At 45.5% G+C, this 72,089-nt stretch overlaps 1 protein-coding gene and 1 pseudogene across 2 annotated transcripts; both read left to right on the top strand.

Moving 5' to 3' along the window:
- Positions 1-14,613: 14,613 nt before the first annotated feature.
- On the top strand, positions 14,614-42,617 carry LOC142574212 (uncharacterized). Of its 2 annotated transcripts, XM_075683360.1 has the most exons (6): positions 14,614-14,766; positions 15,440-15,540; positions 18,288-18,350; positions 18,448-18,522; positions 30,105-30,158; positions 42,412-42,617. In XM_075683360.1, the coding sequence occupies exons 1-6, from the start codon at positions 14,670-14,672 to the stop codon at positions 42,493-42,495; spliced, it is 474 nt and encodes a 157-aa protein (XP_075539475.1). In that variant the 5' UTR covers positions 14,614-14,669; the 3' UTR covers positions 42,496-42,617. The 2 variants fall into 2 exon arrangements, with proteins under 2 accessions (XP_075539475.1, XP_075539476.1); XM_075683361.1 differs by lacking the exon at positions 30,105-30,158.
- Positions 29,820-29,951, top strand: LOC142576847 (U2 spliceosomal RNA; annotated as a pseudogene).
- Positions 42,618-72,089: the final 29,472 nt, after the last annotated feature.

Here is a 72,089-nt window from a genome sequence, read left to right as displayed (position 1 = left end):
TGGTATTAAATCATCAGCAGAAAGTTGAGTAAGCGAAGCAAGGGTAATATAACATACAGCTACTACACAAAGGCTGCAATAAAGGAATGTACAGGCTGAGCACCTGACGTAGTTGGGATCACAGATAAAAATAGCTGGGACATAGCAACATCCCTATTTGCAGCGAGGCAGGTCTTTGTACGATTTGTGTGGTCTCCATTCATAAATGAATGCAGGTGTAAAAAAGAATGAGACAACACACGTGCACTGTACTAACTGCACCTACATATAAAAAATCAACTTAAAGTACAGCGCATGTGTGTTGTCACTTTGTTTCGCGCAGATCCCATTGAAAAATTTCACTATCTCGCGAATACCATAACAACCTACTATAATATAAGCGGTTCGGCCTTCAATATTCGCTTACGGCGCGAGCACACTTTACTGCATGGTGCCAGAATTGCAATTGTATAAAATTTCCCCGCTGCTCCCCGAGGAGGCGCTCGCCGGTTTTGACAATATGTCCCTCCTGGAACCGACGACGTGAACACGTAGTTCTACAGACGCATGCCTGAGTCACATCCGCATGCCTGAGTCACATATGTGGCGAGAGAGTGCACCGCATAAGCCACGCGTTTCTATGACGGGCAAATCAGACAAAAATTAAGAAACTTACGAACATTGTGTTTAGGGCGTAGTAGCCTTTGCGGCGCATGAATGCCGCCTTCAGTTCGTCCTTCGGTGCGATGATGGCGCTAAGGCTGCCGTCCACGCATCCGATGACGCCGCGAATGGCTCCGGATCCAAGGAACCCTTCTTCCACGGCCGCCTTCTTCTCTGACGTCATCGGGAAGAGGACTCACTTGTTGCGGGCCTCCGTGGGGACTATTGCCTCCGCCACGCGTCGCACGCACTTGCTGACCGCAGAATGGGTCACGCCGATCGTCTCCTCGCTCCTATACCGGAGCTTGGAAGGTGCCCGCCACGAAGTACCGCAACGCGCACAACACTTGTCGCACCACCGACAGCGCTGTTGCTCTCCGGCTCTTCGTCGCACCGCCACCGCACAGTTTCTTTGTTCAGGCGAAAGTGCCACCGAAACAGGTCGTCTGGCATGTCAAACGCCTCCTCGGGCTCCCCCTGCGCCGGAGGTGACGAGCCGCCGCCGCCAACGCTAACAAAAAGGCAGCCATTTTCTATTCCAAACAGAACGGGGCAGTCGCCAGTTATTCGAACATATTGCCGGGTTTGTGCGGCATAATTAAGCATAATTAGCGCGTAAACATCACATTGACGTCTCGGTTTTTGAGCATTCCAGACGTCGTTTGAGCGAAGGGTGATGGCGGATTCGGAATAAAAACAGATTGGAATAGGTTTGCGTTATACCGCACCTGCTCTTGGGCACTTTCAAGAAGTACATAAATGAAATGAAATTGTTTCTAAACTCTTGCCTAACTCAGGCAACAGCCTTTGGGCGTCTTACGGTCTAACTTTGCATTCATGATCATTCCCAATTTATAGTGGGCCCGTTTGTTTTGGAGAGGGTGCTGCGGCACCACGGTAATGAAATTTCCCACCTGCTAGTGGCGCTCGAGACTTCCCAGGGCCACACAAGGTCGCCGCACTCGTGAGTGGTTGGGGTGCCTGCGCTTACATTCCCTATGGAGACGGACATATTCCGCGGTGGTCTAATGAGTTGGCTAGTCCTCTGTTTTGCTGCACGAGTCTCTTCACTCCATTTCTGGACCGCACGTGCCGAACGTATCCGAGCAAGCGTGAAATTTCTACGACACTACAGGCCGTCCAGAGGGCCCGCGACGTCGCCGAGAGTCATCATCTCCCTGTCCCGTCGTGGGCGGAGCCACCAACTTGATCGGGGAGCCTTCGGTTCCCCCCAATCAAGTTCCTCAGGACACTCTAATAAAGTTCTTGTCACTGTCACTGTTACGTTGTTCACTTGTAGGCCTGTAATTCCTGATAACCACCGCTACGAGGTTGATAAATTATATTTACTGTGACATAGTGAGCTCGGTCAAACGCGAGAATTCTTCGTCGGACGGACAAATGTAGCGCCGAGTTACGCCTCTCTCCAACGCCTCGCGCGAAACTTAGCTGTGATTGCGTCATGCGTGGATCGACAACAGCGTCATCTGCTCACGCGACATTTGCATGATTCGGCAATGAATTCCTTCCTCAAGACAACAACACCAAAATAAAGCGCATGTCATGCATACAGGAGAACTGATAGTTGGGCGAGTTGGTACGAATTCATAGGGAAAGATTTTGCCCGCACAAATGACAAGGACTCAGTGAAACGGGACACACGAGCGCTTACTCACAACTGTTTTATTTTCGGAAAGATACAAAACATATATAGCCCAGCTATCAGCTCTGCGCGTGTGCACCAAGAGTCGTCAGTAAAACAGAAACAGATTAAAGACAGATTAAAAAGGTTCAAAAAATTCAATTTAATAAAGCAAATTCATCTTCAGTGATTGCAACCGATGGTTGGCTTATGCATTTTTCAGCACACTTTTTGATATAAAACGCTTTTGTGATTTCACGTCTTAGTTTGTTTTTATCTGTTTTTATCGCTTTAGCAAAACCTTGTTGCCACCGAATAGAAGAAAGCTTTGCCAATCAGGTAACAAGACTAGCTTCAGTGGGATTCCCGGAACACATTATAGTGAGAGCGACCGATAAGGTAATAAGAATAGTAAAGGGTGTACAACCCATAGATTCAAGGAATAGGCTTAGCACGAACAAAAAGCGCCTTTAAAAAAACGTCCATTATTTTTTCCATGGGCAAAGAACGTTGCCAGCCGGTATGGCGTTGAAGTGGTTCTCAGCGCTTCTAACAAGGTGCAAAAACTGTGCCAACCTATTTCAAATAGGTTTGACAATAGGGTAAAAAATGCTGCTGCGATCTTAAACAAGATCAAAAATTCACAAAATGCAGAACAGGTGTTGTGTACCGGCTTCCATTAACCTGTGGCGACATGTACATAGGACAATCCTGTCGGTGCATAAACACCGGTCTAAAAGAATACGAACGTTCTCTCGGTAAAGAAAACTATTCGCACTTGTCGAACCACGATAATCTACGTCATTGTGATCCGGTATTTTTTTTTTACACTGACATTTTGTTTTCAGATAAAAACAAACGAACACGTGAAATCACACAAGCGTTTCATATCAAAACGTGTGCTGAAAATGCATAAGCCAACCATCGGTTGCAATCAGTGAAAAAGAATTTGCTTTTTTAAATACTGGTTGAACCTTTCTAATCTGTTGTTAATCTGTTTCTGTTTTACTGACGACTCTTGTTGTATATGCTCAGAGCTGATAGCTGGGATATATATGTTCTGTATGATTCCGAAAATAAATCAGTTGTATGTAAGTGCTCGTGTGTCCCCCTCCCCTGTGTCTTTGTGAATTGCGCGCGCAAAATATTTCACTATGAATGCATGCAGGCATTACAAAACACACATGCTTAGCCTATGATACAGGTGGTTGGGGTGCTGCAGAGTAATCTTATAATAACCCTCGCTCTCTATTCATTGTGGTCCAGCTGTGCTCGGAGCTGGTGGAAGCGAATTGGCATCCCTCTATCTTGCTGCCCGAGAATGTTTACGCCATCTCTGGACCCTGCGCGGCAAACGCGTGGTTGCCGCACCCCAGAAAGCGTGAATTTCTCGCACAGATTGCATACTTGTACGTTGTATAACACCTGCTGAGCATTGCTTTATTTTTGATGATTATACCTGCAATGACTGAGTTAGCTCTGTCAAATTCACCACTCGCACTTGATTAACAAACAGAATACCGGCTATCCCTCTATGAACGGCGAGCGAGAGCCAAGATATAGCACCGATTGCGGCAATATGTCACGCGACAACGGCGTGACATGTTCACAAAACACACCCATGACAGAGTAATGAGAATGGCTTTTTTCGTTACTCAACAATAACAAAGTGAGGCACGTGGATAGTACGCTTTCAAAAATGTAAGACATAATGCTATGGTAGTGGACAGTACTCATAGAGCCTCGCGGTGGAAGCAGAAGGGACTGGACTAGAGCCATCAGGCATATAGGCTCGGCGATGGTAGCCGCGACGTCAACGCAGTCATCTGTTTAATAAATGACAATTCATTGTGGGCCTTCCGTTCCTACTCGTTGGCGATCACGGACGCGATACATCACAAGTGTATGCGTCTAGCAAGTTTCTTCCTCGACACCATCGAACCAGATTCCGAATAATGACGTCTCGAAGAAAACGGAACGTCTTCCGTCGCCACTCTGAAACTATCCGATTTCTGGCCCTCGGACTATGAACTTTGGTTCGCCCAAATCGAGGCGCACTTTTGCCATTACGGCGTCACATCTCAGGCGGCCAAGTACGACAACATTGTCAGCGCGCTTAACCCTACCACTGCAGCTTTGGTCTGCGACATTTGGAAGCTCCTCCGCCCAATGATCAGTATGATACCCTTAAGCAGGAATTACTACGGCGCACCAACGGCTATTAGTGGCGACGGATTGAACAGCTCCTCTCATCGGAGGAACACGGTGACAGAAAACCGACTTACCTGTTTCGCCGCATGGCACAACTCCTGGGAACCAGCCCTACATCAACAGGTTCAAAAATCGTATGAGAGCTATGCGCACTGCGTCTACCGAAGCAAGTGGGCATGATTATATGTGCCTCACCTACTACGACGTCTGTCGAGGCCTTAGCGACGATGGACACCGTTCAACCTTCTTCTAGCCCTTGGTCATCTACTTTACAAATGGTGCTCAAGAAGACGGGTGATTGGCGACCGTGTTGCGATTATCGCGCCTTGAACAAAGTTACGATTTCTGATAGGTACCCCATAGCTCACATCCATGATTTCACCGCATCGCTTCATGGGTGCTGCATATTTAGCAAGGTGCATGGATATAGTAAAGCCTAATGCCGCAATCATTACCCCCTTTTGGCAAGTTTGAATGCTTGCGCAGACCATTGGGCCTCCGTAATGCCCCTCAAAGAAGTCGCCGTGGTTCCTCAGTGGCTATGGTGTTGGGCTGCTGAGCACGAGGTTGCGGGATCGAATCCCGGCCACGGCAGCCACATTTCGATGGGGGCGAAATGCGAAAACACCCTTGTGCTTAGATTTAGGTGCACGTTAAAGAACTCCAAGTGGTCGAAATTTTCGGAGTTCTCCACTACGGCATGCCTCATAATTAGGGAGTGGTTTTGGCAAGTAAAACCCCATAATTTTTGCCCCTCAAACATTTCAGCGGTTCGTCGATCAAGCACTCCGTGGCCTGACTTGTTGCTTCGTCGATTTAGACGATATTCTTTTATTCAGTCGCTCTGCTGTGGAACACGAATCTGACCCATGTATGGTGTTTGAATGCCTCTGTCAATATGGCCAGGTTGTAAACATCTTGAAGAGTGAGCTTGGCGTTGCTTCTGTGGATTTCCTGGGCCATAGAGTACACGAGCATGGCATCCAACCGTCCCATCCCGTGTTCAGGTCATTAAAGATTTCCCACGTCCGTCTTCTACCAAGCAATTACCGGCATTTCTCGGCCTCATCAATTATTATCGCCGCTTCATTCCTCGTTGTGCTTCAATTTGACAGCCTCTGCACATTCTACTCTCTGGCACACCACGAGATAGCACGCTATATTCTCGGCTAATGCTGCCAAATCTGCGTTTATCTTTGCCAAGAACGGCCTTGCTACCACTAATCTTCTGGCACACGCGCAACCAAACACTCCAATGTCCGTTATGATGGACGCCTCTGACATAGCTGTCGGCGCAGTGTTTCAACAACTGGTTGGCAAGACATGGCAGCCTATATCTTTCTTGTCAAGGAAGCTGGTACCGCGAGAAATTCGCTACTGCACTTTCGGTCGCGAATTGCTAGGAATATACCTCGCAGTCCGCCACTTCCGCCATAATCTCGAAGAGCGTCATCTCTTTATTCTCACCGAACACAAACCACTCATTTATGCTATTACGTCCAACGGTTACTCGCACAGTCCCTGCGAAATTCGCCAGCTTGAATATATCTCCGAATTCACTATTGATATTCGGCATATCAGTGGTGCCAATAATGCGATAATTGACGCTTTGTCACGCACTCATATAAATACAAGCAAAGTAAATCGTTCCTGCTTTGACTTCATCAACGCAAAGACCGTGAACTTCAAGCTCTCCTGATTTCCAACGACTCTCTTCGCTTCGAAGCTATCTTACTGTCGGACTGTAACGTCGCAGTTATATGCGACATGTCTACGGGTCATTCTCGACCGTACGTTCCGCAAGAATTTCGGCAACAAGTTTTTGACGCACTACGCTCCATATCGCAGCCTGCAGTGCATGCACACAACGTCTCTTCATTTCCTGCTATCTGTGGCCGTGTATAAACGCTCACAATCGTTGCTGGACTCGGGCACGCGTACAGTGCCAATGCACCAAAGTCAGTCGACACACCATGAACGCGCCTGGTTATTTTCCACTACCAGACATTCTTTTCGGTCCCGTTCACATCGATATAGTAGGTCCGCTACCACCGTCCTCGAACCAACCATACATACTCACTTCTTTCGACCGCTAAACACGCTGGCCTGAAGCAATGCCACTCTCTCAGATATTTGCAGAGTGCGTAGCCCAGGCCATCTTAAATACTTGGATTTCTCGTGACGGCGTACAAAACACCATAACGGTAGACAGAGGAGGACAATTTGACTCGTCCCTCGTTCAAGCCTTCTTCTGTCTTCTGTTCGTAACGCACATACGAACGACAGCTTAACACCCACGTTCCAATGGCATGGTAAACGCTTCCATCGTGAACTCAAAGCAGCAATTTGTGCCCATGACTCTGATTCCATGGACAGAGCGCCTGCCTTTCGTTCTACTAAGTCTTCCCACAGCTCTCAAAGCAGATGCACAGTGTTCTTCAGCAGAACTCCTTTTCGGCAGGACACTTCGCGTACCCGGTTAGTTCTTCGCCTCGGAACCGTCATCTGCTGACCTGTAACGCTGCAGCGACCGCCTTCGCATTACAACGGTCACTGTTATACCACCACCGCTTTATAAAGACCGAAAGAACGTTTACATGAGCCCATCTTTACTTCATAGCAGTCACATATTTATCGGTAACGACGCTACTCAAGCTCCTTTACCAGCTCCTTACAACAGTCCCTTCCAAGTCTTCAAGCGTGACGCCAAGTTTTTCACAATTTTTGTAAATGGACACGAAGAGAATTACATGGAGCACTTGAAGCCATCTCCTCTAGACTCTGGCAGTACCACCTCCACAACCTAAACCGCTCAAAGGCAGTGTCTTTGCTTGGGGGAAGCCATACAGTGGACAGTACTCATCGAGTCCCGCGGTGGAAGAAGAAAAGACTGGACCAGGGCCATCAGGCATATAGGGTCGCCGATGGTAGCCGCGACATAAACGCAGTCATCTGCCTAATAAATGGCAATTCATTGTGGGCCTTCTGTTCCTACAGCTATAACACGTTGCCGTTACATGCGGTTATCTATCTCTATCTATCTCACACGACATCATCAAGAAAAGCAGAGCTTCTTGCAGTAGTGTCTTTGCTACGATACATAAATTTATTGCGAAAAGGGGAACACAGGGTCATCCTTTGTGATTAGCAGGCATACTTGTATTCACTTCATCGTTACATCAGTAATTCGCAAAACATGGCGTTAGTTTACGAGACACTAAACAAACTCGCAAAAGCAACTGAATAGAATTGCACAGCAATGTTCCCATGGATACCTGTCCCCTGTAATATCGCTGGGAATGTTGCAGCAGACAAGGGAACTCGACGAGCGCATGTTAATAACGCTGCAGTCTACTTAAATTGAGGACGACGCAACGAGCTATGGAAAGAAGAATGATAGGTGTAACGTTAAGGGATAAGAAAAGAGCAGATTGGGTGAGGGAACAAAGGCGAGTTAATGATGTCTTAGTAGAAATCAAGAAAAAGAAATGGGCATGGGAGGACACGTAATGAGGAGGGAAGATAACCGATGGTCATTAAGAGTTACGGAATGGATCCCAAGGGAAGGGATGATGAAAAACTTTATTTATCCCTCTTTAAAGGGAAGGGGGCAATGGAATAGAGAGTGGGGGGAGGAACTACTTGAAGTAGGCCTCCTTTATCCTCTCAGCCCACTCCAGGATGGCCTCCTGAAGATCGGGCCAGGAGCTGCGCAAGGCAGCCTCCCGCTGCTCCTCACTAGATATTAATTGCTTGAGGAAAGGGGGAAGGGGGTGCTTAGGGCACCCCCACATGATATGGTTTAAGTCTGCTCTGGGAGATACACAGAATTTACAAGAGGGAGAAAGGTAAATGGCGGGATGAATGCGGTGGAGGAGGTAAGGGGAACTTCACACCTACGCACCACAGAACTTCACACCTACGCGGGGATTTGCCCATGAGTGGCGGAAAGGTTAAGCGGTCTAATCGGTAGTGTGTGCAGATTTCGTGGTAAGTAATAAGTCGATCCCGCGCTGTAAACGGCGCCTCCTCCGTGGCGAGGTCCGACGCATCTGATGCCTGAGCCCGGACTGTAAATCCTCGGGCACTGGCATGAGCCGCCTCGTTTCCGGCAAGGCCCGCATGCGCGGGAGTCCAGATTAATGCCACAGTTTGATTGAAAGGATGAGCCAAGAGGAGAGAAAAAGCTGGCTTAGAGACCCTACCCGCTCCGAAGTTATGTATGGCTGCTTTGGAGTCGCTAACAATAACCGATGAACTTGGAATTGTGAGGGCCAGGGCCATGGCCGCTTCCTCCGCCTCCTCCGAGGTAGAGCCAGGAATGGAGGCGGCCGTAGCGACCTGCCCGTGAGAGTTGCGTAATGATTTCTGTTCCCATATTCGGCTGCATCAACATAGAGCACGTCTTTAGAGGTGGAGAATTGTTTTTCGAGAGCCTTTGCTCGCTGCCTCCGATGCACAAGGTGCATATTTTTAGGAAGTGGGGGGATGCAGAGGTTCTCGTGTATGTGATGTGGAATGGTGTATTTAGTCTTGATGATGGGTGCCGGAGTGATAGAAAGAGTTTGTAGAATGTGTCGACCTGTTGCGGTGTTAGAAAGTCTGCTATATTGGGATGTGAGGTGGGCTTCTGTGAGTTCAGAAAGTGTGTTGAAAGTTCCAGTAAGCATCAGCCTTTCAGTGGAGGTACGTATGGGGACCCCGAGAGCGAATTTATATATTTTGCGTAAAAGAGTGTCGATCTTATCTGATTATGATTTAAGGAAATGTAGATATGGTGTTGCGAATGTAATCTTACTGATAACGAAGGCCTGAATCAAGCGGAGAAGTTTGGCCTCCTTTACTCCGCCATGTTTATTGGAGACTCGCCCTAGAACACGCAGGGTGTGATCGACTGTGGTCTGGAGTGTATGTAGAGTATATGTGTTGAGCCGGTTGCTTTGAATGTGTAAACCGAGCACCCGGAGCCTGTCCACTCTAGTAACGGGGACGTGGTTTAGGATTACCTCTATGCTAGCCATGTGTTTTCTGGTCCCCCGGTGGGATGGCAGAAGTAGCAGCTCGGATTTTTGAGGGGAGCATGTGAGATTCACAGCCCCGGCATGAGCCACGACGGCATCTGCTGCGGCCTGTAGAGTGTTTTGAATCATTCCGTCGGAGCCGCCAGTCGTCCAAAGAGTGATGTCATCGGCATAGAGTGAAAACTTGAGATCGGGAATAGACCGCAATGCTTGCGCCATCGGCATCATAGAAAGATTAAAAAGAAAAGGGGACAGCACTGAGCCTTGGGGCGTGCCGTAGCTACCTAAAGCGTATGAAAGGGATTGCTCTGTGCCTATGTGTATCGTTGCGGTACGGTTGGATAAGAAGGTACATATGTAGTCATATGTCTTTCCGCCAACCCCAATGAGATTAAGCTCTCGGAGGATGGCGGAATGTGAAACTTTATTGAAGGCGCCGTGGAGGTCCAGACTGAGAATTGCTTGCGTATCTAGACTGCTATTGGGTGTAATGATGTCATGCTTCATTCGAAGCATGATATCTTGGCATGAGAGAGATTTTCGAAAACCTACCATTTCTGATGGATAAAGATTGTTGTCCTCCATGTATTTACTGAGTCGGTTGAGGATGACGTGTTCGAGTGTTTTACCTAGACAAGAGGTTAGTGATATAGGCCTGAGGGAGGGGGCCAGTGTCAAAGCAGTGATTGAAGTATGCCGTGATGGCTGCGACAGAGTTGTCGTCTAGATTGCGCAGCATTTTATTGTTAATAAGGTCGGGGCCTGGTGCTGACATTGTGCGCAGGGTGGCGAGGGCATGGCGAACCTCTGCTTCCGTGATAGCGGCGCTAAGTAGGTCGTTGGGTTCGCCAGTATATTTTGGCATGTCATACTTCTGAGCGGGAGGCAGATGTTTTTGGCGGAGGTCGTCGACGAATCCGTTGAGATTGTTTTTGTGTGCATGTAGCAGTTTGTTTATGCTATGGTTGTGGTGTGTGCGCGATGTGGTAGGGTCTAATAAGTGTCGCAAGAGTTGCCATGTGCGCTTGTTATCGAGGTTGTCATGCATGCTTTCACATACCTGGCCCCACTGCTGGCAGGCCAGTTGTGTGGCGTACTCCTGGATCTGGAGGTCTAATTTGCCAATTCTGAGTCTTAGTTTTCGGTTGAACCGTTGCCTCTTCCACCGTTTGAGAAGAGACTGTTTGGCTTCCCACATGTGTAGAAGCTTGGAATCAACCGTACTGAGAGCGGTTTCGGGGGGCAGAGTGGTAGTGTGCGTCTGGGCGTCTGCGTGTAGTTGCTGAACCCATTCTGAAATGTCTTGAATGTTTGTGGGAGCTGATATCTGGCGGGCCTCTCGAAAATTGTCCTAATTGGTAAGGCTGAGGCGTTTGGGTGCAAAGGGTTTGTGTTTGAATTGTAGTGTGATGGTAATGATGTAATGGTCGCTTCCGAGGTTAACTTGTGAGTTGTGCCATGTGACGTGTTGGATTCTGTGTGTAAGCGTAAGATCGGGGGAGGTGTCCTTAGCTACGCTATTGCCTAGCCTGGTTGGTGCATCGATGTCGTTATGTAATGCGAGTCTGTGGTCTTGTATGTGGATCCATAGGGCTCTGCCCTTAGGAGTAGAAACGGAGTGACCCCACAAATGGTTGGGTGCGTTGAAATCTCCAAGGATTAGGAGGGGGTGGTGGGTGGCAGCGGCAATAGATTGAGCGAAAACGGAGTCAAAGCGGTGATGTTTGTCTTGTGGACGACTATAGATATTGAGAATGTAAAGGCCAGGTGCATTATTTTTGCGAGGAATAATTTCTAGAAAATCGTGCTCTATATCGACGCTGTCGAATTGGGAGTGATTGGCAGTGAGGTGCTTTTGCATAAGAATTGCCGTATCGGGCCGGGAGACCTTATTGTTCTGATAGACATTATAACCTGGGAAGCTGATTAGTCCGTGAGTTTCCTGAAGCGCAATGACAGCTGGGAGATTAGAAGAGGAGGCTAGAAACTGCTGGAGGTGTGCTTTCTTTTTTCGAAACCCCCTACAGTTTCACTGCCACACTTCAAACTCGGACCGGGTCGGGTTATTGGCCATTGTTAAGCGGAGCTGGTGGGGGGGCGGAACGAGCAGGTGCAACTATGTTAGGATGATTCGCGGTGACTCCAGCTATCCAACTTGTAGTTTGTTGGATGTGTGCTTGTATGAATTCAATAAATTTGTCGAGCTTTTCATTCCTGGCTGTGCAATCTGTATTGATTTTTTCAATTGCAGTGAGTATATTATGGAATTTAGTCTCCAAAGCGGTTAGTCTGTCGTTATAATTTAAGATTGTCTCGTCTAGGGTGACCTCTGATCGCGGAGTGCTGGGAGTTTTACGTTTGCTGGGGGGAGGGTGAGGCGGTTCCCGTTCAGTGGAGGGGCTAGTGTCCATGGGGCGGTGTGGAGAGGTTTCAGGTAGGGCTGATGGATGATGAGTCGAAAGGGTCGTGTTAGAGAGAGGGGCTTCAGAGGTTGAAGTAGAGGGGTGACGAGATTGGAGTTCTAACTTAAGGCTTTGAATTTCGGCTTTTAGAATTGTATTTTCTTCAAGGAGGGATTCATTATTAGCAGTCTGGTTTGAGGAGCAGCTGGAAGAGGCTACATTAGCCCAGCTTACCTGGGGTGGGTTGCGCGAGGAGTTGGCGAGAGTAGGGCTTGATGATAGAGCTGGCCAGGCGACGTCTTGGGTTGCATAGCCAGGCCCGCGGTCCTTGCTTTTGCTCCGACTTCTTCGCCGGCTTGAGTCGCGAGTGCGGTCGAGACTGGGAGTTCGGTTGGTGGGTGAAGTGTCTTGTTTGTGCCTGGGACTTTTAGGGCGCGGTTTGAACCTTTGTTTGCACAGTGAGGAGCCGGTTTAATGGTTTCCGTTGCACACAACACATATTGGGTCACATTCGTGCTCCATGGGTGCGTCTTTCATTCCACACTTGGGGCAGAGTGTGTCCGTGGCATTAGTGCAGACGTCCTGGCGATGACCAATCCCACGGCATCGGGTGCAGGCTTCTACCTTCTGCCTAAAGGGGCGTCATCGAAGTGAACAGCCGTCGTAGTTGACGTAGAAAGGGATGATTTCGCCTTGGAATATGACCATGACGGTTTCAGTATTGCCCAGGCGTCGTGCACCCCCAATAATCAATGCTGGGTTGCATCTGCGGAGGGTTGAGGCGATGTCATCTTCTGAGTAATCTGGGGGCAAGTGAATGCGTCCTCTGCAGGCATCGATGGGATCGGCCACATGGGTGGCGACTTCGTAAGGGTTACCATTGAATTGCAGACTCTGGATGTTGTGGTAGAGATCTGCACGTCCCATGTCTGGTGTGCTGATTAGAACGGTATTGTTGATGGTGTTGACACGAATTTGTTTAGAACTGGTGCGGTCGGTGATGGGGAGCCCTCCAGCCTTGAGGATGACTTGTCTGAGGATGCATGCATGTATTCCAGCGCAGTTGAGGCCCCCACGAACTCTTAGGATGATTTTATAATCGCTGCACGGCAGCGGCGGGGGCTTCGGTTCTGCTCTTGATTGAGTCCTATGAGCCAGTGTGGGGTATGCTGGTGGCGAAGGATGCTGACGCTGTTTCGAGAGGTTATTGTGGATCTCGCGCCAGGTGCGCGCGCCATCGCGCTCCGTTCCTGCGCCCATGCTAGGCGGAGCTAGGCCCAGGAGCGAGACGGTCAGCCGAGAGCCCTAAAAAGGGCTGCGGCTCGCGTAAGGGACGTCGGAGTTGCTAAAGGAACTGTCAAGAAGTGCCGATAACACTCACATAGATCCAGGCAGGAAATCAGGCTCTTGAAGCGATTGGGTTGGCACAAAAAGGTAGCAGAGGGCGGCAGAAAGTTGGATGGGCGGATGAGATTAAGCAGCTTGCAGGGACAACATGGCAACAATTAGTACATGACCGGGGTAGTTGGAGAAGTATGGGAGAGGCCTTTGCCCTGCAGTGGGCATAACCAGGCTGATGATGATGATGATGATGATGATGATGATGATGATGATGATGATGATGATATGGTCTCCCTTAATGCGAGGCAAACTGCGAGACATACTGTGACAGATCTCAGCCCATGGTTGCAAAGCGACATGGTTTGATCACAGCTCGAAATCTTCAGATTCATTTCAGATTGAGGCAATGCTTCAATTTCAAATCCCTTCCCCCATTAGATACAACAATAACCCTTGAAACTCTTATGCACCAATTGCGGCTCGGTACCGCGTACGTAAAGCACTTTCTACTGAAGAATTCAAGAGCTGATAGTCTAGAATGCACTTGTGGCCACGCGGATGACGATGTACAGTATGTTCTGGTAGAATTTCCCCGACACGACACACACAGATAGAGCTTAGCCCATGATTTAATGGCACTAGATCGCAGGTTCTTCAGCCTCAGGAAGATCTTAGGTCCTTGGCCAACATACTCATTGAAAAGAGGAGCGTTACTGGCACTCTCTGTACTTCTAGAAGCGGGCAGTGTTCTGGGAAACTATTGAGTTGAGTGTTTAAATGTGATAAGCGCATTCTAAATTTTTTAGCCCACTTTTGCAAATTGAATGCTTGATTTTATGAACCTTCATTTGATTCGAAGCTGTGCTTTCTTATGTGCTCTGATTTTAGTCTACTTATGGGACTTGCCTTTGTGCTTACTTTAACGCACCTATGTGTCTGCTGTGTTTATGAGTTGACTTTCAGCTTTAGCGTGACATTAGTGTACTTATGTGACTGTAATTTGTGTTGTTATGATTTTAATAGTTTTTGATGATTTATTATTTTCTTTAAATCCCTATAAAAAACGTGTATCCTGCACAAATTAAAGGTGACAACATCTCACAAATACCATATAATAAGGAAAGCGAATGAACACCTCTGACCAATTTTGAAGATGTTTCACGTCAAAAGAAATAAAACTGCATGGCCATCAGCGGACCGAAATCGGAAAATGGTGACTTATTCAGCGCTGCTACTCTGAAGACAAACATCATTTGTCATTTCGAAGGCATGTATAGGAAGAGCGGCTGAGAACACACGGCATTCAATATAACAGTCTTTTCGAATGCTCAACAGTGGGAAGCGTTTCCTGGCGTATTTGAAGCAGTAGGGGCCTCAAGCAGCGGATCAGCAACAACCTTATTATTAAGCATGTGGCTATATAAACATCTTCTGCGCATGTGCCTGTTGAGTTTTAGTCTTGGCGCTCTTGATTTTGAAAAGATCCGTTGGTGTGGGTCTGGCCTAAGTGAGTATATATTTTACATGTTCAACGAGAAAACAACGAAGAACTTTTGTCACACAGTTGTAAAATGCAAATCTAATGAACTTCGAAAGAAAATGTGACGAGAATAGGATAACCTATGTCAGTAACATGTAAGTACCAAAGCTAGAAATTATGAATGTGCTCAATATTCTCAAAATTAAAGATGTACCTGAGCATATTGTGAAGAAACCCCTTTAACTTTCAGCAAGGTAAAATCAAATCCATGCTTGGTAATATATTTAGTGAGAAGTGAGGCCCGTTGAGCTGTAGTCAGAGAGACAGCACAAGAACTTAAAATTTGTGCATATCAAGCGGAATTCGATTGTCTAAACCCCCAATGTTATCGGAACAGACAGCAGTCCTACCTGATAATAGTCGTGTCTGAAACTGTTGATTTCATGGTCTTTCAAAATACTGCGGCATTTTGCGATGACAGATCTCAAAATACGGCTCCACTCAAGGGGCGATTGTTCCTTCTTGTGTGTTCTATCGTTTTTCTTCACCACCACGACGTGCTTATGTGGACTAACCAAGGTACTTATGTGAACCTTAATAAACTTGTCATTGCATCACTTTTACGGTTACTTCCATGCTCTGAACTATAATTAATTTTGTAACTGCCAAAGAAATGTTTCCTCGTTTCCGCCGGACGCAGATCCACTGGATAAGGCAAAGGCGACCAGGACTGTAACGGAGATGTTCTTTTCATGCAAAAACGATATCATCCGCCAAAACGTCAAGCCATCAATAATACATGTACGTAGGTTCTGTTCTCTTTCAGTACCTATTGTTTATATTTCGGGGCCTATTATGCGCAGAGAAAGCTTAATTGATCAATGCAGCTATATCTACAGCAATGCACACAGCTTTAGTTCTAGGTTAGTAAACCTAAATTTTAACCAGTTATTTGCCATTACGGACAGATTTTGAATTTCTTTGCTTATTTGCCGGCATAATTGGGACACTTTCACAAGGGGAAAGCATACCTTTTGTAATGTTCAAGTGCCCAAGGATGTCTATCATCCAGGTCTCGGCAACCTACATTACATTCATGATTACCAACCACTGATTGGCTTTCTGGCGTCAACGGCGAGCTCATTCAGAACCTCAATAAAGTTACCGATTTTCACAACGCTAGCCTAACTCTCATCCTATTGGGAAAAAGGTCCTTCTAGTAGCACTAACATGGCACGTTTACACAAATGGCATGGTGTAGAGTCCTTGTGAATCACCAGAGGGTCCTACAAGAAAAGATACTTCTACGCAACACATGTTTTAATAAAAACGTGGTGCTTCCGCATGGTGGCCTAGATAGTTCCTAGTTGAAAAGTGCAACAGAGGTTTCTGTCGTGACTACCGAAATTTCTGTGTCCGACAGAAGTTCCTGGCGTTTCTGTAGTTGCGGCAGACATTTCTGACGTTACGACAGAAATTCTGACGTCGCAAGAGAAACATTCTGTCGTGAAGACCAAGAGTTCTGAAGTCGCCAGAGAAACGTTCTGTCGCGAGAACAAGGGTTCGGAAGTAGAAACAACAACATTCCATCGCGACAGCAATTCTGTCGTTGAAACAGGAACGCTCGGTCGCCACGACACACTTTCTGTCGTGGCGTTAGAAATGTGCGACTTTCTCTAGCAACGATGTAAGTTCTGACGGCGCGACAGAAGCGCTTTCCATCGCGACGCTTTTAAATTGTGTCTCAGTTTCACATCGGTGGTGTACACTGTACTTTTCTCTTGCGCGATATTCAATGGTGCGTTCCCTGAATCCGGCAACTCTGATAGCACCGACACCGGTATTAATGTCGACGAGGCCAATTGTCATAATGGTGCCGTGACGACGAGGCACCAGCAACGCCCTACCCGCCTCCTCAAAATAAGCCGCTTATCCCAATCACATCATCCGCGGGAAAGGCTGCGCATTCCTTTTGTTTTATTTGGCAAGATGTGGGACACAGGACTGTGGATTTACATGTGCCGTTACGCTGACACATTAGCTAATTTCCCAGAAATATTGCGTTGGCTGTTGCGTGTGCCTACAAATGTAAGCGCTGGAACATCTGCAATGCCTTTGAGGGGGGCTCACGCGTAATTACAACCTTCCAGTGGGCTTTGTCTCGACGGCCAGGGAATTCCAGATAACATTGCATACATTACTGTATGTATATATTGCACACGTTCTATACCTACCCCCCTCCCCGCCCCTCACGCAACCTGGAAGACAGCAGCAACAGTAGCAGCAGCATCAATAGCAGTGTGAAAGTTGAAGGAAGAGGCAAAGATAAGCTTCCCTTTAAAAATGAAGTGATTGCAATAAGGTGCACAAGTCATGTTTATTTTTCTCGGCGAAAAGAGAAAGTACGCGCAATGTGAAAAATGACTTGTGACGGCGAGCCCATGCGTGTGGGATAGCAGGACCATCAAACAATCTCAGTGAGACGGCAAACTCTTCATCTGCTACTGGGCCGAGCAGTGCCGATAACACCACGCGGGTTATCCCGTTTTCCCGGTGATTGTTGTGTAGGGAGAACAAGAAAATGCTCTGTTCTGAACGGGAAACCTGGGATGAGCAGCTTCCTCCTAAAATTGTTTGCCGGCACTTCTATTCCTTGCGCGTGGCTGCGGAGCCACGCGATATATAAAAGCGAAGCTTTCTTTGCGAACACTTTGCAGGGCCTTCCCGAGCATGGTTGCCTAGCACTACTGGGTGCTACTTCGGTCTTGTCGAGTATCTCGCACTTAAACAAAAAAAAAACACTAGGTTCCCAATGGCGGGATATATATCAATCCCCAAGCACAACTTACCGATTTTGTAGCTGCTAGGCCATCGCTCGTATACATTTATCGTGCCATACAATTAGCTCTTTCGGAAGACCACCACGTGTCTCACATTCAGTAGCACGGGTGTGGAAGAGCATGCGCGAGCGTGCCAGTTTCCTTTGCGCGAAAGGCGAAGGAATCAAATGCACAAACTTACGTCTTGCGATTAACCGCTTCACAAAGTTTCCTAGATTGCCTAGTTTCCTAGATAAAAGTCGCCTAGATTGCAACATGTGCGTTCTATCTTCGTAATCTGTTTAAATAATTTGCGAGCTTTCTATATTTGTAAAAAAAAATGAAATCCCTCATAGCTGCAAAGACCTCATTTTTACGTGTCTTACTAAAACCGTATATTTGACATCTCGACAAGTATAACAAGATGCATAAAGTTAGACAATGATGTTTAATTTCTTATTATATATCTGAACGTCAGGGAATAAAATATCACTTCAAGTAACCCAACAGGGCTGTAAACAACATGCACTCTTGGTCTTATTCTCGTAGAGTGACATGTTGTAGTTTCGTTATTCAGGTCGCTGCGTAGCTGGGACACCTTCTATATTCACCATCACGCGGCTGAAGCCGCGTAATACGTCCACCCTATTAAAATCACGTTTCACTCTCTTACAGCGCAATATTTCTGTAGTTGTGACTTCCCGTGAAGTAATTAGACTTTCATTACAGGAAGCCGATAGGCTCTGCGCGGCATGGCGAGTGTGCTACGTCATCGGAGCAGACAACAAGAATGTTCGTAATGCGCAATGCGCACAATTATCTTGTTTATAAGTGCGCGGTTTGTACTGAACGTGACTTTTTGTTGTTGTTTTCTTGCTTTCGTATTCAGGCCTCACTTACTTTTGGAGAAGTAACAGTGAACTGTATGCGAACGATGGCTCGCACTTGGGTCACAGTCTCCCCGGTAAGCCTCTACGTCACTATGACGAGCAACAGTTTAATATCATCTGTTCTTATTAATGTGCTCATTAGTGGGCCTAAGTTATATGTGTCATGATTTAGTGTATTCTTAACGTAATGTATTTTTGATCACATTAGGCGCATGTACAAAAATTACAATCGGTTATGGCTTAAACTAGCGAACTCGAACGAAATTTGACATTTTTGCAAACTTGCATCTTCTAAAGGAAGCCGTCAGCAACAGGATTCAGTTATGCCTCGGCAGAACAAAATCTCGGTGGAGCTTTCACTTGAGTACAGGGATACGGAAAAATAAAACTAAATCATTGAACTTTGCGAAAGCGCCTGAAACACTTGGTTTTCAATGCGTTTGACCGTTCCTTTTTCTATTCAAGGTGCCGTGCTTAAATAAATATTTAAATGATGCTTTATCAAAACTGATGATTATTCACACAGGTTCGTGATGAAATGCACACAGGAACATCAAAGATGATATCCTGAATAAGTAAAGAACTTTCTTATCACAATGAATTATCTCTGAATGTCCGTTTTACTCCTTAGACCCGGCGTCGTCTTCACTCTCAACCTTCTCCTTCGGCAAGAACGCGTTTTGAAGAAATCTTGTAAACTTCATTTACTTATTAGAGCAAATTTAGAAACCCCAAGTGAGCACTAAAGCGAGGAATTGAATTATTTAACTCGCATGCGATTGTTAGGGATAGATTATTTAATGAAAAAGAAGATCAAGAAAAGAAAGGCCGAATGCTTGACTGCAATATATGTAGTATAACCTGATTCGCTGAAGCTGGCTGAGTGAGAGAGAGAGAGAAAATATATATATATATATATATATATATATATATATATATAGAGAGAGAGAGAGAGAGAGAGAGAGAGAGAGAGAGAGAGAGAGAGAGACAGAAGCGATTCTTATTGATGAGATACGACCGTCCGGCACTCCATACCGGGGCTTCCGTTGGCCGATGCATTGCTCTCAGCATACCGTCCGTGAGCCATTTCTGGTCATGTCGGATCCGAGCTGTGCAGGGGGCTTCCAATCGGGCCCTGGATCTGTCGTCTGCAACGGAAACGGTTGTTGCGCTGACAGGACCGCATTGTGTGGAGTAAATCTCCCGTGCGATCACAGTGTGGCCATTGTTGCATTGGAGAAATGTCCGGGTAATGCTTGTGCAGGGTTGCAGGGACCAGAAGTGTGTTTGTGTGGACCTGTCGGCGCAACAACCGTTTCCGTTCTGGTGAGAGAGTGGTGAGGAGAAAGGAATTGCGTCCTGTCTTTTTGTCGCCGTCCTGTTTAAAAGGGGATGCCAATAAACATCATCATCACCGCCATCCTCATCATGCTGTCATTCCATGCCTCGCCCTACCCACCCCCCCCCCCCACTCCTCGACGCAAGCGCCGCGCGTGCTAAAAGGATCGGCAGTCTCGCCCCATCTCACCTCCTCGTCGGTAGCGCGTTGCCTCTGTGTGTTCTGTGTTCGTCATATTGTTGCTGTGGTCAGTGCAATTTAACTCTGTTTTATGGACGTGCGTCGTACCCCTTCAAGCCCGCCATGCCCCCAGCTTCAAAATACATTCTTTTAGCTGCTACAATGTACCTTCCGTGTGTACAGCTCTCTCATTGCCTCGTTCAGGGCTGTGGATACAACTAACCAAGAAAATATTTCCGTTACATTTTCCTTGCACCCATCTTCTTTGACTAAAATATTTATCAGGAATCAGTGTCACCAGCGCTTGTGGACGCTCTAGCCTCTCAATTAGTTGCCTCATACAAGAACGCATGCTATACGACGTTTGGGATGCGCGTTAAGTTCAGAAGTAAAATCTGTCTTTATATGTGTGGCAACTTTATTCTCCAATAATCGTTACCTCTTTTCCCACTGTGTTTGGCCCATTGACCAGATATGAGAAGCTGCGAAACTGTAGCATCGCATAAAGAATGCGGAAAGAACTGCACGTGTTAGTATAACATGTAAGTTCGCCGTTATTGCTCATCGCTCATAGCAATTATGGGCAACAGACTGTCCGGTTGTATGAAAAGAATGCGGTGACACTCGCTTCCTGTCGATGTTAAACGTGCATCATTTCCGCATTTATTTAAGTGTTGCCTGTATAGATATATAAAGCATAGGTAATAAGTTCACCTGCATTACTTTTCGCATTAACTTTTCTCGATTCGCCAAGCCTACTTGCGCTGCAAAGCCTCAGGGTGCGGGATCAAATCCCGGCTGCGCTGTCCGGATTCCGTAAGGCGCGAACCGAAAAGAAAAAAAAAACACATGTGTATTGCACATTAATTGCGCGGTAAAAACCCGTGGTGGTCAAAAATAATCCAGAATCCCCCAATATCGCGCGGTCTCGTAATGATGTCGTGGTGCTGGCACGGGAAAGTAGAGAATTTCATTTTTTTATAAAATGCGTAAGCATTTTTATGCCTACGCAACGAGAAAACCGTCCGTTCATCCCTCTGTCCCATAAAGCGACCGCTTTCGAGATAGCGCTCGCTGCAGCGAGAGAATTCACATTCGTGCTGCCTCTCGCATCACCGCCAACGAAACGACGACAACATAGCGCTAACAGCCACTCAGCACACGCCACCCTCAGCCACTTTCGCAGATCGCTTTCAAGATGCGGGTCCACGTGTCTTTCCTCGACGCTAAGTAAGCGGTGAAAACAGCGCGCGAAGCTATCAGCAGTCAGCACTGTTTGTCGACATTACAGATCGCTTTCAGGGAACGATTCACACGACTGTGCTGCCAGCCAAATGTGTTTGATCACGGTTCATAATGGTTCGATGGGTATGGATGATGCGCTGAAAAGCGATACCACCTTGTAATAATCGGAACGCCATTAGGGCACCTGGCGCCGCCACCTGCAATACTTCTAATGCCAAAGTGGGCCTCTTTCGCCACCTCGTAACACCGTTCATTCCGAAACCGCTGCCGTGCCACAAGTGCCTTCAGTTCGGTCACGTCAAAGGCGCTTGTAATAACCTGGCACTATGTGCGGGCTGCGCGTAGTTCGCCATCACGGAATTCGGCCAAGGAACTATATTTAAGTGCGTAAACTTCAACGGATGGCACGAGGCCACATCGAGAAATCGCCCCAGAATCAACAAGGAGTGGAGTATATTGAAGGAGATGGTAGGCTTTACGCATCGGGAACGAACCAATTCTGCGAAATAAACGACGCTTCCACCCCCACCGCCGACGTTCGCCAAAGAAAACAAAAGGCCCACCACAGGGCCAATCTAATCCAGTGGCGTCATCACCTCGAATTGTGGAACAGCAGTCATTTCGCGAGACCAGACGCAACATCATGAATGACAAAGAAACCCAAAAACGTGCTTATGACACTGACTGGCATCTAATGCCAAATGCACGCCCACCTGTTTAGCTTGAGCAGTATACCTCGCCTCCATCGAACGCACCCCCTGCTTCCGACAAGTTACCTCAACAGGATGTGCAGTTGGTTATATTGCTGAAGTCGCTAATGGCTGTGATTCGCACACTTTTGGGAAATGGGCAAACGTCTACTGCTGAATGCACTTTACAAATACTGAATGATCTCGTTCATGTGCTTGAAAGCTTGGATTAGAAACATCGCTCACACACTTCTGCAGAAGCGATCATTTCAAGAAGAAGTCAAGAATACCTCAATTCTTCAGGCCTCGGTTAAGAGGCCTGAAATCACGTATTTCCAATTTTCGTCAATTTGTATGTGCAAATATGTTTCTGGTGCTAATCATCTGTAAACCAAATGTGAAAACTATCCTGAAACTCTCAGGATACGAATCTTTTGTTTCTGCGACGTGTGACAAAAGCAACAAGGTCGTCGTTTATGTTCGTAAGGAGCTCACCTACGTGGCCCAGGCTGTGCCTCCCCATGACGACAACCAGCATGTCTTCCTTAGTATAAAGAAGGGATTCTCCTTCCCACACATCGCAAGGTACATATCCCAATCAAGTCGGTTACACTGCAAAAGCCTTGAAAATATTTTGATGGCGATCTCCAGTGCTAGGATAATCGGAGGAGATTTTAATGCTCACTAGTCCATTTGGGGAAGTACAAGAACAGATCTAAGAGGCAGGGCTCTTGTATCTTTTGCTTCAAGCCATGACCTCTGCATCTTGAATGACGACAGTCCAACATTCTTGAGAGGGTCGTCGTGCAGCGGCTGCCTAGACCTTAGTTTGGTTTCACAATGCTTTACATCGAGAGTATACTGGTCTGCTGTCATAGAAACACAGGGAAGTGACCATATTCCTACTTACTTTCCCATCAGGTGTCTGAGTAGTAGGTCTTCCCCTATGGTCTCGCGTACATCGACGTGCATTTTAAGCCTTTATAAACGCTGAATGGAAGGGTGGCCTTGCACGTAGCATTGAGTTTGTGATTGCGAACGCGATGTATGCTACAACGCGCTGCTTCTCCTGGTCAGCTACTCGTACTGGCTTGACAATGAATTAGAAAGGCTTCGTGCAGTACGTTGGCGCGCCGAGAGGAGATGTAGGCGCGGAAAGTCGATTCTAGACCTTAGGGAGGCCAGGCGCAAGCACAAGAAAATTCGTCGTCGCATCGACAATTTATACAACTAACGATGGCATTCATTTTGTAACTCGCTGAGCCAACGCAAAGCTCTCTCTCTCACGTATGGCGAACTCTCCAAGGCCTTCGCTGTTCTCCTCAGCAACGCTACCCCTTTGAGGCGCTGGCTCTCCACCAAGGATATCGAAAAGTGTATGTTTGAGAAAACTTTTGCGAGGAAATTACAAGTGACAGAGAGCTACTAAAGGATCTTGAATTGCGCGAAGTTCCTGTCACACAAGTTTCGGTTATAGACGAACGTTTCTCCATAAAATAAGTGCAGGCTGCTATAGCCACTTACGCGCGTTCCTCTTCGCACGGACCCGACATCACGTACGCTGCTATCCGCCACCTTGTTCAGGAAGCACGAATGTCCTGTTGCCTCCTCTCAACGTCTCATGGAGTGACGGAGTCGTTCCTTCTGAGTGGAAGTGTAGCCGCCTTGTGCCAATCTTAAAGCACGGAAAGTATCTCCTTTACCTTAAGTCATATCCCTCTGTTGCTCGCGCCAGCTGTGTTGGCAAGTTGATGGAAAGAATCATTCTCACGCACCTCGAGGAGTTTCTTGACCATTACAATGTTCATCAAGACGCAATGAGAGGTTTACGGCGTGGCTCTTTGTCGCTCGACAACTTGATCTATCTTGCGTCTCCGATTCAACAAGAGAAAGTAGCCAAACGCCTCTTTCTAGCGCTATTTTTAGATGTGAGGGGCGCTAAGGATAACGTTTCTCACGGAGCCATCCTTAACGCATGCTGCTGCAAGCGGAAGCTGCACTTTGCGGTGGATTCGGAGCTACCCAACCGAAAGGAGCTTCTTTGTAGTAAGCGAGGATGGTCAAACTTCCGACCACTACAACAGCCTTGGAGTTCCACGCGGTGGCGTTTTGAGTCCAGTTTTGTTCAACCTGGCTTTGATTGGATGGCGGAATTCCGGCCACAGTCAGTCATTCTGTGAATTTACGCATATGACATCTGCATCTGGGCGTCATGAGTAACTCAGCCGCAGGTTCGCGCATGGTTACAAAATGATGCAACAATGATGTCTACCTATCTTTGGAGACAAGGCCTGGCAATTTCAGCAGAAAAGTGCGCACTAGTCGACTTGACGCGAAAATAGATGACTGGATACCTGGTGTCTATTAATGGCCAGTCTATGTTGTACAAAAAAAAACCATCGAGCTTTAGCGATGATTGTAGACCGCGACCTCTCATGCAGCCCCCATGCATCCTACCTAAGGAAGAGACTCCTCTCAATCAGTCACCTTTCAACGCCATTGCTGCAAAAGGCTGGGGACCGTCGGTGTGCTCTATGCTTAACTGTACAAAACGCTCTTCATGAGTTTCTTGCGTTACAGCCCTCCGGTGCTGTCAAGCACCCTGAGGACAAATCTCATAGTGCTTTAGAGCATGCAAGCTCAAGCGCTTAGGACATGTCTGGGTCTACCGCGATGCGCTCCAACATCCGGAAAATTGCCATCGCGCAGGGAACGTCCCATTAGTACATATATCATCCCAAACACCCTTAGAAATCATGTTCACCACATTTCTCGACTCCGGTCTGAACGCCTTTTTTCTCTCACGGAAATTAGACCAGATGCAACCTTTTTCAGGCATTGTCGCCTCGTACCGATCCAGTCATCCGTTTGATTTCACACCTGCAGCAAGATCACCTGGTCCTTTGTGGCGTCTCCGGCAGCCACAAGTGCAGCTTTCCATTGTAGTAGTTGTAAAGAAGTCTGACTTGCCAGATTGTGCCCTGAATCAAGTCACTATACATCTTCTGGATGATTTATACTCCGATCGAGTTTACATTTATGCAAATTCCTCTTCTACTCTAACCAGCTATACTGGTGCGGTAGTCACTGTGTCGATGTCTATCCTCAAGACGTTCAAAATCAGCCACGTCACAACATCAACAGGATCCGAGCTTTCCGCCACCCATAGCGCCGCGATATACGTGCATCAACGATTACCACATCACTGTGGTATATTCTGTGATTCAAAGGCAGCCCTGCAATCACTCTTATCAGCTCTGCGCCGCAGCCCACATAAACAATTTGTGGGGAAGATACGATTACGCTACCCTCAAGAGATGGGCGGAGACCACGACGTTGTATTTCAGTGGCTACCCAGCCACTGCAGCATTACTCCCGATGAAAGTGCCGACAAAGCTCCCCGCGAGGCACATAATGTATGTGAAACACCTAGATACCATTGTCGAGAATGGATGCAGCGCGGCACCTCAGCGGCATTGCCCATATCATTACTGTAAGAAAATGTAACACACCGGAGTTCACCAACAGGCGCCTGTAGACCACGGACCCCCATATGAGATTGAATCTGTTACCTGATTAAAACCGACCAGAAGAAACGCTACTGTGCCGCTTGCGAGTCGGAGTTTCTTTCACAAACGTCTGCTCATTCCTATTTCGAACGGCAGACAGTCCCAAGTGCAGCAGATATGGTGTCGAAGAAACGGCCAAACATCTGTGTGACTGCCCAACATACAAAGACGAGTGAAGTGCGCCTTTCGTAACGCTTTGGAGCACGCATAGGGCCGTCCTTACACAACGAGAACATCTTGGGCCCGTGGCGTCGTGCGTCTGCTATACGTAAGGCCACAAAGGCGCTGGCGCGGTTCTTGAAATGCGCCAGCCTGTATGACCACCTGTGACTGACTAAGTGATGAACTATTGTGTGTGCAATAATGAAAACTTTGAACTTCTTTCGTCCTTCTCCTCTTTCAATCCTCTTTCCCAGTGAAGGGTAGCCTACCGGGCTGAGCCGGGTTAACCTGCCTGCCTTTCCCTTATGACTTCTCTCTCAAACTTCATCATTAGCCTGGTTACGCCCACTGCAGGGCAAAGGCCTCTCCCATACTTCACCAAATTCCCCGGTCGTGTGCTTATTATGGCCATGTTTTCCCTGCAAACTTCTTAATCTCATCCGTCCCCCTAATTTTCTGCCTCCCTCAGCTACACTTCCACTCCTTTGAAATCGAGTCCGTAACCCTTAATGACCACCGGTTATCTTCCCTCCTCATTACATGCCCTGCCCATGCCCATTTCTTTTCTTCATTTTACCTAAGATGTAATTAACTCGCGTTTGTTCCCTCACCCAATATGCTCTCTTCTTATCCCCCCCTTGAAGTTACACCCATCATTTTTCTTTGTATAGCTCGTTTCGTCGTCCTCAATTTATGTAGAACCCTTTTCATAAGCCTCAACGTTTCTGCGCCGTAGGTGAGTACTGGTAAGACACAGCTGTTGTGCACTTTTCTCTTGGGGGATAACTGCAACCTGCTGTTCATGATTTGAGAACGCTTGCCAAACGCTCCCCAAACCATTCTTATTCTTCGCATTATTCCAGTCTCATGATACGGATACGCGGTCACTACCTGCCCTAAGTTTATGTATTCCCTTACCACTTCCAGTGCCTGGCTACCTATCGTAAACGGCTGCTCTCTTCCGAGACTGCTAAACATTACTTTAGTTTTCTGCAGATTAATTTTTAGACCCACCCTTCTGCTTTGCCTGTCCAGGTCAGATAACATGCATTGCATTTGGTCCCCTGAGTTACTAAGCAAGGTAATATCATCAGCGAATCGCAAGCTACTAATGTATTATCCATTAACTCTTATCCCCAATTCTTTCCAATCCAGGTCTCTGAATACCTCCTGTAAAGACGCTGTGAATTGCATTGAGAGACCTTATCTCCCTGTCTGACGCCTTTATTTATTGGGATTTTGTTGCTTTCTTTATGAGGACTACGGTGGCTGTGGCGCCGCTATAGATATCTTTCAGTATCTTTAAATACGGCTCGTCTACACCCTACATTCGGAAAGTAGTATACTAGTATTGGCAAAGGCAAGTAGGAAGATAAATAATATTGTTACGTGTAGCTGATGCCCAATGCTGTTTACAATTATTTACAGACATGGAGGCTGAAAATGGCGACGCTATATCAAGCGGGCACCCGTCGTCTTCTTCTTCCTCAGTGCACCCACACTGTGGCGGCTGTTCCGTATTAATACAAAATCAAGATCAGAGTTCCAAAAGCGGACCCTTGCGGGACACCAGATGTTACGGCAGAATTGAGTGAAGTTGTTAGCCGTCACATACTGACTGCGGTTAGAGAGAAATTCCTTAATCCATGCAGGTTCATTGGGGTCAATATTAAGTTGATTAAGCTTGAAGATAAGTAGATCGTGTGAGACGGAGTCAAATGTTTTAGCAAAATCTAAATATATGCAATCAGTATCAAAGTCATGATCCGCGTTAATAAACAAGTCGTTAGTATAGTATAGAAATTGTGTTTCGCACGAAACTGCTTTACGGAATCCACGCTCATAAATGCTGAAGAAGGAAATGGATTAAAGGAATTCAGTGAGGTGCAAGTAAATTATATGCTCTTGGATATTCACTGGAATGAATGTTAGTGATATGGGCCGGTAATTATTGCGGGTATTTATATCCCCATATTTATGCATACGGACCACCTTCCACAGCTGATTGACAACATCGTGCACTTCATTACAGAAGGACAACGATGCAGTTGATGGCCATAACAGACACAAAAAATTATTTCCCGAGAATCGATGAGCACGCGAGCACACACAAGCTCCGGCGAGGATACAATTGAAATTACATGGGAAGCAAGACAATCGGCAACCGCCAGCAGAACACCACCACCAAACCGCTAATCACGATCACATTGGTAAAATTTGTAGCACTTTTCACAGTCCAAAAGTTTTGCATATTTAACTTTCGCAGAGAGCCAAGGCTCCGTCACACCAACAATATCAATAGAGCAGGAATTAATAGCGGAAGGGAATTCCACGCGTTTATTAAGAATACTCCGTATACTGAAAAGAAAAATAGAGGCGCCTTTTGCGCAGGATCTGGGCGGGCATAGCTATGATGCATTGGAAGTGCCAACACCTGCAGCTACAGTACCAACGCTATCATGCGCATCTGCTGATCGTGCTGAAGCAATTTCGCGTACGCTGTCACTTTCTGAGCAGCAAACGTACGTTTCTTTTTCCATGATGAGTTTGTTCATGCGAAGAGAGTACGGCTTCCCGGCTACCTTTGCAAATTCAGTTAGTTTCCTCCTTGAGTTTCAGGTAGCTCTGCAATAATCTTCGCTACCTGATACACCCGTCCCATTAAGCTTATATTTCTGCGTCCAGACTGCATCCCTGAATTTAGACGTCGAAAACTTGATGATAATTAGTCGAGTCTTTTTATCGGTGAGGGATCCTAACCTGCGCGCTCGAGAAACTTGATGGTGAAGAGATAATGGTGACGAGAAACCCTGGTGACGAGACAAAACATCTTGAAGAAGGCCTTCTGACTTAGCCCATGTCTCAGTCGGGCAGTGAAGTATTCGAAAGAACAACAGGTTATCTCCTCTCGACCTTTCTTCAAGATCGTCCAGATGAGAATTGAGTCTCTGGCCTTCCATTCTGACAGCTTCTGTGGTTAGACGTAATGCATCATTAAGAGCTGCTGAACCGTCGAATGATTCAACGAAGGATTCAACCACGGATAATCTTACTGCTAGGTTAGCAACGGTCTGTACTAAGGCCTCCTGCTTTGTCTTTAGGTCGCCGAGAGCTTCTATGAGTTCAACGTGATGGTGGTCAACGTTTTCAGATAGTTTATTGATAGCATCAATCGAGTATGTCTTTGTCCGTAGGACCAGAGTTTAGTTGAACGTAACCGCAACACATTAAGAGCTTTGCAACAAATACACATTCGCACAAGCACTGAAAGAGCACACTTCGGCACAGTAGGAGTAGCAGGCAGACGTTGCTAGTCCGCTTACAACAGAGAGAGGGGGGCTTACAAACCTGCACAAAAAGCAAGAGCGGGTTTTTGAGCGACTGCATGGCTGCCACTCCACCGTGCCCACTGAAGGGGCGCAGGATTGCCATATCCTCCTGCGTCGTTGCCGTCGCCAGCAGTGTTACCGACCTGCTGGCCATGGAAGGGAGGTCCCGTTAAAGCAGGGCTGACATGAGGACGCATTGTTGAAGATGGGGGCGGTCAGAAAAGCTGGTGATAGACAGCCGGTAACTGCTGGATCCGTAGGTTGTAGCCACGCACCAGACCGAGCGATCAGCTGCGCAAAAAATCAAGATTGCTGCAATCTCTGTATACATTATGAAAGAATGAATGTTTTATTACGGCAGCACGCTACGCTAACAGAAGCGCCACCATGGTCATCGCACCCCTATGCATTGGCCGCAACCGCTACTGGAGGCGCGCTAGCACCTCCGACGCGCGTGACGTTATAACCACAGAAGCGCAGGTCACAGATGCGCAGACTAGGCGCCTTTTCTTGCAGGCATATATATATATATATATATATATATATATATATATATATATATATATATATATATATATTGTGAAATATATATATATATATATATATTGTGAAATACAGGGCCGACCCGCGACGGAGGTGAAGCCGGCTTCAAGCGCTCCGCCAACTCCCAAAAATACGTTTAACAACGTTGAATCTAAATGGAAAGACTAATGTCTAAAGTCGGCGCTGTAAGCAAAGCACCATATATATATATATATATATATATATATATATATATATATATATATATATATATATATATATATATATATATATATATATATATATATGGTGCTTTGCTTACAGCGCCGACTTTAGACATTAGTCTTTCCATTTAGATTCAACGTTGTTAAACGTATTTTTGGGAGTTGGCGGAGCGCTTGAAGCCGGCTTCACCTCCGTCGCGGGTCGGCCCTGTATTTCACAATCGCCGGGATCGGCCCACGCATTTATGCCCATGGGCCGGGAAACAGACGTTAGCCGGCCAGGTTACCCCCCGGGGAACGCATGCGGTGGATGCATAGGGCGGCTGTAGGTAGAAATAGTGCATACGATAACACAAGAAAGTAATGAAACTGTGTTGGTCTTTCTTTCACGGCCCAGGGTGCCCCGAAGAAGTATAACATTGACGTCGACGCTGTGTCAGCTGTGTACAAAGTAAGTTGGGCGCTCCTTATCCAGAAGTTAAGACGTGGCGTGCACTTCCTGTGGCTGTCCATTAGGTAGTAAAGGGGAATTTCATCAACACAGAAAAGGTGACGTCTGAAGAAAAACCAGAGCCTCTTCTGGCCATTTATTTCTTGACTGTTTCCAATTGTTAAGAAGCTTCTGCTCGACTACTCATAGCTGTGCAACCGTTGTTCTAATTCCTTTAAATTTTGTATTTAAAGCTGGCAAGAAGAAACACTAAAGTAGGTCGAACTGCTGTTTAAGTGTCACGGATTAGCTGTGGCCGACTGTGGGTCAACCTCGATACACTGATGATTAATCTTGATTCTCAATCATTTTGATCGACTGTGGCACTAGCTCTTAGGAAATGCTACACCAAGTCAAGAGAAAGTGACAATAAATAATAGGTTAATTAGCCTTGTGTAGAATTGCATTTAAAGTTCAGTCACAGATTCAGTGTTAAAGGAGATAAATTGACGAATAATTTGTCACCAATCAGTCAGATTAGAAAAGCAACTGTAACCACGTGGCTTCCTGGCCATTGTTCTTTTTGCTAGTTGCATTTTATTTATTTGTTTTGAATAAATGCACACGTCGCTTTCTTTCTTTCCCTAGGCTGCTGCTTGCATACACTAAATACACATATGTTTCCATGTAGTTAAATACGTATGCATTGAACTTCCCATATTATCTTGTGGCAGCTGCCCGCACTATTTTGTCAAATATGACTTCGGTCGCAATTATATGTATGCCACGGTAGCGGGCTACATTTCGTGCTACTCACAAAACGCACTCATAATGATGAGTGCATGAATGCTCAAGTTACGACAAACATCTAAATTAATCAACGCCCTTTAAGTGTAGTTATCTCCTATTACGTCATCTTATTTTCGCCATATCAAAGCAATGATACGCGTTAAATTCACCGAGGTCGGCGGGAAAGATATAAGCCTCATATAACGTAGGAAGATAAGGAAATACGAAGCTTCCACCTTTATGTGCAACGCTTTCGATTATATCGGAAGCGTTGATTGGGCCACACATCGCGCATAGCATTCATCCAATTTCTGCCGAGTATGAACTCGTTGTTGTGTACAGCTTTTCTGGGATACTCGAAAACATTGCAGATAATGGCAGTTGGAAACTCTGTAGCGCTTGACTAGGAAATTCTCTACAATATCTCTAATAAGACAACACAGATTAAATAATCATTGTGCGTCTCTCACAACACACTTCCTAATTCATAAATATATAGTCAACATGCGTAGCATATAGTGCATTAAGGAAACTGGCAGAACCGCCTAAACATATCGTATAAAGCATACACATTTGGAGAAAGGGAGTGTTCAGTAATTATTCTCAAAGCATTTAATTAACCCACATACTTCAAACATTTGGTACTCGTCCACCCTTGGAATACACATATATAAATGCTTTACGTTTTCGGTCCTCCAAGCAAAGCGGCAAGATCTTACTAAGCATTTCCATAACTCGCCATTAAACAGGCTGAAAACGAAGGTTTAGCAATTTACACCCTAAGTAACCTACACACTTCAAATTTTACTGGCAAGGGATCCATAATATTTATTACAATCGCTGCGGATGTATACTTTGTGAGTAATATCGTTTTTATAGAGCGTAGCTCCTAGGCGCCCGTGTCTGCATTGAGCGACGGGGTCATTCGGCGTCCCCCGGTGTTGTACCTCGGTGTAACAGAGCGACAAGCACAACAAACAGAGCGCGAGGAATAAAGCGGAGGAGGAGGGTGCAGCGAAAGCAAGAGGAGGAAAACAGAGGAAGCCAAATTGAAGCACCATGAGAGGGCGCTCACGTTCGCGCATCCGCTTTCGCAGCAGCGGCGGCGCCGGCCGTGCGGGGGAGGAGAAAGAATGAACCAGAAAGCCGGCCTTCGAGGACAGCGTTCGCCCGCAAGCGTTTTCCGTTAAATATTATGGTTGCATAAACAGTAATTGCCGGGATGTGGCAACTGATGGCCGATCTACACACAGGGCCCATTATGAAAGTTATGCGCATTATTTGGGAAAATATATTTATTTACTGCACCTGTACAAATGGTTAAAATTCATCAAAATACACCCCCTGCATCCATACACTTGCGGAGACGTGTCTGCCACGTCTGGAAGGCACCCTGAGAGTCCTCGACGGGAATGTTTCTCCGGAACGCTGTAACATGCTTTTCGACGTTTTCCACGGTTTCCCAATGCTTTTCTTTCAGTGCTCTAGTCATTCGGGGAAAAAAAAACAGTCGCACGGAGGCAAGTCAAGAGTGTAAGGGGGATGCGGGCAACGGGAGTGTTGCTCAGGGCCAGGAAGGAGGTAACGATGAAGGACGTGTGGCTGGGGGCATTGTCATGGTGGAGCTTGACCGTGTCTTTGAGGTCAGCCAAGTGCGGTGTCCGACATTTGAATCTCTTGAACACCTCCAGGTAAAAGGCTAAGTTGACAGTTTCTCTCTGCGGTACAAACTCAAGATGGACGATTTCTCGGGTATCAAAGACAATGAGCATGGTTTTGAAGCGACACTTGCTCATTCGCGCTTTCTTGGGGCGGGGGGATGATTTTGTGTACCCCTCGGTGCTCTGCCTTTTCAATTCTGGGTAGTACTCGAATATCCAGGATTGATCTCCGGTAACGATAGAGTTAAGAAAGTCCAGCTCATTTTGAATCAAATCAAATAATTCTTGACAGCGCCAAACTCGAAGTTCTTTCTCATCATTCAACACTTTCGGCGCAAGCCTCCTGCAGACCTTGCGCATTTGCTGATCCTCCGTCACTATCCCATGTACCGCAAATGTGGACATTGGCAGGGTCAGAATCACAATGAGAATCGGTTTTTATTGACAAGACTAGCGTGACTACAATATGTTAATATGCAGAAGGAGGTCCCGAAGTCAAAGACTGCAATCGCGCTTTCTTTAGTAAACGTAATAAAACACAAATACAGCAGTTTAAGCAAATCGTTAACATGGAAGAATTACAGGTTTTTGGTATGAATAGCATGATCGAAGAATAACATGTGCTTAAATGTCATAAAAACACTGTAACATAATCTCGTTGATAACTAATAAAGTAACAGTGTAAGTGACGGGAGGAACACAGTATAGTTCGCTCACTCGCATGTATATGTAATGCAGAAACAGAAACCTAATGGTACGACAATGAAAACGAAATGTAGGCGCCCTAAAAGACTGGTTGTGAGTGTGAAGTAGGCATCATTATTCGACAGATTGTAATCTTTCAGTTGTTTCTTGAATTCGTGCTTTTTAAGTGTTTTTATATCTAATGGTAGTCTACTCCAGAATGCGATAGATGAAAAATGGACGCTCTGCTTGCCGTAATTATTATGTTTTTCTGGTAAAATTAAGTTCCTATTTACTGCAAACCTGGTAATATCAGTATTTATTAGAGAAGATTGTGGTATCACGCTATCTCATCGTGTGTAATTGATTTGACGGAACAAAAAGGTACCCAGGTTATATTTAACAAGTTGTGTGACTGAAAGAATGTGATTAGATCGCAAAAGATATGAGGCGTCATGGTTACATGGGCTAAATGTAATTATCCTAATAGCCGCCTGATTCTGTAGGATTTGCAATGAGTTTAGATATGTTAAGTAACTGTTTCTTCAGCAAGTAACGCAGTAGTTAATGTGGGAATGAACTAATGAAAAACATAATGATATGAATATTTGATGGTTAAATATGTCTCGTGCTTTTAGAAGTACTATAATCCCGTAGGTAATCTTCTGCTTCACTTTGGTTAAGCGTTTTATAAATTTAAGATTTCTGTGTACTTCTATACGAAGATAACTACACGAAAAACTTGCAGGAATAGGACTTGTGCCAAGAAAAATAGGAGGAATGGAGTGAAGTGTTCGTTGGTTCGAAGCGAATACAACAGATTTTGTTTTCGACGGGTTTATCTGTAGCTGCATAGTATGGCACCAATCCTGCAGGCTGTGTAAATTGCCTATAAAGTTAGATACTAAGGTTGTGAAACATTTATCGAAGTTAATGATAATAGTAACATCTGCATAAAGTATACATTTCGAAGAAGAGAGGCAGTTACGTATAATAAAAATAAAAGCGGTCCCAATCAGCAGTTTGCGGGATGCTCAATCGACGGTCGGAACGGAAAACTTCGCACCCGCGATCCACGTTTTCGTCGGTTCTGGTCGTTGTTGGGCGTCCAGAACGGGGCTCGTCGGCGACCTCCTCCCGGCCCTCCTTGAACTTTTTGTGCCACCTCCCAGACTGCGACCTTGAAATGCAGGCTTCCTTGAAGGCCTCGTGAAGCATCTGGAATGCTTCGGTTGCATTCTTTCCAAGCTTCACGCAAAACTTGATAGCGTAACGCTGTTCAAGCGAACGCTCCATTGCGCCGTGTAATCCGATCAAACTGTTCGTAGTAAACTGGCGACCAGCTGCGTTTGCAAGTCAGAACCCTCGCCACATTTCTCGACTGGTTTTACCACGCTGCCATGGATAGTCGCGTCACCATAAAATCATGGCCATTGCTTTCATACTGGACACTATATCTGGCGTGGCGCGTCGGGGCTCTGCCATTCGGCGCGGGGATTGGTGCGATGTTTCAATACATCGTGAAATAAACACGCACGTACACCTGCACTCAAATTTCGCATCAGGGTGTGCCGTAATCATCAGTAAATATTTTTTTTTTCAGAGAACCGTGAAAACATGCATAAAACGCTTTTGTTGCGGTTCTAGTCGCAGCTTGGCTATATAGCTTTGCTGCAACAAGAAATGGTAAGTTCCGCCCGAAGGCATAACATTGAGAGTGATAGCATGGGCCACCATGTCACTGAAGGCGTCCCAGAATGCTGCCACGACGCGGGGATTGCTAGCAGTCTTGCAGGGCTCCCATTTCGATTGTGCACAGAGATGTGGACGAGAAAAAAAATCGCAACAAATAGCCGTAGCCATCGCCATGGCAGACCCCACATTTCCTTATGTCTTCACGGCCTCGGGTGCCGCAATTCGGGCCTACGAATGCGGCAACGTATCTAAAGAAGCAGCGCGTACACAACTAACGAGCTCAAAAGAGGGCAAATGGTTCCTCTTCTGGTTCCCCGCTCACATGGGGAAAGACATTCACCCGCAAAAAGCCAGCCTCAATGAAACGGCCCACGACCATGCGCGAGAACTTTCCCGCCGCGACGGTCCCACGGCCTCCGAGAGGCGGGACATTCAGTTTAATGACCCGCTGCTCGCTTACCAAGACATCACCTCCTACTATCGGAAAGGCTGAACCAAATTCCCGCTCCCGCACGTCAAACTCGAACGCGCGCAGGCGGTCGTGTTTCGAATGCTACAAACGCACTCGTATCCGTCACGAGGCCTACTAAGCCACTACAACTCAGAAATCCCGGCAAATTGCCCAGACAGCCCAGAACTTTATTGCTCACTCTCGCACATGCTATGGCAATGTACCGCGTTACCAAAGGACCCTCTCTCCAGTGAGCGCGAATGGGAAGAAGCCCTCAAAAGCCTTGACCTCAAATACCAACTCAAGGCCGGCCAGAGGGCCAAAGAACTGGCGAAGCGTCACCACGTTCCCGTCCCGACTTGGGCGGCGCCTGCGGTTTCGGCCGGAGGAGTTCCCCGCGTGGGATCTCCAACGGCTTCAAACTCCTCAGGACTTCAATAAAGTTCTTGACTGAATCCACCCTACCCTGTGAATGTAGGCTAACGGCGGAGCTGTAAAAAAAGAAGAAAGAAAAACTTCACAGTTAGCCAGAAAAGCGAAGCATCGATTCCGATAGCACATTAGTGGACCGCTATACTGAATAAGCATATTAGTTTTATCCGCCGTATAAAGTTGTGAACATAAGTAGAGTATCTAAACTAACAAGCACGGCGTCACGCGCCAAGATAAAAAACATGAACACGTCTCACTGGATAAATGCGGAAACTCGCTGTCAGAACGGTGAAGTGAGTAAGCGCGGCAGCAGCTCTACACTTAACAGATGGTTTTCAATAGGTAGCGGCCGGTGCGCGCGCGACCTCATCCCTACCCACGGAGAACCTTGTTCTCGTCGCAAATGGCTTTCATAATACAAAAGTCCGGGCGGCAGCGCGGGCCCGCACGGGCCGCCCGGAGAACTACCCCCCGCCCCCTCCCTACTCTTTTTCTGAAGCTTTGCACGTGACGAAAAAGACAACGCTTGTTCCGTTTCGTGCGCAAGACGGCCCTCCCTCGCATGCTTTCACTCTCTCATACAGCATACGGCAGGCGGCGACTGTTTTATCGTCCTTGAAATTGACATGGAATGTCACAGCGACGCCGACGACCGAAATGCGCTTGCAGTGTCCAGACAATTGCTGTCGTAACAAAAGAAGAAGCCCAGCATTGAGTGTAAAACTTGTTTCGGAGCTTTTCCCTTCCGCACAATCGCTACTAATAGCGGCTCAACCTGTCGAGGTGTCCAAATTGAAACTTTCCAAGCGTCTGAAGACGTTAGATTGTCCGCAAGTAATTTATAATGGCATTCTTTGCCGCTTGTCGATGCATGTGCCCGTGTCATTATGCTCAATGTCGGGCTTCTCTTCTAGACGTTCTGTGTTCGAACCCTGCTGGTGGATAATTTTAATAATATTTATTTAAGTTTGCAAAGTTGAAACCAGGTTTAAAAGTACAATGACGATGTTTAGGCAAATCCATTTTCCATAATTCCCATGCTGGCTCAATTCCCCCGATTGCAGCTACAGTAGACACTAGCGCCATGGTTCCCCCTAGTAATCATTGTATGGAACTATGTGTTGGATGGTTTCTTAGCTTTCCTCTCACTACGCCAGGTGTCAGCACTAGCCTTACTGGCTTCCTTTACCTTCTCATAGGGAGCACGGGGGTTTCTAGGCACGGACATTGAAAAATATTCATGGGAGGTCACACATATACATCTCCTCTGCAAAAATAATATAAGTCTTTGTGAGCGTCCAACGAAAGGAGAACACAAATATGCGCTTTCTTCTCTTGGGCCAGCGTACGCAACACGGTGCGATTTGCACTGAGCTGATCAGCAGGAATACACACTGATCATGCCAGCAGCGGAAGTCCGAACGCGCGTTTGCACCATCCAGCCCATTGAGATGATGATGTGTCCACTTCACTTCGTTGTTCTCGCCATCAAAGGCGATCCGCGTCTCTGGACGCCCCCCAACCCTCTGTGCGCGGGTCGCGCATGCGCTCTTCCTAGCTGGACATCACGACGGCGGTGGCGGCGCCGACGCGTGAGTGCAGCATGAGCGTGCGTATAACTGCTGTCGCAAGAATTATAACTAAAAGAAAACTTATCATAGTTTCTTCTTTACGGCGAAGGAATGAATGCTATCGAAACGTGTTAAAGATGCTACACGAGGTGTAAGACTCGTCACCATAGAGGCACAATGAAGTGAAGAAAACGTACGTAGGTTGACTAAGTAAAAGAAATCCGCCCCTATTCCACCACGTGGAAGTGGATGTGCAGCGAAGCTGATTCGTTCGTAAGGCGACGTTGCGCAAGTACCACCGTCACCACCACAAGCGACGTACGTCACATGCGCACGCACGTGTGCGCAAGTGCAGCTTACATCCTGTTTGCTTTAGGCCGCTCGCCAAGCGCAAGTGCCCTATTGAACTAAATTAATGTTTAAAAGTAAATTGCGCCAGGAAATGCGTAAAGTACGACTAACACACAAGCTGAAGACATGATAGCTTCGGAGTGAAATACGAATAAGCGAGAAGACAGAATTCTGTTACGCGGAAACGAAAAAAGAATTTGGAAGATGGCAAAGCTTATACATCTTACCATTTCTATTTTTATCTATCATTCTATCGCGTGGACTGCTATAGAACTTGAAGATTCCTGGCTGCTTCTGATGCTTCGGCCAACTGCAGCTTATGTAACTGTAATGCTTAAGGGAAACGGCTGGAGGCGAACGCTACGCACTGAGTGGAACATTCTGGCTCAACCTGCTTTCCGGTAGAAACGCGGCCTCTTGCGTGGGCCGCTGATGCGCGGAGGCGAGTGACATATAGATGGTGCTGCAAGGAACCGGGCGCACCACTTTATTGCTTGCAGACACGCTGTAAAACGGGCTTGTGTTTGAGTTTCTGTGTAACAGAATTATATTTTCTCGTATATTCAAATTACAATCCGACGCTATCTTGCCTGTAGGTTGCTTGTAAGTCGTACCTTACGATTTTTCTGACGAATTATTATTGAGAAATACAATTAGTTCAGTAATGGCTCTGCGCTACGCGTGTGGTTAAGTATGCGGGGTGTGGAACGAATTTTCGTTTACGAAACGATCATCATCAGAGTTTCTGCCACACGGGCCTTTAACGCTAACGCATGTAAACCCTTTTCCAGCTGCCATTCGAGGTCCACACACATTCGTGTAGGCCCTCCAGCTGGCGCAAGCGCGTTAATGAACAAATTCTAATTTTCAATGTATAACGTGTCATAAAATTCTTAATGTACGTGTGACACACTCCGTGAACGAGGCACTAATTCAGGGCCAAGTTCCCAAGCCGAATTATCACCTTCCGAAAATAACCCCACGAAAGCACGGACAATTATTACGAGGCCTCCTGGTGCACTTCTGCACGCCTGTTGTGGTGCAAAGACTGATTCGAAGTTGTCAGAACTCAACAAAATATATTCTTCAAATAAGGTAGTTAGATGCACACATGCAGACTTCGGCTTGGCACATCACAATGTAATTAGGATCGGTATCCTAAACATTGGAAAATAATTAACAATAAACACTACTAGTTCAACACGTACTGTACAGAATGAATAGGCGCACCAAGCGTTCACTCGTATTCACCCGTGCTGGTCGTCAGCCAGACGTCTTCGACGTAGCTCGAGGCAAATCTCGAAGAAGCAACTTCTTCGGAAAACGCAGTCGCTCGAGAAACTCGTCGGCCAGCTTCTCGGGTAATCATCTCTTCTGCAGACGGTTGCTCTACACGTCACATCTGTTCACCGGCGCGGTCTCATTCTCCCGATTCTAGCACGGTGCTTTTATCGCCTCCACTGGCGTTTCTCGAACTTTCTGATGGAGTCGTGCTCCCATAGCATCAACAAAGCCTGGGAATCTTCAAGACGTTTCACGCGTTTTCGGTCGCCGCCACAGACACATCTTCGAGGAGGGTGGTCACACATCCGTTGGCGCATGCTCGGGCTGTCGCACCTCCCCTCTGGCTATGCCCGCCGTGTGTAGAGGTCTGAGAGGGCGTTTGGGCGCGCGGCTTCTCTCTCTCTCTCTCGCTCTCGGCTTTGAGTATTTTGTAAAGTTTTCAGTCGCCGTTGATCGCATCAGTTGACTGTGGCCTATGCACTCTCTCTTTCTGTCGAAGGTGTCGCAGGCCTATGTTTCCTTTGCTGGCTTAGGTGATTGGCGGCGCGCACTTTGAATACGCACACTTTAGTGATAGTTCGACTTACACAAAAAACTCGGTTCCCTTCCACTCTGTGAAGAAGGATGACCGGGGAAGCTGTGTATGTGGGCGACTTAATGGCGAACTGCACTTCCACCGCGGGTCGCCCTGGCATTGCACTATCTTCGCGGTCGGCAAACGTGACGGGAGTGCTTAACACCTGCTTCACCTCCGCCGCGGGTCGGTCCGGCATTGCACTATCTCCGGGATCGGCCCACGTATTTTTGCTTACCATGCCAACGACACGAAAATTTTCTTCGATGGTAGAGTTATACACCTTCACTGTAAAACTACACACATGATAGAACCGGATTGTAATTCGAATGTGCAAGGAAACACAACTCTGCTACACCGAAACTCAAACAGAATTCCTTTGTCCAGCTGCCGCGATGGTACAGCTATTGGACTGTGTTTGCTATACTGTCAATTACTATCGCAGCACATGCTGCGCGACAGAAGCAGCATGCAGAGCACCCACGCATCAAGGACAGACATGCTGTGTGCACAGACATGCTGTGCAGACATGGACAGACAAGGACAGACATGCTGTGCGCAAGTGCTGCATAGATCCTTGTCCTCGTAGGCCCTCCGCCTGACGCAAGTGAACTACTGAGCTAATTGAATTTCCAAAGTACACTACGTCAATAAATTCATAGAGTACTACATGCACATAACCTACAGACATGGTGGCATCGGATTGTATTTCGAATATACCAGAAAACGTAATTCTGTAACGCGGAAGCTTAAACACAAACTCCTTTAGAGCTGCCCGTTTTTGGGCGAGCACATCACGAAAAATTCCGACTAACTAGAAGCTAACAGCTTCACTGTGCAACGAGCTGTTTCGCTAGGGGTCCTCTGTTTGAATCCTGTCATGGCACAATTTCCCTTATGTTGATTAATTAAAGCCATCATCTTTCCTAGCGACTCTAGCGCCATTTTTCCGCATCAGATATGCTTCCACCTCTTTTTGGGGCCGATCCCGGAGGTTGTACGCAACCGCGCCAATAAAGTTACATTATTTTTCACGCTCGAGCTATATTGTTTCGCACTTTTCATATTTCGGTCTGAGGAGATTTAGGAAGAAAAGTCATGGGCTGCTGCTATATTATTTCGCGATATTTGTTTGTTGACTGCCATTTCCAAAATTCTTGGGTATACTTTTGTGAAGAATTTAAGACCTGATAGGAGCAACTTTAGTTAGCGAACTGTGTGGTAATCTAATGCGCTAATGCGCCATGTCATGCAGCATGGCATGCAATATCGCATACATGTACCTAAATATATTCGGAAGCTCATGGTCATGACGATGGCAAAAATTCGCTATCCTTAAAAGTGCCATCAAAGTAAAAGCACAGACTGCTTTGCCACCGGAAAAAGTCCAACATTGGTTGTTCGCATTGCGCAGGCGTGTTATCCCAACTTAGCTACAGTGATGGTAGTCCCTGCGTATATATGTCGACGTATCTATAACCTAGCTCCTTATAACTCGTCGGAAACACACTGCTGTAGTAGCGTTTTCGAAACATCTCGCAGGAGGTGACGCAGCGTTTATTAACGTTGTCACACAACATTACGCTGGATAGCGTCAATACTCTACTTGTGATTTCATGTCTACGCAGCTATAGAGATGTCACGGGACAAATAGTTATTAAGTGTTTCTTCTAATTCCCCAAAATGTTCCGTCCGCACTGCCACTCTTCGGTTTCCTCCTTTCATGAACGAGTCAATCATGCAACCAGGCCAAGTGACGGAGCATAAGCGTCAGTAGACATCGACTGGTCACGTGATGTATTCAAAAATCAAAGGAGGCCACCGGAAAGTGACAGTCCAGAAGAAGGAACATTTTGGGGAACTTGAAGACAAACTTAAAACGCCTTTGTTCCGTGATATCTCTGTAGCCGCTATTGCCCGATCCTATCCCTTCCCTCATTTACCTTTTCCAATCCCTTAATTAGTCAATAAACTTTTCCATTCGTCCACCCATCCGCGTACACATGAAAGTGCCAGTAGCGAATTGACTCCACGCTAATGCTGCATGACAGCGTTAATAAGCGTCTTCAGATGGCCTCGGTGTATTTGGTAATGTTGGCCAAGGAGCAGCGAGTGGTTAAAAATTCTACAAATGTGTTCAGCTAAACGCATCAAAGATCTACAAAATCCTTACTTACGAATATCACTTCGTCGTAAGTATCACGCATTATACCGCACTCTAAAGAGCAACTTGCGCACGTTCATGAAACCAACCTTTAACGTGACTTCAAAAATTGTGTAAGGTCCTAATTTGCTTTTGCATACTAATAGCGACGTCAAGGTCTACGTGCGAAGCCTGAGGATGATGCACGGTACAGCCGGACGGCATCTATTGCCGCTATTTCTTCATTGTCGGCAAAGGCCTTGGCCACTCATCATCATCATCACTACATTCATATTCGTCACTGCTGCATTTATCGATCAACGCCATTTTCCCGTCCTTGGCTGCGAGGACATGCGTAATGCTTCCTTACACGTGTTGTTCCGTTCTAAAGGCATTCCACTGCATTTGAGTACTACCGGACGATTTAGTTTACTCTCGATATTCACATATGAGTTGTCTTAAACCTTAAATCATGGTCTAAGTTACAGTAAAGGTAGCGCATTTCACGAGTACAACATTTTAGATTTGAAACACCCGTAGGCGTTCACTAATTATTGCCTCACATCTTCCATCACTGTGTGCTCACTTACAGTCGCGTAATTTGTTTATACCTATTTTGCTTTCTCGATGCCCTTGCAGCGATGTGCCGGGCGCTTCCTTCCCAAGGACGTAAGGCACATTCTCGAAGCAGTAAAATGGATGAAGGACTTCATCTCCGGTTGATAGTCACCGATTTACAGCAGCAAAAAATAAAATAAAATAAAGAAAGAAATACCCCCTAATCACTGACCCATCGTAAAAAGTCCAGTGCTTCTAGTGTGGTCACTATGTATATGGACTTCAAATAAAACGAATTTACAAGATCACGTCTTCAATATATTGATTTCAAAGAAAGCATTCTTTACTACCATGAACGAGTGGGCGTGGGTGTTGCTGGGCTGGTCTGCGGATATATTTTTGCATATGTATGCGAAAGCTTATTTGCGCCCAACTGGAGTACCAGAAAACAGGCTTATACTACTCCTGCATGCTTACCGACAACGCATTGCCTGTAAGTAGTAAAATAGCAATTATTAAATAAGACCTAAACATAATGTAGCGCCCTCGATCAGTTGACTGAGGAAATGCACATGTTCGCAAGCACGAGAAGGCGACGAAAATAGTGCTGTGCATGCCTTGGCGTGACCATGGGCACGGTATAGCCGGCGGTACGCTTTCGGGCAACCAGACAAGTAGGGCGTCTATCCCTGGCGTGCACTCCTTAAACTACCACTCACGGTTGTAGGTATAGGTCAGCCGCTACATGAAATAGCGCATTATATTCAACAGACATTATTTTCCTGATTTTCTTTAATTTAGCAGAACATTACGCGCCACTGGTTTCGCGTCAATTCTTGTGTTCTCCCCCAGAATGAATGCGCGCTGCTGTGAGGAAAGGCATACATAATCCTACAATGCGGCTAGACAGGTATTCTTCTCCACTGCGCATGCACCTGCCTTCTATTGACGGGCTTCAATACATCACTTTCGTTCTCGTGACATTGCAGTGTAGGCTTCTCACACTGTTTTTAAAGATTTGGAGGACGCTTAAGCTTCGCCTTTAAGAGTGAAACGCGATAGCGTTCAAAGATCTCTTAGTGCTTCTCACGCTTCCCGGCAACTGCAACTTATGTAACCGTAATGGTTACTGGGAAACGCTGGCGGCGTAAGCTATCACGAAGGGGAATTTTTTTGGTAGAAACGCCGCCTTATGCGTGGGCCGCGATACAGAGGAGACTAGCGCCATCTGGAGATGTTGCAAGGAACCAGGCACGCCGCGTCGTGGCCTTTGAGATTTGCGCACGCACATCTAGGATTCCATTGCCGTTCTAAGAATGGCAGAAACACTGTAAAAGAGCTTTGTTGTTATTTTTTAGTTTTCACATCACAGAATTATGTTTTCTCGTATATTCATCATACAATCCGTCGCTACCATGTCTATAAGTTTTGTGTAAGTCGTACTTTACGCCTTTCTACGTAAGAGACCTCGAAAAATTTCATTGAGTAATTTCCTTGCGCCCCATGAATAGCCTTCGTGGTTGGGTATATGCGTGGTTCGAAATTCTCTTCGCCGAAGTGACGTCCAATGCTGGACGCCGGACTTTGAATGCCGACTTCCAGATTTTCTGCGACATGGGGCACTTAACGCTATCGCGCTAAAAAGTCAACCAACTTCTGAATGGTCTTAACACTTCGATTAATGTCCTGCCAAACGCCTAAAACAACGTTCTCCGACAATGGTGAACCATGGAGTGGGCTGTAGCCTTTGTGTAGACCAAAGGGCTTCTTATATGTTATAATGCAAACGCAGTTTATGGCTCATGAGGCTGGAAATCCGGCGTTGGCGCGGGCTTGACCATTATGGTCCAAAAAAGGCTACGAACTCTCGACCTTTGTTAGGAGTCAAACCCACGATTTTTGGCGCAAGTCGAGCCCACGACTTTCGGTGTTAATTTGGGTGGAGGTAATTAAGGTACAGTTATTAAGATTGAGGTATTTAAGGCACTACAGCCCTCTATCTGTCGTTAGAGTCGAACCACGACAATTCGTGTTAGGGTGAAGTTAATTGACGCACTCGAGCCCACGATTTTGTTGGGAGTTGAACCCTTAACATTTGGTGTTATTTAAGGCAACGGTTCAATTAAGGCGGTTGAAAGAGCAGAGGCATCACGTGGTGGTCGCGATGCTTTCTCATTCATCCACGTAGGCATAATTAAGCGACCCTCAATTTTGCATCTTCCTTCTGTCGTCACAGTTACCCTTTATGCACCTCTTTCTTCTCTGCCCCTTTCCCCCCAGTGCATATTATCTGGCTAGAGAAATGTACCTCAGGTCGACGTCTCTGCATGTCGTATCATTAAGCCTTTGTCACTCTTTTGTCTTTCACTGTGCATTCGCCTGATTTGGTGTTTGTAATCTGCCGTCTATGTACGCCAAGTGCCCTAAGCATGTTTTGAGCCGCACATAAAAAAGGGCGCTAGCTCTGCCACTTGCTTCATTGTGAACAAAACGCTCGTGGGAGAGCCGAAACGTAAATATTTATTTTAAACCTTTTTGCTCGGTTTCGGGACCTCCTTCTTTTAAGGCGGCTATCGTGTGCGAGTCACCGTGTACCCCGCATTTGGTCAACGTTAAAGAACCCCTAGTGGTCAAAATTAATCCAGATTACCTCCCCCCGCCCCTCTACGATGTGCCTCCTAAAGATATCGTGGTTTCGTTACGTAAAGCGCATGGATTTATTATTTTTCTTGCGAATCGCGCGTGCGTGTAGGCGACTCGCTTTTCTGATGGCCTGACGATGCGCATTCTTAAGATACGGTAAAATGTGGTGGACACTAAGGGCGATCCGCTATCCTCATAGCACGATTTCTCTTGTAGCCCATCTCCAAGCTTTTAGCAGCGTCCACGTCATGGGTTCACGCGTGGGTAGCTTATTCGGAAAGGCATATACGAAACTGTCCCTAGCCGAAGAAAGTAAAAAAAAACGCTAAGAGAATCAAGTAGTCAGCATTGTCATAGAGAGAAATTGAGGGATACTTAAATCGCTTGATACTACATAAAAAGAACAAATAAAGAACGCTACTGTGGCGTCTCTAAAATCAAGTACTGCGATTGCAGCATGATTTCACAGCGTACTGTGCAATCTTCTCGTGAAGATGGAACGTTCGCTGGCTACAGGAGAAACAGTTGAGGTATCTGCAGGTATCCGCCAAGGCAGAAACGTCCCGCAAATTACCAATCACGATCGTAGCGGTAGCAAAATTTCACGAAAAACTAAGAATATATAAAAGTTAATAATATTATATCAAATTTCCTCACGGCGTTGTATTAGTAGAAGAAATTCATTTTTTTACGTGTACACTTATTAGTGGTTCAGCAATAAATTTCCTTAACGTGATTTTGTAGCCATGGTGTGCGTGTAGGTCTGTGCTTTGTTGGCCTTGAAGTCCACGCTTTAAATCGTATCTAGAAAAGATATTTCAGTGTCATGAAGCGCTTTAGAAGCATGACTGACACACCCTGCCCCCTTTTTCTTTGTTTCGTGAGCCTCTACAACTTCTCTTGTTTTCGAACTTTGTGCCTATAAAGGACTAGGTATTATCAAACTTGGGTGTTCATTTACCTTGGCAGTTGCAGTGTCTTACGTGCATAGCAAGATATGTGTGTGCAATCCCTTTAGTGGAATTGGAATGTTCTTGCAGCCTAGTGTCAAGACATCAGCCAGTTTGACCCACATATGTTTTTCTACACGAGGAAGGCACGGAATACACCACTGAAGCTTGGCATCAAACGAAATTCTTTATATGATCAACACTGCAACCAGACATGTTGTTTACATCTGTAGAGAGGCTATTCAATCTTTCCCTACGCCTGCGCACGGCTGAATAAATTGTGGTGAGCTCATACTTCGCAGAGAAAACGACCTTCACGCCATAGCATGGCCATAACTCATTCAACCTGTGCGACAGGCAGTGGACATAGGGGATGACGGCCAGCTTTTTTCTTCGCAGCCCCCACTAGCTTCATGTCTTCCCCTTTTCCCTCCCTGCTTCTGTAATTCGAGCAATTTTTTCACCCACGCAGATTTGACGCCCTGTGGTATCCCCGCCATCTGGAGCCGGGCTGCTTGCCCTGACACGCTGTTGCCTATTTTGTGGAGGCACGACTTGAACAAAGCGTTCCATTGGCTAGAGAAATCAATGTCATTTTTGAATAACTTGCAGTGGCTGGAACGAAAGTCCAGGATTGGCTTTATAGATTTGGGCCGGTACTTCCAGTGAACATGGTCCTGCAGGCTCGGAGTATAGCTGTATGTCCAAAAATTGGATGCTAGATTTTCTCGCCGTTTCACGCGTGAACTTCAACCCCGTGCCTTGCTCCTTATAAAGTTTCAATATGTTCACCATCTGTAGCGTGCACTCATTTTTCTGAAGAAGAAGCAGGCAGTCGTGGGTGCACCGAAGAATCTCCCGCGCGATATCACGCAAGTTTTTCTGAACTGCCCTGTCTGCCTTAGACAGGAAAATGTGCCTCAAGACTGATGCCACTGTGACCCTGTACATACTCCAAATCTCTAAACAAAAACATTTCCATCCAAAGCGAAAATCGTGGAGCGGAAATAAACACTTAAAAACTCTATAAAGGACTCAACAATAATACTATAGGAGTTACGAAAACGCAACTAGTTATTATCAACATCAGTGCATTCCTCAACACTTTTTAACGATGGTTCATGTGAAATCGAGTAATAAACGTCCTCGACGTGAATGCTGAAAGCATCGATGAAGTTGATCAAGAGTCAAGTAGAACAAGAACAGCTTTGTCCAGTCCAAGGAACGCTTTGTTGAAGTCATCCCTTTACAATGTAGGTGATAGCGTGTCAGGGCAAGTAGCCCGGCTACAGATGGCGACGTTCCCACAAGCCGTCATATTTGCGTCGGCGAAAAAATTGCTCGAAGAGAGCGAAAAAGGGCACACATGAAGCTATACTTGTACTGCGAAGAAAAAGCTGGCCGTCATTCCCTATGTCCACTGCCTGTCGCAGTGGTTGAAAACGTTATGGTCACGCTATGGCGTGCATGTCGTTTTGTCTGCGAAGACTAAGCTCGCCACCATTTGTTCAGCCATGCGCAGGCGTATTGAGCGATCGAGTAGCCGCGCTACAGATGTAAACGATAGGTCTATATATATATATATATATATATATATATATATATATATATATATATATATATATATATATATATATATATATATATATATATATATATATATATATATATACTACGAGCTAACATCGATAAGTAGTCATTTTTGTGTTTTGTGTTTTTTATGCCATTTGTTGACACGGAATCACATAGGACCCATGTCAGGTTTATATAATATCTAACTTTCTGAAAAAGCTTTCAGTTACAAGTAGCGCGTGTCCTGTCTTTTCTTGTTCGTTAGCTTGCGTCCCAGTAGTTCGCGCTCTGAATTTAGCTACGAACGTAGTATAACGTAGAAGCACTGAATACTGGGGGAGTTGGTATTCCGCACTAAAGAAGAACAACGTGAAAAACAAACTAGGAGAAAGACACACGGCACGAATGCAGACTGGCAGATGCAGTTTATGGCCAGAAAAACAAATGTGATATATTTGTGTTTCAGACAGTAAAGTACTGTTTCCAGTCTGCACTCTGGTCGTATTTCTTGCTCGTGTCTTGTTTATCGCTGCATTGATCGGCATTGTCGTACAACGCATGACGACATAGGCGCCGACTACGGGGGAGCTCCGGAGAGTCCGACCCCTCAGAATTTGCCGGGGGGAGTGCAGAGCCTTCCCCCCCCGGTCTATGCCGAAGCCACCTCCCTACGTACACACACACCTAAATTGTCATAACCAGAGCTTTGTCACCCACATCATTTGGGGTTTCTTTTTACTTTCCTCGGCCTTTTCACTTGAAATTTTATTGGGACTAGTAGCTCACTGCATCATTTTTGGCGCGGAAGTGCATAGCTTTTAATTACCGCTTTCTGCATTATTCCTCCAAATCCTGACAATAGGACGACACGCACAATAGAAGAAGCGGCGGCTGCCTCATCCGTATTTTCTCATTTCAAAATTGTCCTAAATTTCTACTGCAATACCATGCAGATATACCATATATTTAAATATACACGCAGCACAAAGTTTATTATATTTTTGAAAGAGATGGAGGCTGGCAATTAAAATTATTTCTAAAGGTATGAATAGCCTATGCCTAGAGAATGAATATCTTGCTGTGTGTTCACCACACTTGAAATTGCTTTGCGTGCTTTTTTGACCATGAAAAAAACTTAGACTTTATTGACTCCTTCGGCAGAGTCTTTTATCAATGGCGTGTGAAATGCACGTTAATGTTATGTGTCTCAATATTGCTTCTCTTTCCAGTAAACAATGCTCACGACTCGTGAAACAAACATTTCTACTCATTTACAACATTCATTAGGGATGGAAACATCCTCAGTTGCATGCAAAGGTCATAAATATATGCAGTGTGCCAATTAACTATGATGCGCTAAGATTAAAAACAAGGCCAATGCATTACTCCCAGAAAACCTAGTGAACATTGTTTACAGTACAGTGAAGTAGCTGCCAGTAATTTTTTCGTTACCCAGATTTAATTACCTAATTGTAATCAGTTATCGAACTCTAGACGTTTTATCCTAATTATCAAAGTATCAATGAGGCACTTGGACGCACAAGCAAGAGAAATCTAACTGCGGTATTTTCAGCGTCTTACTAATTGCGTACTAACTTTCTCCCGACTAATAAATAAAGCCCGCGAAATATGCAGAATACCGGGCGACTGCGCTCCCACCCGGTTCATGAAGCAGCGTTCTCGAACAGGCTCCCTCTGAGTTATCCACAATGAAATAAAGGAAATAAATAAAAAAATTGTGATCGAGCTGGTGCCTCATCTGCCGCGCCCAGGCCGAAGTAACACGTAGCATTTGGTGTTACTTGAAAACAAGCTGTCATAGCTGCTGTCTTAGGGTAGAGAAAGTGCACGGATGTTTTTTTTTTTTTTGCCACAAAACTGAATTCAGAACGTCAGTGCAAAAATTTAAGGGTGCATTTGTTTCGTCCAAGTCGTCATCTCTTTCTTTAATGAACAGAAAGTATAAACATGATCGTTGGCTTGGGATCTGCAAATTGCAACAAGAGGAAGGCCGCAAATATTTATATAATTCATGGACGTTTTGCGGTATACTAAACGCATCGACTATCATCAGAAATGATGAAAACCTGAGACGAACCGGCAGCTTCAAGAAACAGCTGCGGAAGACTCCCATCTTTGAGTTCTAGTCTACGGACGGATCTGGCATTTCTGGCCTCAAACCTTCATGCTAGCGTGCGGGACGTGGCCGCCGAGGTACCGTTTTCCAAGTCATCAGTTTGGAGGATTCCAGATGATGGTCTTTCACGCGCACCGCCTTAACCAGCGCCAATGCTTAAAAGATACGGACCTGTAGAATCGTCCAAATTTCTCGAATTGGGTCCTTACAAAAGCTGATTAGTCACCATAATTTTTGAGCAAGAGCATGTGCATAGATGAAGCCAATTTTCGTAGAAGCGCCTAGGTAAATTTGCACAAGGTACACTATTGGAGCGGCTCCGATTCACAGTGGGCAAAGCCCACTCGGCACCAGTACGGGTGGTCGCTCAATGCACGGTTTGGAATTTACGCCGGTCCTATATTCGGTCCCATCTTCTTCAATCACACACTGAGTGGACAGCGTTACATGAACGAAATCCTGAGTTTCTCAGCGAAGTTGCGCTGTCACGTCTTCTACTTCTGTGGTATCAGCAAGATGGGGCACCCGCACACAGCAGCAGCCAAACACGAAACTGGCTGAACGCGACTTTTCAGGCGCAGTGGATTGGAACACACAGGCCTGTAAATTGGCCGGTCACCTGACCTCTCTCCAGTAGATTTCTTTCTTTGTGGTTATGTGAAATACCGTGCTTAGATGATGGCGACGGATTTCAGATTAGTTCAAGGCAATGATAACGGATGTCTGCCGTAGAATTCCCGTATCGTTCACTAAGAAAGCCACTGAAGATGTGATAAAACGAACACAGTACTGCGTAGCTGCAAAATGAGACGTATTCAAACCCGTCCTTTAGGCTAGTGTTCAACGGAGCTTACGAATTCACAGGTAATAAAGGCACACTAAAATATGATGTACTTTTTTGTGCAGACATCCTGATTGCCGATTCGGCTCATTTAGAAGTGGTATATTTACTTTCTTGAACGCATCGGTTCTTCCTTTTCTCTATACACTGGTCGCTTTCCTGTCTGTTTATTTCGCTTCTATTTTTTTACACGAACCTGTTTTTGCGGCACGTATTCACTTTCGTGAAAAATAATATGGTCACTTTAATTTGGCTTTGGACCGAAGCAAGTTTCTTGGCGCGAAATATAGCTTCGCGCTCACTCTTTCGTTGCGGTACGAGCAAAGCCGGGATTTTAAACATCTTGTGCCTATTGCATTGCGTTTTGCATTTCGTGCGTAGTCCGAGCGGCGCTTTGACCGCGTTATCAAGGGGCTTTTGTTATCAATGTTATCAGTCGGCCTTGAGAGATTGATAATAAGTGTGGTGTAGAAATGAGAGCACGGAATAACTGCGAAGCCGCGAAATCTGCTGTTGGTTCTCCTTGCGTACCATTATCAAGGTGAAGCGATTTCTCTTCGGGTTTGTGACAGGCAATGCAGTTGCTTTCAATCAGCTTATTTGTGGGCGCTGCTTTAGGATGCGGGCGGGAGCGCACTCGCGTGGTATTTTCCATAATTCGTGAGGCTTTCTTTTCCAGTCGCAAAAAATTGTACGCAATTAGTACGTCGCTGAAAACACCGCAGCTAGATGTCATTTTGGGCTGCCTACAAATTCCTTATCGATACTTTGAAAATTAGGAAAGTACTTCCCGAGTCAGATAATTAATTGCAATTAGCGAATTAAATATATTAACGAAAGAACTACCAGCGGCTACTCCACTGTACTGGAAACAATATCTGCAAAGTTTTTCTTTTTTTGACTAACGCAACTGCTCTTGTTTTGAGTATTGGTGCATGGTAGTTGGGGAACACTGTACAATTCACTGAGTAACTGAAATGAGGGCAAGCCGGATTCACTCGAAATCAGAATCAACAGCAGTCATGCGCTGCAGCGCCTATACTTGGGCTCATAGAAACAAAAGGGAGGCCGGCTGCAGTTTCACCGGAAAAGCGAATCAGTAGTAGTGGCACCCGAATATGCGACAATTACACGAAGAAAGATCACATCACCGAGAGCACTCAGGCTGTGAAATTGAATTGTCTCCTTTTATGAGGTCTGGCATGCAATATAACGCCGTCACTTCAGCGCTGCACTCGAGGTCACCCGAGGTTTTTTCAAGTGCAAGAAATATATATATATATATATATATATACATATATATATATATACGTGTGTGTGTGTGTGTGTGTGTGTGTGTGTGTGTGTGTGTGTGTGTGTGTGTGTGTGTGTGTGTGTGTGTGTGTGTGTGTGTGTGTGTGTGTGTGTGTGCGTGCGCGCATATATATCAGAAACTGGTTCGCGCCCCAGACCCCACCCCTCCTGGAAAAATGAAAACTCTCGTATTATGCATGACGGTAGGGGACAACGGAGTTTTAAGATACAGTGTTTAAAAATGTATTGTACATTTCTACATTATATGCACTTAGATGCGGTGATGCAAGATTAGGGCCTGCTGTAGTATGTGAGTACGCAATGAGCAAATATGGTTTATTAAACCATCCATGCTCTCGCTTCTAAATGAACACAGGGAGTCACGCATAAGTTCAAGTTAAATATCCCCCTGTTAACATTTGCCAGCTAGAAATGGTTGCATCTAACATTATAAATATACTGAACAAGGGAGGTTTCTTGGGCCAGTTGGTAATTCATGATAAAAAACGATGTACAGCAGCACGGACAAGGACTGCGAGAGACGACATACCCTGCGCTATCATCCAACAATATATTATTGTGTTGCCACATCGAGTGTATATGTACAATAGGGGCCATGCGCAGAAAATGAAAGACAGTCACAAAAGAACATTACGATTTCTATCTCTTCAGATCCAAGACCTCACTAGGGGTCCGCGCGATAGAGGGGCACTAACGCACACACTACCCAGTTTTCTGATGAAATCAGCTTCTGTCATTTCCCGGGTGAGCTGTGTCTCGCTAAAATTTCCGTATCTTCAAAGAGGGGCATGCAGCCGCAGTCCAAGCAATGGATGCCCAAGTGAGAGAGAGAGAAGGGAAGAAGGAAAGGCAGGGAGGTTAACCAGACTGAGTCCAGTTTGCTACCCTACACGTGGGGAGGGAATGGGGAGTGAATGAGAGAGAGAGAACTTAGGTGTAGGATGTCTACAGTCCGGCACTCAAATCTGTTGCCCTCAGGTAGTGAGAAAGCACTCGAACTGCTTTCTGGGCTAATGAGCTGTGAGGCCAGGCTCCCAAGACCTTCGCTTCCGTAAATGGCCTGTCATCCAGTCTATTTAAGGCACACTGGAGAGTCTCACGTTGATTATCGAAGCGAGAACAGTGGCACAGAAGATACTGATGGTCTCTTCACACTTGCACTTAGCGCACATTGGTGAATCCGCCATTCCAATACGATAGCTGTAGGAGTTGGTGAATGCTACTCCTACCTACAGCCAACACAGCAGTGTTGCGTCACGTCGTGGAAGGTTCGCTGGTAATTTAAGTTTCAGTGATGGGACGAGGCTCTATAAACGACAGAGTTCTGTGGTGTATGCCAGTAACCTAACGTGATGGTACGAGCGAGGCTGCGATGCCCAAGTGACCTTTGAACAGTGTTATGGACGTTGTTGTAGTGCTCTGTTAAACGATCGTTTAAGCAGCTGCCTCTCTGTCCAACATATTTACTGCTGCTAAACAGGAGGATTTGGTAAACAACATTCGTTGTGCATGTCACGAAACGTTTTCTGTGCCCGACAGAGCAAGAACTCTGACGTGATTTAGGCACATTCTCAAGCTTACAGAGCCTTGCCCGCTTTTCCGGGGCTGAAGAAACGACTGTGATTCCTGCACTTTGCCCAATCTTTTTTAGCCTATGGGAGACATCTTTCACATAGGGTAGTACTGCTAACCTGCGTCTTTCAACTGGCTGGTTGCCTGACTGAGCGGGCTCATCACGTTTTGTGCGCTTCAGAAGTTGTTGCGCTATGGCTGAAATTAATACCAAAGGGTAGCCAGTCCAAGAAAGGCGATCAACCTGTGCAGCAAGGCTATGTTGCATCTCGTGTGAGCAAGATTTATTGAGGCTGTTAACGAGGCAAAACTTTATCATACCTAGTTTAACAAGCTTTGAGTGCGCGGAGGTAAAGCGCAAAAGCGACTTCTCACTTCTCCGTTCGAAGCACCAGCACACATGTTTGTTTGCAGGGCACAGTCTGAGATCTAGAAAACGCAAGGAATCGTCAAAGGGGACTTCATGCGTTAGTTATGGAGGCTGCAGTTCTTTCTTAAACATCTCTAAGACTCACGAAGCAGCAGGCTCGAAAGCATGGTCAGTGCTATCGATACATACCAGGTAGTCATCCACAAACCTGCACACTTTGCCAACAGTAGACGCGTCCAGGTGACCTTGAATACTGTGATCATGATGGCGAGATAAATACCTCTTAGTGGCGGCGCCAGGCATGATCCTATACAAACACCATTTCTTAGCATTTTTAGCAGGAAGTTTTGCCTCGTTAACAGCCTCAATAAATCTTGCTCACACGAGATGCAACATAGTCTTGCTGCACAGGTTGATCGTCTTTCTTGGACTGACTACCCTTTGGCCCTAATTTCAGCTATAACGGAACAGCCTCTGAGGGGCACAAAACGTGATAAGCCCGCTAGCCAACGAGCCAGCCAGTTGAAAGATGTAGGTTTGCAGTGCTACCGTACGTGCATGATGTCTCCCACAGGTTAAAAAAGATTGGGAAACGCGCTATAATCACCGTCGTTTTTTCAGTCCCCGAAATGCTGGCAAGGCTCCCTAAGCGTGTGAACGTGCCTAAATCACGTCAGAGTTGTTGCTCTGTCGGGCACAGAACACGTTTTGTGATACGCTCAATGAATGTGGTTTACCACTGTTTTGCAGCAGTAAATATGTTGGACAGACAGGCACGTGCTTAAACGATCGTTTACGAGAGCACTGCAACAACGTCCATAACACGGTTCAAAGGCCACTTGAGTATCCATTGCTGGGACTGCAGCTACGTGCCTCTCTTTGAAGATACGGACGGAAGTTTTAGTCAGACACAGGTCAGACGGGAAATCATAGAAGCTGATTTCATCAGAAAACTGGGTAGTGTGTACTCTAGTGCCCCATCTATCGCGCTGACCCCTAGTGAAGTCTTGCATCTCGATAGGTAGAAATCGTAATGTTTTTTTTTCATATGATCATGTTCTTAGTACAATGGCTTGCTGTTAGAACACCCCTTGTGACTATCTTTCATTTTCTGCGATGCCCCCTCTTGTATATATACACACGATGTGGCAACACAATAAAATAGTGTTGGAAGTCAGCGCAGTGTATGTCGTCTATCACAGTCCTTGTCCTTCGTACTGTACGTCATATTTTTGTCATACGGAACAGTGTTAATTGATTCAAAATTAGAAAAAAATATAATACACATATGAGCTGGAAAAATGCAACTGATGCAGCAAATGGCGTTTAGATTTCAAAAAGAATCAAAAATACTGTTCACGATTAACCACGATGTTCAGGGACTTCTTTCTCTGAGCATCTTGATCAATAAATGCAGTGCATGGTTATGCCGGAATCGTGTATCCTGTATTAGCACAATAAGAAGAGAACCATGAGAGTTCAGTCTGTGCAATCACACAAGTACACTGCGAAAAATTTGATAGGGCAACAAACTCCTGAAAATAAGTATTAATGTGACTGGACACAATGCACTGCTCAGGTAACTGGGCAAGACAAGTGAAAGGAACGAGAAATTTCTATTTTGCAAATTTAGGAATTGCACGCTACGTGAACACTAAGCCACCATTTCATTGTGAATACAACATGGCGCATACATCAGCAAAAGCGAATAAATTTACAGTAGCCTTTTCACCATAGCAAATAAGAGTCAATAAACTTTAAGGACACTACGAATGACAGAATGGCAGCTGACAACCTTACGGCATATAGCACATTAAGACTGAGATGCACAAGACAAGAAGAAATGACTGTTTTTACACAACATTATTACAACATTTACACAACATTACACAACAAGAAACGGTGCCTCATACAGCAGTAGTCCAGGGTGGCTGGAAACCAAGCTCGGCTTTCAGGCGGGAATACTCGCTGCACCAAATTTGAAGAGTTTTATAGCGAGTAGAACTCTACCAACCTTATGCAATACATACGTACGTACAGAAAACGCACTCGCACACACACACAAACATATGCACCCTCAATGCACAGACAAAAAGCGCGCACGTACACATTGATAAATACAAACAAGCACGCATACATTCAGGCGGGCACAACTCGTGCAAGCACACACAGCGACCCACACAGAGACATGCGCGCACACAAACGCATACACAAAACACACTCACAACACACGTGCGCAATAGACACACGCAAAAACGCCTGCACATACAAACCGGCATGTACACGCGCGCACGCACGCATGCACACGCACACACACAAAGCGCGCCGCACGCACGCACGCACGCACGCACGCACGCACACACACACACACACACACACACACACACACACACACACACACACACAAAGCAAACCGAAAACATGCTGAAGGCGTCCGGCAAGCAGCAACAGCAGCACGCGACCACGCCAGGGAGAACCATTACCGCGCCGGTTCTTTCGAAAGGTGGCAAAGCCAGTCTTCCTTTTTCTACGCGACGCAAAAGTGGTCGACCATATTACACTTAAGTGCGAAGGACCGTATTACAAAAAGGCTCGCTGAACACACAAGAGAATCACATCTAGGAACGTTCAAGCGCTGAGAAACGAAGCTGAACTATGCATACGCATCACGCCCGATGTAGGTTTGACAAACATTAGTCACACGGGGCGCGATCGAGGTATTTAACTTGCCCTACTACGAGCGCAGCTTACATTAATTAATTATGCTACGAGATCACAGTGAGATACTCCTAGAGCGGACAATGAGACGTAAGCCACCAAACAAATACCAAATAAACGGGCACTTGCCTGAAAATTGCATTTATGGCAGTACTACCGACCGCCGACACCGGGTACGTTGCAACTGATCGTTTCAGCCTCCCTGGATCCATCTTCCAGTGCGTACTAACGCTTTGCTCTGGAGTGGGGCACGAGTAATACACAAAGCACGCGCCACATCTTTTTCTAGACCCCGCAGAAAACTAATCACATCTTTAAAATTATTTCGCACAGCGCGAGACGTGAACACAGGCGAAAACGCGACAATGCATTTTAAGCAGAAAGAGCAGCAAATGCAGTGATGGAGGAGCTTCCGCCTTCCCGTCCTGCCGCGCGCCTAGTTGTATGTGACGGTACAGCGTCGCGCGTCAGTTCCGGTCGCTTTTCATTGGGCAGGCAGCGGCCGCGTATAGGCGCGTTCATTGCGTGGCGCCCCGAAGTCAGCCGAATTAACAAAAAGAAAAACATCTGCTGCTACCCGTTTATTCTGATAGGTTTGCTTGCTCGCATGGCCTCCTGTTTGTTGCTGTTTCATTGTGGTCGCTAACTACAGCGGTGAGCAGGTAGTTGCTACTACCGTTTTGTGCCGAGAATTTTCTTTCTTTTTTTTGGGGGGGGGGCGGGAGGGGGCGCAGTCTGAGCCGCATCACTGTTAATACAGCAAACAAATGGTGACCGTGAGCAAGATGATCGGTGCTCTTCTGCTGGTGCGATTACATTACTCGCTGCGTCCGAACGACGCAACCTTGCCAGGTCACATTGTTGTTTCAGCGAGATCGTGGCTCGATAAAGACGCTCACATGTGTGTGTGTAGTGGTTATGAGTTGAAGGGGAAGAGAGAAGTGCAGTGCCGTAACTGCCTCTCAAAGGAGGGCACCTCAACAGCGCTGCACAGGGTAGGGGAAGTGGGGAGAAAAAGATTAGAGAGAATGAAAGTAAAGACGCTCACATCTTGGTTGTGCGACGGCGAAGCGTAAGCATTCATGTGGAGACTGAAGACTGCGTTTGTAAGAGCGTATGCTGTGGATAAGCAATTACAGCTTTGATGACACCAGCCCCTAATATATAGGCTGAGCCTTACAATCTGTGTCAGAGGATGCACTTTAAAAGCAGATCAGTAGCTTAGAAAAGCTCTGAATAACATAGGCAAGGTACGTGGAGATTCGGGTTTTATAACTTCCAGCGTGATCTCGCCGCTATAAATGTCTTCTTTATCGCTTCATCAAGCAAATTTTATGTTGATGCCATTGTACAGCAGAGGCTCGTCTAACAGCACGTCCCTGTTTGTTCAGCAATGTATCCAGGAAGCTGCTTTAATTTCACCACTTTTTGTTAGGCTATTGAGGGCACCGAAACATTCGTGCAGAATTCTGCAAGCTGCTCGCGTGTTTTCATTCAGCTTCATTCAGCTACTGCATTCTGCATTCAGCTACTGCAGTTTGTCTTAGAAGTGTTTGATTGCATGGTAATATTACTTTCAGCACAAAATATAATGATAAATAAATTATTAGTGAAAGCACGTACTTTTTCTGCATAATACGTTTTGGAGTGGCCGTCATGCCGTAACGTCAGAATCCTAGAAAAAAATCGACAGTTACTTAGCAATGAGAAAACTTAATGACTTCACCGATGTACACTTGCAACTATCGCGTGACCGTGGTACGTGAGTTCATACATTGTAACGTGTCGTTCACAATTTTACCTCAACCTGCTGCAGTCCACCTTGCTATAGTTTGTACGAACCCTAATCCAATTTATTACACCCTACTCCACCCTAATTGTATAAAGACCAACGTCCCACCAACATTGAATTAGATAGTTTTATAGCTTACATTTACACCTTCCACTATTGCAAGAAGCTGCACTAATAAAAATTCAAGGTCATTCCGCCTAGTTGAGAAGGATGACCAGCGGAGATGTAAAGATCGTGGTAAGAAAACTTGTGGTAAAGACTTTATTGCGTCACTCATTGTCACTTAGTAAGGACGGTCGCAATTGATTTGTGGTCGCTATGATATACGGTGATCGGCACACTCTCAACTGCGGTCGCATTCTTTTATGTCAAATCGACGCACGTACGTCACTGAGTGGTCGGTTGCGCCGGATCGGTGTGGCATCGCAAGCGGTTTATCTGCAACGCGAAACGTGTAATCCACTGCCCTTTCGGTCCCGACACATCCGCATAGAAACGAACCACCGACAACGACCTCAGGGATTCCCAAAAAACCCACGCAAACTAAGTAGCCATGAACCTTACGGTGCTATGAGCAATTTCATTTTTTACTTATGGGGGTACGAGCCATTCCTTACGAGGGTATGAGCCATTGATGATGACAGTTTTTGACATGCTGCTCTGTAAGTTGTATGCGCGATTCCAAAGATGGTAAGCACTCGTCGCTTCACTTTGCTGAGTGTTTTTAGCCTCTGCTTTACGGGGCTAAAGCCATTGTTTTTATGCTTGCGCGCGGGGGTATATGAGTGCTTACGGTGTTATGAGCCATTTATGACGATAGTTTTTATGTGCCGACACGAAAATTCTGTGGTACTCTAGGCGTATACAGCTCCGCTCCGTTCCTCAGGGCTCAGTTCTGGACCCACTTCTGTTCTTATTATGCATAGATAATATAACAAACCAAGTCGACGCCACCATTCGCCTCTTTGCAGACGACTGCATTCTTTATCATACTGTGCGTAACCACGAAGATCAAGCAAAACGGAACAATTCACTAAATAAGGTAGTGCAGTGGTGTGCAGACTGGCAAATGGTGATAAATTCCGACAATACTGTCTGCATGTCGGTCACAAACAAAAAATCAAGTCTGCAGTTCCCGTACGGTTTCAATGGCACTATTCTACAAAGCGTCACCCAGTATAAATACTTGGGCGTAATCATCTCATCCGACCTCAGCTGGAATGCGCACATACAGTACGTAGCTAAAAAAGCCTTGAACAAACGGTTCTACCTCAAACGCACCTTATCGCATTCGACCAGCCGGACAAAGCAGCTTGCCTACGTCAGCCTTATCAGACCGGCACTCGAATATGGAACATAGTATGGTTTCCACATTCCAAAAACCACATTCATACAATGGAACGCATACAAACAAAAGCTGCCCGATTTATCTATAATCGTTTTAAACGCACAGATTCACCAACCGAACTTCTTTCTCGCGCAGGCCTCGCTACCCTAGAAATTCGAGCTAAGGTTCAACGATTGAAGTTCCTATACTTGGTATTACACAGTGCGCTGAAGTTCGATCCCGCCACTTTTCTAAAGTACAAGCTCACTAGACCGACTCGGCATAAACACGCTTTCACGCTAGAGGAATTTCTTTGTAACAACAATACTTTTTTCTTTTTATTCTTTCCGCGAGCTGTGCGAGAGTAGAACTGCTTAAACCCTGCTATTACTGCCCAGCCCACATTAGAAACATTTACCAATCATCTAGAAGAAGCAATCGCAATCACAACTTAGTTTTCTAGTTATTTTTTTTCTTCTGCAAGAGCAATTGTGTCAAGACCAGTGTGTTACTCAATAAATGAAAGCGTCCATGTTTTTCTATGCTAACTCCTTGTTTGTTCAGTGTTTGCTCACATTGTACTTTTTTGATGACCATATGCCCACTCCTGTAATAATCCCTATCGGGATTGACAGTATTGTGAAATAAATAACATAAAAATAAAAAATGAAATGTGGCACGTCGTGTACATTTACTGACATCATAGTATTCCTCGTTATTTAGTTTTGACATGAATACGCACTTATTCTTCTGATTGGAGAGCTTGTTGATTTATGCGCGTTTTAGCATAGTCGCATCACAAGGTCTCAAGATCGGGAATGATTGCTGAAATAAAAAAAGACAAATGACAACCACCAGTAAATATTTGTCTTTACTGGTATAATTCACCGTAATTGAGTTTGCGCACATTAATTACTAGCATACAGGTGGTACTCTGGAAAACCCCGACTAAACAGGCTGTTTACTCAACTAAACATTTATGCAAAACACATAAAACATATTGGGGCAAACAGCGGAAATTGGAATAAGATATCATTATGTACACTGCCTGGAAAGCAGTGCAGATTTTGTTGTTTTCTAAGATTTGCACTGCACGTACACTCTTAGTCAAGCCCTGCATAACGTCCTGCACATAAGCGGTTCAGTTCAGCCCAGACAACCTCATATAAGCATATTTCATGCGAGAGTTTAAACTACTAACTACTTATGACAAAGTTTACAACGATTCTACTAATGGCAATTAGCAACGGTGCAGGAGTTGCATTTATATTTGAATGAAGTGAGGAATACGACCAGCACGGGTTGTTAGTTTAGAAACTATAGATGGTACTGAAACCGGCAGGTAGCATTTGCTACCGAATTATTGTAGCGGCCAAATTTTTTGTTTACAAGCGCTGCTTCCGTTGCCGATAAATAATTAGGTGGCTCCGCTTTTAAAACTCTATTATCAACACATGAACGAAAAAAAAAGAAAATCTAGACCCGCATATTGGCGTGCAGTTTGGTGATATTTGAAACGCATTCAAATAATGACTGTTAAGACAACATTAGATTGCATGTAAAAAACTGCACCTTACTGAAACGAACTAACGACCGAGTTGAATGACGCATAGCGCGATAGAAATGTGTCGCGACATATTTTCAAAGACGCCCTTACGAGTATATATTGCCATATTATATAGTGGCACAGGCTGCACAGGACGTATTTTGATTAATAAACAAAATTATGAATAGATATTTGTACAGCGTATCACCTGTAGATGTGTGTGCTACAACGCAGCCCATAACTATTAATCCAACATAATCATACATGCTACACTTTATCTAAACATCGCATTAAAACTTCACAACGTGATGTACAACAGGTGATCACGGTAGTATTCCTTTTCGTAACTTCCCTGTAAAACCTAATAATCACTTAGTAAAGGCAAGAGTAACTAAGTTTGATAAATCACTAGTAAAGTGGTAGTAATGGGTGGTAAATTTAGGTAGTAGTCTGGTGACTACTTTTTACGACTCATATACATTTTTTCTATGATTCTGTGCACATTATGATGTGCGATGGCATGTTAGATGATGCGTGTGTGATGCGTGTCAGGTGTGCCTCGTTAAAATATTGCAGCGCATCGTCTCATTTATGAAGAATATCCGTGTAGCCTACGCGTAGGCTACACGCGTAGGCTACGCGTAGGCTACACGCGCTTTTTTTGTACCGCTGTGCATCAATTTATGCGACAACGCCATTTACAGCAACACATACATCGAAGGTGGACCTAATTTCGTTCGAAAAGACCGCAATTGAATGCATATATAACGGCAGTCAACACAATGTTATTGCTGAAGTAATCCCCTTCGACATGATACGCGAAGCTTAGTGGTTCTTACGAAAATTCGACATCACGTGGCATTCGACGGAAACGAAGATGACACATGGCGTTGGGTTGCTTCGTCCTGGCGCTGACACGTAAGTCGTTGCAGCAGCCTCGTGTCAACAGACATGCATTCGGCGAAAATAAAAATAAAAAAGCAAGCGATAGCGGCTCCGTTGTTCTCGCTGGGCTGAACAAACTTTATTTTTAAAAAAATTGAACGTATCAGGAAATGTTTTCAAATGTGTAGAATGATCGATGAACGACCGGCGGACTAGTTATGCTGTCGCGACATAAACGACGCCACCGTGATACTGTGCGCTTCCTGGAGACCTTTCATTCTCGCGACACGCGCTTTTTACATGAGCCGCCGCCTCAGGGGGCTGTCTGCTCTAATTAACTCGCTTGATGATCAGCTTCTTTGCTCCCGGCCCCTAGTACGCAAAAGCTCTCGCAGAAGCATTGCAATATGTCAGTGCACGTGATTAGATTGTAATTAGCATTCGATCTCAGGTTTCTGTATTTTTTCACTATTGGGCTGGGAGAATATCTTAAGCTTTGAATACCAACTGAAGGAGGAGGAGGAGACAAAGAGGAGGAAAGACAGGAAGGTTAGCCAGTGTAAGTACCGGCTGGCTACCTTGTGCTGGGCAAAGGGCTAAAGGGAATAAAAGGAGAAAGAAGAAGAAGAGAAAAAAAATGGAAACCAGAATGTTGTAGCGCGTACTACCACCTGAATGTTGTACGCAAGCTATTCGCCTTTGAAAATGAACTATTCGGCCTTTCCGATAATTGAAACTAAACTAACACTCTACGAGAACCGACTGGTAAAGCCTGGTTACTTTTCTCTGTCTGCTAAACAAAGTATCGCAAATTATTAGAAGTGAAAAAAATAAAACTCAGATGAATGTAGAAACAAAATGCTTAATAGATGTTTCGTTGTTGGTCTCGCGGCGGAAGCCTACACAGTAACGTGCACCTTTTCATGTAGCCTGCCACTTGGTGCTGTTTGCCATTTAGGCATCTAGTGGTTCTATATTTTACGTTACAACCTGTGATGTTTTCTTTGCAACGGGTAAATTACATGTGTCATTCTACAACTTCTTGGCCCAAATTTACGGAACCTTCTTACTTTACCGCTATTCGTAAAAGAAATTATCAGCCAATCCTGACGCCGGATATATAAATACCGAACGCGCCCTGCCAATGCCTGGGATAACAACAACAAAAAAAGCATTATGCATTCGGTCTTGATATTTTTTTCGCAAACCGTTTATTTAGTGTTTTGATGAAGCTAGTAATACGGATGGCATTTATTCTTCGAAATCTTTTGCATAACCAGTACCTAAGGAAGTTGACAGGCTATTCGCTCGGTTTTCTTTTTTAGGAAAATTAGTTAACTTGTGTTTAAAGGTTGTCCTAATACCCGCCGTGGTTGCTCAGTGGCTATGGTGTTAGGCTGCTGAGCACGAGGTCGCGGGATCGAATCCCGGCCACGGAGGCCGCATTTCGATGGGGGCGAAATGCGAAAACACCCGTGTACTTAGATTTAGGTGCACGTTAAAGAACCCCAGGTGGTCTAAATTTCCGGAGTCCTCCACTACGGCGTGCCTCATAATCAGAAAGTGGTTTTGGCACGTAAAACCCCATATATTATTAAAGGTTGTCCTAAATGTCCCTGATAGTTGCCTATTATTTTTCCGCTGACCAGTACAAGCATGGTATCTAATTCAGCATGAACAAATATCTCTGTGGGTAATATAGGCGTCCGCGCTTGACTATTCGATAATGAATTCGATATTCCATACTTACTCATCGAATTCAATTGGTATTCCAAAAACTTAATATTCGTCCACCTCTACTTTTAACGTGATTTCAACCCGTTGTAAAGTATTTTACCATGCAGCCCCGCCAAATTACGGTTCTGGTTCTTGGGAGATTCAAAGAATTACCGTGAATCTTTTTCGATGTGTGCTGGGAGATTGTCATCATGCGTACGTGAAGTTTAATTGCAATATGTTTCTAGACTTGAGTCCGACTATTGCGTTCTTTGTCTCCACTTAATCGTGTTTATTTTTCTGTACTGCGAATATATATATATATATATATATATATATATATATATATATATATATATATATATATATATATATATATATATATATATATATAATTTCCATCGAGCATATCGCACAGTTAGGTCGCTTGCGATGAGCTACCTCAGGAGGCGCACGTTACTTCTTCGACAAACTGCCCTGTTTTGTTGTCTACAAATATTCACTGAATAATATTTTATTGCGGTCACATTAGAACGCATGTAACAATGGCGACGTAGAAGCCGAGCTTTAGTCGTTCCATACACACACGGAAATAGTTCTAAGACTAGCGCCACTTTAGAAAACAAAAATCTAATGTGGTTTTACGTGCCAATACCACAATCTAATTATGAGGCACGCCGTAATGAGGGACTCCACATTAATTGTGAGCACCTGGGGTTTTAAGGTACACCCAAGGCACGGGACGCGAGGAATTTTGGCGTTCCGCCCGCATAGTATGGAGGCCACTGTGGCCATGATTGAAACCGCGACCTCAAGCTCGGCAGAAACAACGCCGGAGCCGCTGGGCTGACATGGTGAGTGAAGAAGGTGCTCGAAATTGCATTTGGCTTACGACTAGATTGATCGCGAACTTCTTAAAACTCGCTTTCGGGAAAGGGGTTCTAGTCTTGCAAGTTCTGTTGTGCAATCATGACTTCGCTGCTGCTCGGTTTCAACTTCGCAACTGCAGCACAGGCCCTAAGGTCAATAATCATCGTTTTATGTAGTGCATGTTTTAATTAGGTGGCGAGAGATTGCAAGTTCTTCTGCAGGCTTTCCCGTCTTTTCGCTAATGCACCTCAAACGGTGGAGGAACAACGCTGTCCCAGGAGAATAAACAAAAAAAAAGAGAGTTATAAGTCAAGAATAATAATCATGCAAATCTAACGCATATTTTCAACTCTATAGCAAGGAGAGCTTTTGGGTGGCAGTTATTCAGTTATTCTCAATTTGCCTATTTAATTCCTGTGTTTCCGACGCAATGTGGCAGGCGTGGCTAACACCTCAATTGGCTGGTTGACGTTGGCAGTGTTGAAGTATGCGTGCGATTGTGGTCTAATACAGGAAAAAAAGAAAAAAAACGATCCTGTTTTAACGGTTATAGCCTCGCGTGATCAATCTCGCGTGTGCAGAAGAAATCAGTGCGGCAGTGCACTGTCTCACGTTGGGCACGTGGTACCGGCGGGAGGGGAGTGAGGGGGCGGTGTTGTACTCCGCCAGCAACTGCATGTTCTACGGCCGCGAGCGCATTACCTTGAAAGCGATCGTCGCAGTATAGGTATATCGACAGCGCATAGCTGCATGGGTGTTTCATCGGTCTGCTCAGTCAATCCTTCGGGTCACCGCCCGTGCTTGCGTCGGCCCACTCTTAGTCAAGTCCTCCGTATAAGCGGTACGTTCTCGGTTCATCCCAGACCACTGCATATAAGCGTTCTTTCAAGCGAGGTCATGCGTGACGCAACGCGATTGACCCGCTGCTCACGGCTGTATGCGGCCAGTGAGCAAACGCAACGTTTTTATGCAGCCCTGCAAATTTGACGCGCGAAAAGCGCGCAGAAGCCTTGAGAAAGCTTTATAAAGTGAAAGGTGCAAGTAGTGATGAGGGAGAAGCTGTGAGGGAGAAATAAAAGCGAATGGGAAAAGGAGAGAGCGAATAGACCCAGAAAGGAGTCGTCGTGTCTGTGCGCAACTTTGATGGCGGAAGAGGAGGAAAGACTGCGCCGGCCGCGAAGGAGCAAGAACATGGCGTGATCCGGAGGACGAGGCGATTCTTTTCGGTGCTAATTATTGCCATTTCTTTGTACCAGCGACGTTATGCGACTGTGTTCGCGATGTGAAGACATTAGGCCGCGTCGATGAACGATATCGGTGATCCCAGTGATGTTGAATTCCGCCGATCTTACCGGAGATTGTAGCAAGCCAGTGTATTTCTGACAACTCGTGGTGGTACGACCACAGGGTGACAATCAGCAGTGGTGAGCTTCCATGTGTGCTGGATCGCCGGGTCCTGGAGTGCGTGCTGTACAGCTGCGAACCAGTGTTAATTCTGTAAGTTAATTTTCGCTTACAAGACTACTAAATGCTTAATTTCTGCCATAGCATTATTATGGGCCAGCAGAAAACGAACCTCGGTGATTAAACATCTGAACGTGTAGTATTAATGCGGACACACGAATTGAAGTTTTGACGTGTTAACTACCTATAACTGCAGACACAGTTCCCTTTCGGTTTTCTGAGATTGCATTATTTCTGGCGATATTGTTTGCTTGCGTAGCCAGGTCTGCTTTCGTTGAAACTTGATGCGCCGATTTTCACAAGGGTTTGCATTTTATCGCTCCGCTAGTAATCGCGTCTAACCTTCTAACCGCGAAATCTTCCGTTTTTTTTTGTATCCCCTTCGTTAACTTTGTGAAATTAGTTCATTGCATTTCGTAGTTTATGTTTGTCAAACGACGGCTTTATCTTGAACAGTTTTCTAGTGTGTTGCGCACTTTCCACGATGTAAGGTGTGGATTCGCGTGGGTTACACCATAGCAGCTAAGAACTTCTTGTTGGGCGAGTTTGTCCATATTAGCAAACAGTTTTATAATTGCGCAAACAAACGACCAGAGAGAGAGAGAGCACACAAGGACAGGCGCAGACCGTGTAAACCGATCCTGAAAGAATTTAAGATATTGTGCCGGTGCCGATATAGCCGAGCGAGAGAGTTACGCGAGGCGTATCATATTAGAAGGAAAGGAGATTATTTTACCAGCGACACCTCAGTTTATCTGTACAACAATGATATGAGGTTTATTATTGAACGCAGCTAGGTTGCGTTTTACTTGAACGGAACGTTTTTTTGGTGATTACGGTTTCTCCTCGTACGCGGAGGGGTGCATTTCTGAGATGTACTTATATGTTGTCATTGTGGAATAAATATTAGTTGCAAGTGGGCTCCTGTCCTTGTGTGCTCTCCCTCTGTGGTCATTAGTTTGCGCAGTTATAAAACTGTTTTCACCATATCAGTATAGTGAAACTTCTGCTTTCACATGCCAGACAAAATCGTGTGCATCCTGCGGAGAAACTACAGAAGCGCAAAGACAAATAACTATAACATAGTGTTCCGTCGCTCTAAGAAGCTTCGGCGGACACCACAAGTTTTCTTAGCGCATCGTAAAATAGCCTATACTACGATAATTTTTTCATCAGTTGTGCTCTGCTGTTGCAGATAGGTGCTAAAACAAACTATTTTTATATATTTAGCCACAATTGCATAAACACAACTTCGAAACGTAGTATTAGTATGACCAGCAGTAGTAGCAGTATTAGTATTAGTAGAGCGGGAGTATACACGGCGGGTCAGACGTGTGGTAGCAGCGGTGGTGGAACGCATGTCATATCTTTCGATTTATGGTTTTCCAGGTTGGCTTGATTAGCTGATGTCTCCGTGGGCACTGCTGGGGCCTTTTCGGGAGCCTGCTGTTATCAAACATGGTGACTGATTAGTGAAGCCTCCGCAAAACTTCTTTTCTTACCGTAGGATTTCTGAAAGATCCCGCTGTCCCATGTTAAGCGGTCGACACTTCTAATGCTTTGGGTGTTAATAAGAAGCGATCAGATCAAGGTATTACATTAGACTATTGTGCGAGGAAATAAGGAATATTTAAAGGTGTTGATCCTGGCAAAATACGGAGTTAATGATTTGGCTTGTCGGTGCGTTGCTAGTCTCCTTTGAGTCATGTGCAACTCTTTATGACGACTCTCTGCCCACATTCCAATGAGCGAAGTGCTGCCTAGCACCTACAAATTACTTTAAACCTCATCAGATAATGCACGTTTAGTAGGACCTGTTGCTGGGCGATAAGTTGGTGTCTAATGAATACATTGTTGCACCAAAAAAGGAAAATATAGATTTGGGAGGGAGAGATCCCAACCAACTCGCCCAGATACACGTTCTGCTCAAATACATTTCTAGTACAGGGGGCCGCTTTTCTACCATGTGTGCTTCAAGCTAATACTCTCCCTCACAAGTCTCTATGTTCCTTTTTGGCGCAACAATGTGTTCATTAAATTATGCACGATTTTAATATGCGGTTGTCAATGCCTTCATTAACTTTGACATTTCGATCCATGTGAGTCACGAGTCTAGGAACACGTTAAGTCAAAACATGATAAAATTTAAATATTACATGGAGAAATATTTCAACGTCTCGAGTGTGTGCGACCTTCACTATACATCTGAGTCTGCCTTTTAATTTCTGTGCTGTTATGGCTGGGGGCACCATGCTCTTTGTGCCTGAGAATTTCGTTTGTACTTGGCCATTTTACTTGACGTCACACCATAAGTCTTCGGTGTGACAACGCGACCATTGCAGCTAATGTTACGAATGCATTGTAGTTAGGCTGGATGGATGGCGAATTTCCCAAAACTAACACTGACAGCTCCTTGGAGTGAGATGGGATGGAGACCCCTGCAAATAAATGGAAGATGGAAGACCTAGGACTCGACGGTCGAACTCCCAGTACTTTCCATTCGCCCCTCGTGTGTATTGAGTGACGTACTGATTCGAGGAAGTGATTTCGGTGAATAATCTGATACCGTACGGCACTACTCGGCTTCGGCCTCTCTTATATGCCTAGTTGTTCTCGCACGGGCACTGATCTGAGTCTATGGCAATAAACAACGAGATTTCAATGTGTATTCAGACCAAACATCGCTAAGCGATATCGCGGATTACATTCCACTGCCTGAGACAATGTTCTTCTATTACGTGTGGCTGAAAACAAGCACTATATCGCCAAGATATTGTCATGTTGTATTGGCAGTTAAGGACCGTCTTGCGAACAGCGGTCACGTCGTAACAGTTGCTAGTCGGCGAGATACAGTCACCGCGAAACTGTAATCAATGTATGTACGCGTGTACTCCTTTTTTCATAGGAAGCAGAAATGACGTTAGAGAGGGGAGACTGATAAAATATTGTTTATTTAAATTAGGACCGTGATGATTGTGAAACAGCGATTCTACTGGTCCTGAACTCCGGAACTGATGTTGAGGATCTCACGTTGAATACCGTCATTTTTCAAAGCCTAACTTTTATTACTCGGCGCACAAAATGTCGTCCTCGTTAGGTAAACTTTTGTCCGCTGTAAGTTCCGCAAGAAAACGAAAACAACACTACTCGATGTCCTTGGTGGGCCATAAGCTGCACCAAATTGCTTAGCGGGAAAGCTACTCTAAAAGCTGCGCTTACAGTATCCGATAGATCATTTATGCATATGTTCGAGGCCGAATGTCAGTAGGGGTATTTAGGAAATTCTAAATTTTATTTGGCACTTGTCTAGGGTTCAGTTGTTTGGGGAGAATAAGGTGGTTGGCCAACAATTCGGTAATTAAAAACGACGACTCTCATCTTTGGTCTCATGGAAAAGTCAGTGAAACGGACAATCGCAAAAAAAGCTTCAACATTTAGGTGCCTTTTTAATAAACATAAAGCTTTCTCTGAACAATGAAAAGGGCACCGCATCGCAAGCGCAGAAGCACGAATGCGTAAAAAAGGCTCGGAACAGCATCTCGTTCGACAGCAAGCTTTGCCGTCAACCAAATTTCTTGCTGAAGAGATAACGAGGGATGGTACTTCTGGCTGTCAGCCGCTAGCTGCTAAAAAAAAACGTTACTGGCACATAAGTCTACGCATCGAATTAGAAGCGGATAGCACTTCAAGAGCACACGGCGAACGATCACAAATCCCCGTTTTCCATACACGCCAATATTTGTCGTTCCGTCGAATGCGAAAACTGGGCACGGGTGACTTGTTTTACAATACACGGGCAACAGGTCGGAATTCTTGCACCTCTATTTATGACACCAAAGCTTTGCTGTTGGCTAGCTTTAGGTATGAAAAACGCATTTCAAACATCTCTTTATTCTAGCGAAAAGTATTTTAAGTGCAAGTCGCAGCCAACATGTGTGTTGCTGCCGGTGTCGACGGGGCTTGGGGTGATGAGCCAGGCTGAAGGATTTGTCGATATAACTGGCAACTGGGCTAGTTGGTAATGGTTCACTATAACACGGCAGCGCAAATGGGGAAAAGGAAGGAAAGTGGTCATGCATGAATCGCTGTGAATGACTCTTGTGCTGTTTTCTTTGTTGTCGGTGTCTTGTCTGGCATTACCGTCTCAAAACGAACAGCACGTGGTTATTTCTGTGCGCCGACATCGCATAGCCTGATGAAGTATTGCAGCCATCCATTCGAGAGCCAGTTGTGGGGCACGAGTAGCCCTTGCAGAAGCTGCCCTTGGACCTATTCACTCGTCGATAGGAAAATGTTGCTTTTTCAAGGGGGGCAAAATGCCTTTCGTCGGTAACAAGCCCATGTAAGTGTTGCAGTAAGTGCCTCTGCTCTAAGTATAAGGAAAAGGGCACCCAATCCACAAATTAACCTCGAGGGGTCGATCAAATATCAAAATGCGATCTTCTAACGTCATACCATCCAGGAAGTTCGACTGAATAATGGAATACTTCGACAACGATAACCGTGCTGTTAGATATTAACTACATTCTCTTAAATGAGGCTGTCATGAGCACCGCACTTGTCGACACCAGCACGTAAAAAAAATATGATATATTTCGATTAGATGACGTTAATAAAGTGCGAACATGACGTGGAGACAAATCTGGCAGCCTATTATATAAGTCCTTCAGACGCGAATGAGCAGAACGTTGTGGCTTTTTAAACAGTGGTGGAACGCCCGTGACGCTGTTCGGGAAATCTGTGGAGTGAGCAACCTTATCTGAACATTGCTGATTGACCGTTGCATTACAAAAGTGTTTTCTTTACCGCTCTGTTGCTGTTTCCTCATCACGCTGATGAATGTAAGAACACCCAACAACTGGTCAGATGTTTCCGTACTCCTAGTTGAATATACCTTTGATTCCTTGCCTTGATGCGTCTTTCGACAGCTTCACCGTGGAGCTTAACATCAGTTATTGTGCTTTGGCTCCAGCTAGATTATATCTTCTGAAACTAAGTAGATGCGTTTATCGCATCAATAACTCGCTGTTTTTTGCGTTGTATGTACAGACATGTGGGATCTGTTCTTCTGAAGCATCCCTATGAATTACCTGCCTTATACGTGCCTCGGAATGAGGAATTACATGACGCAGAGGTTAAGACGTAAACTTCTGGTAGGGCTGAGTGGCTTATAAAATATTTTGTGTAACTTCGCAACATCGTAACACCGTAAAAACATCGTAACTCGCGTGCAGAGATCGTACATATCTTCAGGGTGGCCCAAATAACGTTGATGCGCCAAGATAAATAAAGTGCAATTGCATTTCTCGAAAGAAACCTGGTGCATATGGGTTCCAGTACTGTGGAGTAGCCACCAATATTTTGTTGCTAATGAAATTTATTTAGGTAACTGTACTTAATTTTCTTAAATTGAGACGTACTATCCGAAATGTCGAAGTGTCAATAAGATAGGCACAACCAACGGAAATGTAACTGTGGTGTTTGAGCGAAATAATGATTTCGTGTCTATACCACATCACTGGGCTCGCACCCTCATCCTAAGCAGCGCGCTCCAGCAGGTTCTCCCTGAGTTAGTCAGAAAGAAATAAAGGAAATAAAGGAAATAAAGAAAACATCGCGATGCTGCGACCCGGCTGAAGTAACTCGTGGCGTTTGGTGTTAGTTGGAAACAAGAAGTGTTATTTCTTGTCTTAGCGCAGAATAAGTGCACGGATGTTTTTTTTTTCACAAAACTATTACCACAAATGTGAATTGAAAGTGACAACGTCAGTGCAAAGGTTTAAAGGTGCGTTTTGTTTCGTTCCTTTCGCCATGTCTTTTTCTAATGAGCAGAAGGAAAACATGATCGTTGCTCACGTCCTGTGTAGGCAAGGTCATGGAACGCATGGTTCTCAGAAGACTTCAAGCACACCTGGACGAGACAAATCAGATGCCGGCGACCATGTATGGATTCCGCCAGCACCTGAGCACCCAAGACGTCCTGATCCAATTACATGAACTAGTGATTAAAAGAGCAACGAGGCACACGCGCCGGGGTATACT

The sequence above is a fragment of the Dermacentor variabilis genome, chromosome 3 (assembly GCF_050947875.1).
Source record: "Dermacentor variabilis isolate Ectoservices chromosome 3, ASM5094787v1, whole genome shotgun sequence".
Taxonomy (NCBI): Eukaryota; Metazoa; Arthropoda; class Arachnida; order Ixodida; family Ixodidae; genus Dermacentor; species Dermacentor variabilis.
Note: the sequence above shows the minus strand (reverse complement) of the source record. Positions and strands in the feature narration are given on the sequence as shown.

What these genes read in the sequence shown, in the direction of transcription:
- LOC142574212 (XM_075683360.1), top strand. Translation starts at nt 14,670, where the DNA reads ATGTGGCTATATAAACATCTTCTGCGCATGTGCCTGTTGAGTTTTAGT. An exon ending in TTGGTGTGGGTCTGGCCTAA is followed by an intron (nt 14,767 to 15,439) that starts GTGAGTATATAT and finishes CGCCGGACGCAG; the next exon opens with ATCCACTGGATAAGGCAAAG. An exon ending in CTGTGTCAGCTGTGTACAAA is followed by an intron (nt 30,159 to 42,411) that starts GTAAGTTGGGCG and finishes ATGCCCTTGCAG; the next exon opens with CGATGTGCCGGGCGCTTCCT.